The following is a 72089-nucleotide window of genomic DNA, read 5'->3' as shown; positions in this document are numbered from 1 at the left end:
CATTTTAGAATGGTTTCCATGTGATCTTTCAGGTGGCATTCAAGCTCCTGTCAATTCTATTGAAAATAAGCATGTACGTTGATATACAAACAATTAGTAATTGTTGAAATTGTTTGATCCTTCTCACTTAAAGCCACATTATACATGTTGAATATGAAAACATTGATGTATGCATGGCATGTGCTTGAATTAGTATAATTCAATCAACAGTAATCTTAGTGACGCAGACATTGAATCAACCATATTGGATATTAGTTTGATCTGTTCATGTTTCAGTAGCCGATGGATTACTCGAAGAGGGATACACTCATGTGGTAGGCTAAGGAAGTATCGGCATCGCAAGGAGACAGTCGTAAATAAAATGCAACAAGTATACTTGCCTCTTTATATACTGGCACCTAATTCAACGCGGGAAATTTGAGCTTTAATATGCAGTCAAATGAATATTTAAAGGAATATATGCATGTAGCTTATTACTCCCCTGTCCATATTAGACGGATAAAACTTTGTATTAATTGTAGATGATATTAACAATAGTGTTCTATATAGCTTTAGAATTACTGTCTCCAAATGTAATAATTTTAGAGACTTTCTAGGCCGGAACCGAAACTTGGCTATCAATATTTCGCCAAGCTAAATTGGACATGAGTATTCATCTACCCTCAGTCAACATTACTCGACTGCATATGTACTGAGAATATTATCATGTCAATTGTATATACATGTGAAATGAGAAAGTAAGGGAACATTGATACAACACACAATCACCTATCTGTGCTCTTGGAGTTACTTCAAGTACACGATCTAACGGCATTACACACGGTCAACAAAAACTTGACCCATGTAAAGGTGCTGTGTGATATCAAAACAAATTTCTAGAATTCAAACTGTAATTAATATGTTGCCCGATAAACAAATAAAGCCACAATAAACAAACTTTTTACTCGATGTTATAAAATGGATAGGGAAGCTTGCATTGCATGAGTAAGACAATATAGATTTTTGGGTTTTCAGTATGAATCGTATGACAAAAAACGTGCGAGTTTAAGAGTCAACAGCGCACTGCTGGTCATGGTTCTCTATGAATCGGTTCGTCCTCGACCTTTCCATTGCATGGTAGAGAAACCCTCGGATGCAAATAATGTCCATGTTGAACATAACTCACACCGATGGTTGTTATTACTTCACAATGAATTCAGTGACGTCGCAGTGACTATACGACATAAAAAAACAGCAACATACACAATATTTTCTGGCTAAAGAAACTGATTTCTTCATTTTTATAATTTTAAAGTTGCATGAATGACATGAAACATTAAAAGTGCAGCTATTTTATTGGATTTTTAAACGTCATTTTTAACATCTGTCATTTTATAACACTTTGTTGGTGTACACCATTCCATGCCAAAAATCATTTCATCTTATCAATATGGGAGGTATAACTACAATTATATTCGACGATGATTGGAAGCAGAAAAGGATGCTCCAATCTGCATATTTATTTAATTTCTAAATGAAATTCCAAATGCAAACGAATGTGATTTACTCCTATGTTGTCATCCTATTAATAAACACAAGATTGAAAAGACTGCATATCAAGTGTTGAAATATCTTAAAGTTCTCGGAACCTTTCCCGATTCTTACTCATAAGTCGTTTTATTTTTAGCCAAAAGGCCATGATTCTTTTGACAATAATTTTAAATATTGCTGCATAATAAGTGGTTCATAAACTCAAATAATAATGGAATAAATATGTAAGTAAACAAGAATTTAGAGAGAGTGAAACTACTCTGAATGATATGTCAAATGCTATTCAACCATTTAAAAACTCAGAAACGCTTAGTTATGATTTGCTTCAGAATGAACATATCATGTATATTTGCCCTTCACTCAAACATTGGTTTACTCAATACTAAAATGTAAATATATACAGGTGCTACGAGGAACAGTATCACTCTGCCGATTTATCAACGTAACGATAAACGTAAGGCTATCGGCATTATTCTCATTATTAATAATGCGTATGGTATATGAAGAAGTTGAGCAATTAAGGCAAATAATGTTCTGGGTATAAATTAAACTATATTCCCGAATCCTCAACGATAAGGTCTTCTAAAATGTTTAGATTGCATGACAACTGCTTCTAACTTATTAGAAGTTCTCGTCTGCTGTTCCGACTGTTATATTTCCACATTTGCTTACTTCGTTGATACCAAAACGGAATTTTAAAATGTTTGTTATACTGAAATATTCTCACAATTTCTCATTGATGAAATCAAGGTTAAAGTGTGAGGGATAATTCGAGATACATACAAAAATGTGCAAAGTACAATTAATATCAAAAATATTTTGAGATCAGACAAATATTAATAGTAGCGCTCTAGATAATAGAAGATTATTCACGTAAATACTAAAAGTTATGTATTGGCGCATGTGGAAATACGGACGGCCCAAAACATAGGCTGCTAAGACTAATAAACGGGATCGATCAATGCAAATCAGGTACCTCTTTCTCGTGAAACTGTATGGCCTTCCAAATCATGTTATTTGTAAACAGATACCGCTAATATGTCTATGCGTTCTTTTAATGGCTCATTTGTACAATAAATTGGTTGTATTTACCGATGTACATGCACACTTCAAAAGTGTGTTCGAACTGACTGTCTTATAAATTACTCAACCAAACAAGATTTCCAAACAAACCTCAGTCTAAAAGAAATGTTTGCAAAACTATACACGAAGACGTAGCAGTCGTTAGAGGAGAACTAATAGCGATTTTGCTTTCTTTTGATTTTTGGCGTATTTATACATATATTAATTCCTGTATACAATATTTATTAGTAATATAATATTAATAGTGCAAACTATATCAATTAGTATTGTCTCATTAGGTATTAAAACAAAGTCGCCTTATCTAGGTCTGTTTGAAATGTGGTCACCAGTAACCGTGGTATCTAGTTCTTTGTTCTCAAACTTTATTTAATATGAGACAAATGGCTAATGAGGTATGGTGGTAAATACACCATACGTGTAATCTTGCACTCCCAGAGAAATTATCTGAATTAGTTATGAGTTCCACCTGCTGAAATCATCCTTATCCACGTGGTTGTTTTGTTTGAATATTTAGTAATATGGCCATGAATATAAGCGGATAATATTCTGTCGGTCCATGATACATGAAAATATAGAATTTCATTTATTTCTGAAAAGAAGTTGATCATCATCATATTTTAATCGTTTTAGTTTCTGGACTCACACATTACCAAACGTATTGTATTAATAGCAAATGAAAATATTCCGATTTCAGAAATGTTCTTTGTTCCAACTTTGTTTGTGGGAGTGATGTTGGAACAAACACTTTTATTGTCTTCGGAATATCAACAAAGTTTGATAAATGTTAATGTCTATATGTTTGAATAATGATTGATGGTCAAAGTGACCCGTCAGTGCGTAAACATTATGAATAATACAATCGAATGATTCTCCTTTTCTTTTTATTTTACACGCTCAGTGGCGTAACTAGGGTTGGTGTCACCCAGTGCGGTAACTCATGGTGTCACCCCCATGGACCCCCTTTTCTGTACAAAGGTTCAACATTTTTATAAACAGTCATTTTGGTGTCACCCCTCTGAGATGGTGTCACCCGGTGCGGTCCGAACCCCCCGCACCCCCTAGCGACGCTACTGTACACGCTGTTTAACTAGAAGCTATGATAGGCAATGAGGGATAAAGAGAACGAAAATAAAATTACTGAATGTCGCATCATGAACGAAAGAAACCAAGACATCTATTTTTCAGATTTACTACCACGATTTTATATTCTGCATCCACCCCGAAAACGAGGTATGCTTTACTTCCTTTATTTAAGCAATGGGTCGTGTCCACATGACATATAGTATCATAAATGTTGTTTTCCATATCATAAAGTGTAATTTCCAATATAGTCCGGGTGGTCGAAGATTAATTATTTTATATCCTATATTCCATGAAAAATGCTCATATGTGCCCTTATTTTAATATGTGCAATATTTGATGGACTATAAGTTTCATTTGGGAAAGAGGTGCAGATAAATGAACCGAAGTAATGTACTTTTTTAAGTATGAGTTTTTGTCTTTTAAATATGCAGTTAGATCATACGTCTTGAACGTGCACACATCTCTCTTTTCTTAATAACTGGAATGTTGCTAGTATATTTCTTGCTAAACCATCCGTACATTTTATTACAGCCATATGTGTTATTCGACAAGAGTTCTAGCAAGGAAAATCTAAAAGATATATTGTTAATATTACTTCACCAAACATCTAGACTGAGAAACTACACAGTCGCATCAGTTATTTTACAGACATGGAACAATTCGATGCGTGATATATTGTGCAAGATTGTACATGACGCATCATTGCATTTTTTCCATTTCTGTAAATGCTCTCAAGTGTATGTGATATGCACCTGAGCAAGTAATTATACATGCTTGAATCTTGTCTGTAAGACAGTAAACTTGATCTGATATGCACAATGTTTTGAATAGTGTCCCCTCTAGGGGTTTAAACAAGTAACAAGATCAAGTAAAATTCAACAAGCAACCAAGTTTCCAAAATATAAATTTATTTAAATACAGTATAATCAAATAAAGTGAAATAATTAAGAATAGCTTACAGCGTGTGAATTTCTAGAATGAAGTCCTAATAATGTTAATAATGTACTAATAATTTCTCAATAATCCGAAATCTGTTCTAAGGTATTCCGAACGAAGTTTGCATAGTGCTTATGTGTTAATATGTTAACACTGGATTCAAAAGAATTATTAATCCAAAGATTATTACTTTAATGCAATCTCGTGAACGAAGAATATCACTGAGGTCCTAAAACGATTCATATAATCCGATTAAATGAATTTAATATTCAAGTCCTTGAGTATAATCACATAATCATAAAAGTACTTACAGCCTGATTCTAAGATTATTCACTTTGATATATGAACAACATGTAAGTCACAAATTCTGCTCTGACTCTTACTAACTCTATGTTTATCTTCATTATACAGTGTCCTCTTGCATTTCAAGAAAACTAATTTGATTCACTAAGTTTTCTGGAATAAGGAAATCTTATTATTTCAACATAACTCAAACGGTTATAAACGAAAGCAGTCCTGTTCTGACCTTCAAATGTTAAAAAAACAATTCAAATGGTAAAGGGAGCTTTCTATAGGGCAAGTGAAACACTCGCTTGCTTGCATAATCCTCATTGAAACTCGCTTGCTATTTCCGACCTGCTTAGGTGTTGATTTCACTTTAAATCGACCGCTTCATGATTGGAACAATTAAGACGGAGTATCAATGTACTTTTACTATAGTCCTAACTATTAAATCAAAGGATCACAATTTAAGTTCATTGTTTCAAACGACTTAAATATTAATATTTAAAAAATTCTGAAGATGATATATAATTTTTTAATACTTACTTTCATAATAGACACCAAGAAGGTATGCTACGATTTAATAAGAACTTGATCCTACGTTCATAAGCATTTATTTCAGCAGTTTATCCGATTTTTGAGCTAGGCATTTGCTTGCGATATGAAGAAAACATGGCTAGAAATTGGTATATATTTATATATTTGACATGTATTTGAATTAACTCTCATCATTGGCTTGTAAAGACAATAAGACTTGTTTAAGACTGACCTGATACTGCTTATAATTGACAATACGGAAACAATAAAATAAAGTCAAACTTTCTTGCATATTATGTCTTACAAGACGTTGCATGCTTAAAGTTTGTCTTGCAATAGCTCTTGTCATGTAATGCGTAACATTCCGAGCGTTAATTAACCTGTCAGGTTTATAATGGTCAAAGAGTCAAGCTTATGAACCTTGCTCTACAGATTAGAAAATGTTCGTTGGAATATATGTTGATGTAAGTTTCATGGTGTTTCCTAAAAGGGGCACCATCCGTTTCTTCTTCCTTGCTGGGTTTATGTTAACTGCACTGAGGGAAATGTTGCTACTTAGACGATTCGCACCCTTAGAACGGATATGTATGCATTTACTACCGCATACAGGCCCCGAAGTTTGCTACTGAATAACATCTAGAGAATGCCAGTTTTAATCAAAGAATTTCCCATGTCTCTAAATGATCTTTCCAGGTGTCATTGGAAATTATAACATCATCGATGTAAACATCAACGTTATCTAGACTATATGTAATCATGTTCATGAAACGTTGAAATGTACAAAACGAATTTTTCTTGCCAAACGGCAACAATTTATATTGGTGAAGTCCATCTGCTGTAACTAATGTCGAAATTTCCTTTGTTCTTACCGTCAGTGGAATTTGCCAGAATTATTTCAAAAAGTCAAACTTGGTGACATATTTTGCATTTCTAATTTTTCCAATGCAGTCATCGAATCTTGGCAATGTAAATTAATATATTTTGGTCACCCTGTTCACTTTGCTATATTCAGTGCACATGCGGAAAGTATTATCTGGCTTCGGTACTAGTATACATTGCGAACTCCTATCATTTTTACTTGGTTCTATGTAATCATTCTCCAGAAAATGTTAAATTTTGTCCTGTTTGAGACGGTTCATTTCGGATGGATGCTTTTTCGCAGGCGTGGAATCTACAAGTTGAGTCCTGAAGCGATTCTCTAACGGCAAACAACATTAAATGAACACCTTCGTCCCAATACTTTCCAGTATCAAAATAAATATGACAGTATCATATTTTTCAAAATTTGATGAAATGTTTTTAAAGCCCCATAGGTTTCAGGGTGATAGGGAGAGGATATTAACTGTTGGAAACCTAATTCATGCATGACTTGCTGGAATATTTCATATATAAAATTTGACCCTTGATCAGATTTGATCGATTTGGGCAATCCACATTGACAAAAAAGAAACTTTATCAAACATTTTAATATTGTTTTAGTTTTAATATTCCACAAAGGAATTGCCTCCAGGAATCTTATAGAATCGCATATTATGGTTACAAGGTATTGGTTGCCTGATATAGTTATTATGTATTGATCCGACATAATCTGTCATTATTCTCCTAAATGGTTCGTCAAATGCAGGAGGAATATGTTACAGAAGGGCCTTAAATATCTTCTGATGTTTTTTTTTCTCTACCTTTCAGTGTGACAAGGTCTGTGTTATTTACAAGCAACACTTTTAATTTGTAGCCAATAAAGGTGATTCAAGATATTGTGATCAGTCCTATTAATCCCTAAAAAACCCACCCAAATATGTTTCATGTGCCAAATGTGCCAAACTAAGACTTTCCTATCAATACGATTTGGGAGCATCAATTTGATAGTTCACATACCTCTCGTAACCAGCAGGTACCTCAGGCTGTCCCTATTTTCTCATAAGAACCCAATTTTAACATAATAACAAATAGATACTTTCATGGCTTCAGTTTCACTAATAACCCTCTGAAACAAACTCCGGATCTTTTTCCTGTTCGAAGACAAATCATTGTTGTTTGTCACCTTTATTGGAATAAAGGTAATGCGTAGTCAAAAGAGGATCACTGTGATCTATAACTTTAAACTGGTCCAAGCGAGAAGTAAAAGTGACATCATTAAACGCCAGACCAATACATCAGCTAAAGAAATGCTTTCCTGATCAGTATCATTATCAAGAGCTGTTTTTTCCTGCCATAGTTCTAGCAACTGCACAAGCTGCGTATAAATCATGGATTTCATTTTCAATAGGAACGACTATCTGATCAAAAGAAGGCTTGTCACTTCCTAGTAGATCAATCACAAAATTATATCCAGCTAGGTCATTTCCGAGCTAAAATGAATACCCTCGATGGGTAAAGATGATACAGTTCCGATTGGCACGGGTCTTGAGACTAAGTCGGATGAAACATTTAAATTAGGGGGAGGAACATAAACAAAGTCACACTCTGCTCCCTGAATAGGAATACTCTCATTAGAAGAACCATTCTTAGAAAAAGGCAAAGTACCTGATAATAAAAGACTATGCGAAGCTCTTGTGTCACAGAAAATTTTAACAGGAAGAGGATTGGATACATAAGTGATACAGAATGGTTCATAGTTCTCCATAATAATATTAGACAAGTTGTCTGACCAAACAAATATTGCTACGAGTCTATGGTCTTAAAATAAGTAACGGAAAAGAGTGAAAGATGACAAGCTTTGTAACCTTTAACAAATAATGTATTTCCTTGAATACAAAATGAAAAATTAGAAAAAAAAAGAACTTACGGTATTGCGAATTAAATCCCAAAATAGTCCAACAATTATAGAAACAAGTCCCAATAATAAAATGTCCTGAATAAAACACAGTTCAAATCAGAAGAGATCCAAAAATGAAGGCGATTACGTGTTGGGTATAGCCTGCGAAGTACTGATGCATCAACAGTCCCTTGCTGGATTCAGAAATATTATTCCAGGATTGAACGTAGCATAAATTACATGGAATGACCTTTTCCAAGAATTTTTTTAGAGCAACTTTGTATTTCCTGAGAAAATAATCAGTTGAATTCAACAATTTGAAGAAAATAAAATTCAGCGCAAACTTGTCACACCATAATACATCTTAAAGTGCTAGATGTTAAAGCACGGCTAGTATAATCATCACAGTCACATAATTATATAGTTCTCTGATTGACCTCGGCTCACAATTAGCAGTTTCTAAAAACAACCATTATCTAATGGAAAATAACCTCTAGAATGATCCAATGAGCCTTGTTTATTTACAATACAACAACCTAAAAAAAATACTTAAGAATCTCTAAAACACTGACCAAAATCAAAATCGTTACACCTTCTTGTTTGCCTGAATTATAGTCCTGATAATGGTCTCATATACATAGAGAATGATGAAGCTATTATTAGTTGTTTACATAAATTAAATAAAACAAGTCAATCAGGTCACGCAGAAATAAGAGTATTTATAATTGGCGTTTCTTCATTCTGTTGCTTATTTTTCAATTTCTAGCAATCAAAAACAGCGTGCACCTTCTTCATGCAATAGGTAGACGTAGAAAGAGTAAGGACTTCCTATCGATATTATCAGAAATATGGTTTCTAAAAGTTGGTCCAGTTTGAAATTTAGAAGTGCTCCTATAAGCCTGAAATTGTTTTGTTGTCGTTGTTGTTGTTATTTTTCTTTGCCGGAAGACTGATGTGTGGAAGACTTACTGACAAAGGAAACTTAGTGAGCTAAGGAAACCTTGTCAACTGTACGAGCAACATTTTCGAACATTTCGACGTTATGCTTGCTCATCATGATAAATCTTAGCGTTACTATGGTAGCAGTGTTTTAAATCTTAAGGTAATATGAGTTGTCTGCGATTTTCGTAATTTTGACCAACGTTCTTGTTTAAGCACCACCTATCAAATAACTGTTCTTCTTCTATTGCAAATTTGACATGAGTTTGTCCAGTTTCATTTTATAGCTCCTAAACGTTTGTCAATAAGCCTCAGGTACCAACGCAACCATTATTGATTCATGCCTTGATCAGATCTTAACCAACACTTTGCTGTACTGATAGGGAATGTAGATGTTACGAGCTTTGCCAAAAAGTGCACTTTGTAATAACAGAGTCCAATGATCTGTTGGCCAGTATAGGTTTCAGCAATGTTTTCGAACTGAGGAAAGTCTTTATCTACTGCTATTGATTTAAAAGCGGTACTAAGCTAATATTCTTAGTAACATCAAAACATGAACTTGCGTGTAAATAGGAGATACGCTTTTTACTTGCCTGCCTTAATTCTTGCAATCTAGATTGAAATTTCCTTTATTCTCTTTGCCTTTCTCTCAGCATCCGAAAATCTTTTCTCTTTTCTCTACGTCCAATTGCATTTGTTTCTCTTCTTTCTCTAGCTGCATTTGTCTCTCTCCTCTTTCTGCAAATGCATTTTTTCTTTCTTTCCTCTTTTTCTAACTGCATTTGTTTATCCTCTTTATCTATCCGTAGCTGCAACAGTCTTTCTTGAAGTTCAAGATTTCTTAACTCAATTTCATTCTTTTATTTTAATTTCATTTCCATCATTTGTAACTTAGAGTCAGATGGACACTCATTATTTAAACCCAACACACTTTTATTCAAAATAATCTTTTCTACCAAATAGTGTACCCAAAATATTTTTATTTCTTGCTTCGTTAAAGAAGCCTTTGCCTTAGACAGATCATCTTTTCTGGACTCAGCATAGTACCTGTGAGGAACAAAAGTGTGGATAAGTGTGGAAAGGCCAATGTATATTTTACCTGAGGGATTAAAAGTTACTTATTTCATTATCTGGCGCTCAAACATTATGCCTGCAGCAAAATTTATGACGGATTTTAATAGTGGCTCCTGAATATACACAAAAATTGAAAATGCACTGTGCAAGGTCATTTACTTCTTAGTCTAAGATAAATCTCAAATGCATTATGTACTGTGTTGTATTTTCTCTGGATAATCGAATTATATTTAAAAGCATTACCAATTAAGATCTGATAGACGCAGATAAACCGCGTATTTAAAACCGACCATACCTCCTGTGCCAAAGAAATGTTTCCGATATGTATTACATATTTATTTTTGACATTATACAATATATCTAATTCATGTTCCAAGTAATGAATATACTAAACGTATTGTTCTTGGCAGATACATATCCTTTATTTATCTGACTTTTGAAAACCAAAACATGAATATCCAATCATTTGCTCAGCATTATACTTCAGGTGCATTCGCATCTACTTCAGGCGCCTACAACATGTAGGAAGCATGAAACGTATACAAATATTGCGAAATAAGTATGGGTTTTACGATAATCGACATTTAAAGGTATAAGTGAAAGATCTTTTCTGCAAGGTTGACTAAATTGTACTGCAGTTGCACAATGATGAACAGTACAGACCTGCCATTATACGGCAATAGCGTTAACACCATGGACACGTCTGGAATTCATAATAGAGATTCCATCACAGGGAAATGTAAACATTTCATCTTTTTTTTTCTTTTCACCAACAATGGTCACAAGAGCCTAGAACATTTGGATGATAAGGACATTTTTCCACTACACAATAGCCACATAGTTTACAGGACTAATTCTTTGACCTATTCGATGGAATAAGATGTTTATTTAATTTGGTCTATAGGAAACATATTTCAGGTAATAGTTTGCCGAAAAGGTATAATCAATGTAAGATATATGTTTATGTCTTCGGGACCGTAAAATGAGGACGGTTTGGATAATCATTTGAAATTGATGCAAAATAATCTACACAATGTTAACTTTCCTTCACTTCCAATCTAGCCATCTACTTTTTACGAATGGAAGCGATATAATATTTCGAAAAGCTGCCATGTGCAAGAATACGTATCCCTATTTTAAGGGAGTTGAGTACCTATATGTGTAAGTATCAGAGAAAATCTGTTTGTACGAGCACAATTATTGGCAAGGAAGAAAATTAATAATGTTTCATCTGGGGGCAAACATCGTATTGTATCGAGGCATATGGAAAATAAATCATTGTATGAGCAATTACACTCATTATCTGTGCCTACTACCTTCTTCTCATAGTTTTAGACAATAACATAACAGGTTCCCTCGACGTATTATGACTCCTAGTCAGTTCAGTTTAAATCTTATTAATACATTTGAGGTATTGGATCACAAATTATTTAACAGCCAGAGAACAAGTCTGCTAGTGGTTGAATACCATATAAAGTACCATATATTCTGAAATGCATCTGGATAGTAGCTGGATATAAATTTCTTCCATTATACATTTCATAAACTTCAATATATATATATATATATATATATATATATATATATATATATATATATATATATATATATATATATATATATATATATATATATATATATATATATATATCCACTATAATAGACAATAAAATATTTACTTTTGTTTTGATATCCTGTATTAAATCTGATTCTAAAAAAATAGCATATCAACTATTAGTGCAATGTTATTTTATTAATTGATACTAGTTAGTGTCCCTCTTTAGCAGCACTAGTTTAAAGACAATGCTGCGGCGCACATGTATTTCACGGCTGAAACAAATTTCTAATTGTAACGAAAGGAAGCATGTGTGGTGTTTATGTAAATCTAGTGAAGAAATTACATTTAATTTTTAATATATTAACATTTCATTCAATGCGCAACGAATTTGTGGTCCGATCAATTTATATATTCCCATAATCTTGTAATGTTTAGTTTGAATGACTAATCATCATAATATTTTTTACACTTTAAGTTGTTTTGACTTTTGATACTACACGCATTGTGTTATTACATCTTACGTATGAGGTTCCATGACGATCGTACTACTGACAGTATGCTGCAATTGTATAGCTGTTTACTACACAGACCATTGTATGACCTATTACTGACTTCAACTCACCATTCCCATGCTGCAAGAGACCTCCTATATGTTGAATAGCCACGCGATGACTAGTTCAAGCAGAACAAACTACGTAGAGCTTATGAAAATACGTTCAAGAATGAGACAACTGTGGAGATTAGAGGTGAAACGATACACCTGCAAAGCGTATCGATACGATTCACGATACACAGTCCGCGATACGATGCATATCGATACACATATTAACTTGATGGTCTTTCTATCTTTGTAAGGTAGGTGATCCCCCTTTATGTATTGTGACATACTGGTTGTATGTATTTCCAGCATGCAGATTACAGATGGTGACATATAATTAAGATATATTTATATGCAATTTTCATCGATGACAAGAAAACAAAAATACTTTCAAACATACTACCTTTTGGCTTTCAGTGAGTTTTATTGAACGTTTAGGCTGTTTAATGGTAGCTCCATTTAACTCACTTTAGCCACCAGTCTGCTGCGGCCACATGTACTTGTATTTGATAGTGAAGAAGGAAAACTATTGACAACGCCCGGTCCTATTGTATAAATATTTATTTTAATTTTACTCAAGGTGATCATCTTGAGCGGTTTGAAATCTGCCCCCTTGCTAATCCTTTTGTAATTTTATTTATTCCATCACCACCTTCATTCACTGGTTAAATATATGCTGACAGAATTTTATCTTACATGGGACGTCACCCTTTGTCACCGAAAGAAGAGGGGAGTAGGAAAGAAGAAAGGAAACGGTCATAGTTCAATACTTATTTAACACTTTAATATCTGCCTCTCTTTCTTCCTGCTCCGCTTCTTTTGAGCTCTGTACTGAAATCAAAATCTTTCAAAGGATGTCATCTCTAGTTGTAAAAGTATTAAACTGTTAACTTTTTCTAAGCATACTATATTCCTTATCTGTGTATGAATATTTTTCTGTGCTTCTTTCTGAAGGGGCCTATGGATAGCTAGCTTTGTCAGCTTAAAGATGTTGGGAAACTAATCTTTGTGACCGTTATGTATAATTTTTCAGAGCTCACAAATATTATCTTTTGGATACATCTGCTCTGAAACAGGCTTTTTCACTGACATAAACTTACTTTCTTGAATCAGTAGTTTACTGACTACCATACCAGATTTCTTATCTGTTCCATAAAGCTGTATTAGCGTTTTTAGTCCATCGATGCCATAGTCTGCTTCTGCAGAGATGTTCAAATAAATATATATACTTCTTACTTTCATTTTTTCATCCTAATTATTCAGTTTATCTTACCCCTGATATGCATATATGCTATTGTAGCATATGATCCGCAGGACTACATTGATTGATACAAAAAAAATGAAAATTGTATTCTACTTTTAAATTATCTGCATTTTAAATATGCTCCGTATTCTGCCCTTTGTACATTCATTTGGAAATACCGCTGAAAGGGATATTGATTGTCATTGTGTCCATCCAACATGTACATCTGGCTAATATTTTACACAATTTTTGGTCTCAAAATTACTCACTGGTATATCCATTAACAATTTCCCAGCTCTAATAATTCAATATACTTCATCACTTTAAAAATTGGTGCCATCATCACTATCATCAGCCAGTATTTGCCGAAAGCAAACTTAACGAACCACGCCGAGAATCAGACATTTGGGTTTTTTCTAGGTAGCCAGTATTTTAAACAGACATTTGTAAAACACCCTTCATGGAAAGTTCAACCTACTCTATTAAAATTAATCCAGGGCACAATGTGCCAATCAAGTTTAGTTTAACAACCATTCATGTCATGACTGAAGAACAAGATGTGCAAACAGTTGCCTACCCGAAAATCACTTGTCGCGAAAAGAACGGTTAATAAAAATTGTATACTTCGCCGAGCACATATTCATATGCGGGGCCTTCAATTAATTTGCGGGAGTTCTCGCGCATCACTGTTCTCCAAGTGTACCGATTCGTGCAAATTCTACACGATTCACTCAACCGTAACCCTGACATGACAGCATCTCTGTTTAAGTACTCATATGAATGACTTTTGCGCAAGGTTTCTATGTCGCATTGCCAGTACTTCATGTTTGTCACGCACGGAATAAGCTACACTAATTCCTGGTTGGAAGTTATTATTTAACCTGGACCGGAACAAGCAATAACAACCAGTGAGATTTTAGTGTAAACATATTTCACCGTGTGATACACCGGTAGTGTAGCTTTCAAATGGACCAAAGCAGCAGCAGAGAGGGTGAACAGACCACTTAGGGGAATGGTCACCCTTGTGTTTTATCAAAAAAAATAGTGACCACTCATAGAGGTCAATTACCACGTCTACGATTATTGTTTGTCCCAAACAGAACCGTAGACGCCCCTCTCTGCTGCTATCAATATTGGGAATCATCATCTGAATCATGGGAATCTTCATCTGTTTCATCTTCATCTGAATCTTCGGAATTTGTTCTATGTTTCAAGTAATATTCAAGTTCTGATGGTGGTTTTTCTATTTTGGGATTTATGTTTTTTCTTTTTCTGTAATAGTTCATCAAACTTCTGTATTCCTCTTCTGCTGATATTAATTAAATTATTATGTTATAATAAAAATGGTACATCCAGAATCTCATACTGCAAGAACAGCACGAGAACGATTAGAAGCAATTAAAAAATTTCTTCCTGTCAAAGACTCATTTAGAAAAAATCTACAAGCGCAGCAAGAAGCAAAAGTTGAGTATGAAGAGGACACTAAAAAACTGTTTAAGCCCGTCACTGCAGCTACTAAGAAAGTTAGAACTGTCATCAAAGAAGATCTTCTTCCGGTATCAAAACAAACTGCAGCGCTGACTGAACAGACAATGGAGATTTTACGAAATCTTCCAACTAATATAGCTGCGGCTCAGCCTCCACCTGTTGGTGAGGAAATACTTGAAGGTATTGGAAAACTTCGTACTGAAGTCGCCGATGTGAGAAAAAAACTTGCATCTGAACCCAAAACAGCAGAAGAGAGCTTAAGATTAATTGCAAGATTTAACGAAGGAGTTGTTGAGGAAATTAGAAAAACTGAAAGAGAGAAATTACCTGAGATGATATCAAAAAATATATCTAATAAATCTAATTTTTTAAAACCCTTTTATGGAAAAACAAATGATGATGATTTCATTAAATGGATATATCGCGTATATTACAATAAAAAACAAGCTAGAGGTCAAGAATTTAAAAGACTTAAAGAAGAAGTAGAAAGATTTAGAGGGGGACGGGAACAACCAAAACAAGGAGAGTCCTCCCAGTATCAGCTTCTTCCACCTCTGCAACAAATAGAACAACAACAACAATCTTCTTCGCCACAGCAAGGGTTGATGTCGAAAATTAAAAAGGCTAAAGAGTCACTTAAATCACCCTTCTCGAAGAAAATTTCTGCACCGAAAATGACATTTACACCGACAGGTTCACCACATGGATTTCGAGAAGGTGAATCACCCCCGGACACCACTGAAGTACCTACTCCGGTAATGCAACCACCACCCCAAGATGAACCTAAAACAGGACGTGGTTTATGTCCTGATAATATCATCAATGACGTGTCACGGTTAGAAGTTCTCATAGGAGGAAAACGAGCTGGAAATAATCCACCAGAAATAACCAATGAAGCAGCTGATATTTGTCGGCGACTATTTCAAGGTGGTATCATGGATATCGGCGTTTACCGAGAACTTATTGATGAGCTCGTTGATGACTAGTTGTTAGATAAATGGTAAATAAAATAAGATGATTGTGCATGATAATCATCGTAAACCCACACAGGTTAGAGCGGTAAACTCACGATTACCAATCTATAGTGTTATTTACGGAAATGGACTTGGTGATGTCATTCGAGGATTATTCACGAGGATAGCTCCCAAAGTAGCACCAGTTGCAAAACAATTATCGATGAAGGCTATTGATATTGTTCGTGATAAAGCTCCTGGTGCAATTGTCAATGTTGCTGGTAAGGCGTTCTCGGCGATCAAAGAAAGATTATCACGATTATTGCGACGAAAACAACAACCACCGGTGAAACTGGCAAGTACTGAGGTGATGCCCGCAGATGTTAGTAAAATAATAAATCAGGCTGCAAATCAAAAACTAGCGGCGATATCTGAAGAAGCAGAAAAAAATATAACAGCAAATTTAATAGCAGGAAGTGGTCTTCGTCGACGATGATCATCATTTGGAAAAATGGTAACTATAATAAAAATGTTCAGGCTCGAATCAGACCCAGCATTTGATATGGAGGCACCTGTCCTTAAGTACGAGTCAGTACGTGATTATCAGTTTTATTCTTATGACGCAAGACAACCAAATCATCAGGGGAGAATCGAATTACAGGTTCATGATACAAGTAGATATTTCTTGCCCGCTGAAGCGTTTATTGAAGTAGAAGGTAGACTTGTAACGAATGTTGTAGCTAATACGCCATATGCTGCTAATTTGCGTGTTGGTTTTGTCAACAACGGAATTATGGCACTGTTTGATAGCGCCACATACATGATTGATGGAAAAAATATTGAATCAATTCAGAAGGATGTTGATGTTGCTACAACAATAATTGGTCTAGCCAGATATTCTGACGACTTTACAAGATCGGCTGGTCCAACAATGATGTTTGCTAAGGATATCACCGACAACGCTAACCATAATCAGTATATCAAGTTACTCACACCACGGGATACTTCTGTTGCTAATCAGGCAGAAGCTGCCAACCCAGACCGTGAAGGTAGACCAGCTGCTGAATTTGAAATCATAAAAGATATTGCCCCGACTTACAACTTAGGGTTTGCAGCACGCCGATCAGCGCTGTCAGGAGATGATAGAAATTTTTCATGTGCAATTCCATTATCTCACATCTTTGGATTTTGCAGAAATGTTAGAAAAGTCATCTTTGGAGCTAAACACACAATTGTGCTCGTAAGAAAAGGTAATGATAATGATGCAATCTGGCGAGGTGCTGGTGTTGCTGATGCTGGTAAAGTAAATATATCAAAACTTTCATTGTGGATGCCAGTAATGACTCCATCTATTACTGAGGAACAAAAATTACTATCTTTTATGGATCAAGGCGGTAAATCATTGCTATCATGGTTAACAGTAACCACAGATGCTGCTCAAAGCGATATTAATGGTTTATTTACATGGCATATAGCATCACAACAAGGTGTTTCTGCACCACGACATATTTTTATTGCACTACAAGATAATGCTCGGACGAATAATCAACAACGTTCACATATGATATTTGACAACCTTGGAGTTAGTGAAGTTTCTTTACGGATAAATGGACATCAAGAACCATCCGAGGATATACAACTAAATTATGCACAAAATCATGTAGCGCGCGCATATCATCGTTTAATGTCATTCATGGGACGTGATCAAAATATAGATACCGGGTTGCAAATATCACAACTAGATTTTAGAGGTCTATATCCGATTTATTATTTTTCACTAGAACATCTTGATTTATCCAAACAATCTGTTGTTGATATACACTTTCGAGCTCGTGTTAATGCCCTGCCAGAAATCGCGGCTGGTCTACCAGTTGTTTATGGTCCTTACAGAGCGATCGCGGTCATACTTAGCGACAAGGCCATGTTACTTGAAGGTGGTAGTGGTCGAATGAGGGTCGTTGATGCACCGGTGGAAAATCTTTAATCGTGTTATTTAGAAAAATATATTTTATATAAAAATGTCGTATGGTCATGTTAATGTTACTCTGACCCCGGGTCAGGTAAAAAAGCTTCAATCAAAAACCGCCAACAAATGCGGAACTAAAATATCACTAAAACGAGATCAGATTGGTGGTGGTCCAAACAAATTATCGTTGACAAATAATCAGATTAAACATTTCAATAAAGCCCTAGAATCAAAAACTGGAGTTCAATTCCATCTCTCCCCGAGCGCCATCAAAGACATGGTTAAAACGGGTGGTATATTCCCATTTCTTGCGACCATTCCGGCATTACTAGCTGCGGCTGCTCCAGCCTTAGCAAAAGCGGCCGCGTTAGGTGTTGCTGGAGGTGTTGCTGGAGCGGCGGGTAAAAAAGTTTTCGAAAAAGTTACTGGTGGACGATATAACAAAAAAAAGGGACGCGGTCTAAGATTACCGGGATCTCGCTGGGGGAGAGGCCTAAGGCTTCCAGGATCATTTCGTTAGACGTTCCAGCATCAAATTTTGATTTACTTGATGCTGCTAAAAAATTAAAAATATCCGCCTTTAGAGGTGTTTTTATGCGAGATCAATTACGGAAACAACCAAACAAACTTGAAACAGGTATTATTAATCTTGACAAACGTTCCGGACCTGGTACTCATTGGGTATCATACGCGGTTGACCCGCGTGGAATTGTTTATTTTGATTCGTACGGGTTAGCTCCACCTGTTGAATTTATCAAGTATGTCGCACCACTCCACGCAACAACCAGAGGTTCCAAAGTTTGGTATTCAACGCTACCCACACAAACAATGACAGATCCGCCAATGTGCGGCCGTGAAGTAATTAATGTACTCGACGCTATATCAAAATCATCCAAGCCGCCACATAAAGTCGTGCACGATTATACAAGCAACCGATTTATTGCGCGTAAAGCATTTTAAACAACGGATCTTATTATAATGGTTGATATTTACGGAAGATCTTCTACTAGTAAGAAAATAAAATCCGACGTTGATCTGTCAAAGTATGCGACTAAAGATGACCTTGCTGATATTATGAACCTTGCTGGAGTTGACCCAGATGAAGTTGTTATTTTTCAAGATCGATATGGTAAACTAAAAACCAGCAATATCAAATGGAATGATATAGTCCGGCGAGTACTTGGTGCAGTTACAGATAATATTCCCGTGTTTACTGACGGTGGCAGAATCAGAGATTCAAGTATGTCACTTAAAACCATCAGAGATGAAATTGCAAAAAGTGTTGCTAATCGCGTGAGAAACACCGGTGACACGATGACAGGTGAACTTAGCATGAACGGGAACAAAATAGTAGCTGTAACAGCTCCAAAATCTGACAACGACGTCGCAAACAAACTATACGTCGACGACGTGGATGGAAAACTATCCACGCTACGGGCCGAGTATGACGTTCACACGGGCGCGTTTATAAGGCTTCGAAGAAATTTTCAAAAAACCGATGATGCCATAAATAAGTTCTTTGGAAATCCTTCTGTCATTGACATGAAACTTTCTGATATCAAAAGTAACCTAGACACGATCAAACGAACACAACTAGACATCGTAGCGGGAATTCCTGAGATTATCAATAAAATCAATCTGATTAAAATTCCAGCTGAAATAACTCCCGGGCATATCACAAACATCGTATGCACGGTATCATCGGGATTTGCAACATGGTCAAAACAAAATAATACCATCAAATATACCGCAACAAGCACCGGCGTGTACAGGCTGTCCGTGTTCAGTGCTGCAAAATTTGAAATATTTACAACGTTTCCATGGCGTCATTCCACCGACAGGTTTTCCGGGGTTGTATCTGTTATATTAAATATCGGAGCCGAGGAAATATTTATTCTGGAAGCAGCTGATAGGACATTAACCGCAACATCTTACTGGTGGTGTTTGGAATTTGTAGCTGAAGCACATCAATTGGTTACTGTATAAAAATATATATGGACGGTGCACAATACAGATACAATCAAGCGCGTGAATGGCAGGCGGCGCTAAAAGATCAAGTCGATCAATATACAGTAAAAGTAAAAAAATATCGACGACGATTGGTTATCGTTGATGTGATTGTTTATTCAGTATCCGCTGTTGTTGCTGGAACCGGTGTAATATTATCAGCGTTGACAACGATGGCACCAGTAGCTGTAACTATCTGTATTTCAGCAGCAACAACTATTGCAGGTGTGATTGGTATCATCACAAAAAAAATATGTACTTGTACGAACGAAAAATTATCCGATTACAAAATAAAATTACATACAGCGACGGTAGCATACTCGAAATTATCCTCGTTGTTATCAGCGAGTCTCAGTGATGGAATTATATCTGATTTCGAATTTTCAATGATGACCAAAATATACGATGAAGGTATTAAAGATACAAGTATCAATAATGACAGAATTACTCCAGCAGATCGTGACCAACACAACTCCGCCAAAGATAACGATGATCTCGGTAAGTTCAATTAATCCTGAATTTAGTGTTAATTTTCCTATTGCAATTCCAGTAAAAGAAATAGCACTAGCACAATTACGAGTATATTACAGCTGGCCAAATATCAGATCAAAATCATTTCATAATACAACAGCAAATAACTCGCTCGTATTTACTAACAAGAACAAACCCGATGGAACACCTGACTGGGTTGTTGTTGGAATACCAACCGGCAGTTACCAGATTGAAGAGATCAGTGAGGAATTTGCGCGTAGAATAAAATCAATAACGGGAAAGGAATCAAAAATATCAATAAACGTTCATGAGCCGACGTTGTCCTCGACGGTTGAAATAAACTCGCCTGATTATGCCGTTGATATTTATCAATCTTCAATCAGATCCGTGCTAGGATGGCCGGATGTTCCCCCGGTGTATGAAGGACCACCAGAACCAACTCGGGCTGATTTTATCACAGATGAAGCAAAATTTATGACAGTTCCTGAATATAGAGGTAAATATCCATGGATCCAGACCGGTGATCTTTCCGTGTTTACAAGTACTCCTGATGGTGAAACCTTTCCTAAAATAATAAATAATGTACGTAGTATTCGTTCAGGTATTAGAGGAAATCCACTCGTAGATGAAGAATTTATTAAATCATATTCTGATCCTGTTAATTTTGAATTTAAAGAATCAATCAACAAACTACGAAATTTCTTTACTGATAGCTACAGCTATGACGTAAAACAAAAAATCATTGAGACGATAAAACATCTAAATCAGGTCATATCAGATATTAGATACGTTAATAAAACTATCATTGTGAACATGGTTGAACACGGTGATGAAAATATTGATAATTATGAAGCTAGACCATGGTTTCTCAATCATTACAAAATAACTGAACAACAATTACCAACATTTGTAATACCGGGGATTGATGCTAGAGAACTAGTAAAATTATTAAACGATCTTATCGACGAAAACTTCCCTAAAATACTCGATGCATGGAAAAAACTAGCACCACCTCCAACTGTTCTCAGATATGATAATGATCCACATGGCGGCGGAAGACACGTATCCCCGCGGATCGTTAATATAACACCGACGGTCGCGGTCAATCTGGTTTGTGACGTAATCGATGGCAGCTATCAAATAGATCTCGGAAGATCAAATCAAGCGCAACAAGGATACATCCTATACACGTTCACACCACAAGTCCCCCCTGGAAATTTAATCGTGCAAGAACCAACTAATCCCGTGTATTTGCGGTGTCACAATAATATGTTAACACGAATCAATTTTAAACTCACAGACCACCTTAATCGCTTGATTGACATACGTGAAGAAGAGCTTGTAATAAATCTGTATGTAAAGTCGTAAAGACTTCCGTCTTAAGGATTTCTGTCTAAGGACATTTGTCGTAGATCTTCATGTAATGGAGGGTTTTTACACGCGAGGATTTCTTAACAGTTAGAAGAACATTTGTAACAGAGATCAGAATCAAATTCGATCAACTTAAAAAAATATTTTATTATTACTGGCACAAATTTGTGTTTGGTACAAATTAATCGGCCCAGGCAACTAAAAAGCTAGTCGATGAAAGTAAAATTAAAATTTATATCACAAAAAAAATAATATTTATTAATTTTCCTGATTTTTACTGAAATTGTACAAATTACTTGATTTTGACTACCAACTACCCCGTCAGAAACATAAAAATGCACGAACTACTTGATTTTGACTACCAACTACCCCCTCAGAAACATAAAAATGCACGAACTACTTGAGTTTGACTACCAACTACCCCGTCAAAATCAAGAAAGTTCTAACCTTGTCAAATTGTTCCTAACAAATTTTATTTATTATAAATTAATTTTATTTATTAATAATATTATTTTTACTGAGATTTTTATTTTTTTTTACTAAAATACAACGAAATTGCTCAATTTTCCTGATTTTGACTACCAACTACCCCGTCAGAAATCAAGTAGTTCGTGCATTTTTCTTTGATTTTGACTACCAACTACCCCGTCAGAATCAAGTAATTTGTGCATTTTTCTTGATTTTAGTAAAAAAAAAAAAATTAATTCAGTAAATAAATAAATTAATTCAGAAATAAATAATTTGTAAAATTAAGAAATTTGTACAATTTTATGTTTTTGATGGGGTAAACGGTAGTCAAAATTAAGAAATTTGTACAATTTTATGTTTTTGATGGGGTAACTGGTACTCAAATTAAGAAATTTGTACAATTTTATGCTTTTGATGGGGTAAATGGTAGTCAAAATTAAGAAATTTGTACAAATTTGTTAAATTTCAGTAAAAAAAAAACAAATTACTAACCCATCAAATTCAGAAATATTATTTCTGATCAAAGATCTCAGTCATCTTCAAAATTACTACTCTGGATCGTTTCACCAGTAACGAAGTTACCTTGGATCGTTTCACGATCTGACATTATTTTTCTTAATAGTCTTATGCGAGTACTAATCGTTTTCTTTGCCTCATACTCGTGGGATAATAACGACTTAATTCTTTCTACGGCGGTAGAAAGAGGAACGAACTCCTTCACATGATCATCTTCTACGGTAGCTAGCGACTGAAACATTGCCGATTGAATCCGTTTCATGAGCCTGTATTCAGATGATAGTGTGTGTGTCCCCATGGTTTTACGTTCTTGTAAAATCTCAAAGTCAGAAACTATTTTTTCAGGATTAAGTTCATCAGATATATTAATTCCATCTTTTTTTAATTTTTTAATAGCGACAATTACATCATTGATATTTTCATGGTTCATTATATAATATATAAATCTTTAAAATAAAAAAAATATCCCTAGAACACCTATCGAGTGTATTAGCGAGTTCGTCGGGATGTTTCAGGGACAGCACAACATATACAATGAATGAAGAGCTCCTATCGAGTGTATTAGCGAGCTCAGATTATGAATGAAGAGCCCCTATCGAGTGTATTAGCGAGCTCAGATTATGCTTGGACGGCACAAACATATAACTTAACTAAGGAAATGGATATATACAATGAAATGGTTATATACAATGAATGAAGAGCCCCTATCGAGTGTATTAGCGAGCTCAGATTATGAATGAAGTACAAACATATAACTTAACTAAGGACAGTACAAACATATACGCTCAGCAAAATCACACCCACAATAATTAATCCAGTGGGTGATACGAAAATATGTATCAACCACAAGTCAATATTGTGGGTGAATTTTGCTGAGCGGGGTGGGTTCTTGCGGTTCCCCCCACTATTATAAAAATCGCAATTATGCGCACCACCGACAAATTGTCAGCCATGGGGGTTTGATCCTGGACCGCGAGCGCCACAGTCCAATACCATACTGATCGAGCTATCAAACATTGTTACGAACATATGTTTCGGAAGTTAATATATAGCTAGCTATATAGCTAAGGAACCAATATTTACAGTAAACAGCGGTTTCTGAATAATAACGGTTTCTGTATTTAACAGTTTCTGTATTTGTAGCGGTTTCTGGATAATAACAGTTTCTGTATTTATAACAGTTTCTGAATAATAGTTTCTGTATTTGTAGCGGGTTCCTAAGTAGACTGAGAATCAATAATAACAGTTTCTGAATAATAGTTTCTGTATTTGTAGCGGGTTTCCTAAGTAGACCGAAAATCAATAATAACAGTGGCATTAATGCACAACTGCAGGTCGATTACAATGAGCAACGGTTTCTGTTTCACACACAGCTTCCTACGGATCAATAATATTATCATGTGTTGTATGATGGGAAAATATTTAAAAAAACATAAATAATACTTCTACGAGTAATTAGTTACGATGTAATTAGTTACGATGTAATTAGTTAAACTGACTAATTACGATCATAAAAAACCAACCATCTACGAAGAAAACTATATATTACAAAGTAATCTCCCTTATGTAATCAAAAATTCAGTAGTGTATGGAGGACCTACTGTGACATAAATTAAAAAATTAATTCAATGTGGTGATGATAGTTAATAATGTGGTGATGATAGTTAATAATGTGGTGATGATAGTTAATAATGTGGTGATGATAGTTATTGATACTGAAATGTAATTTTCTGCTTATATTTTTTCGAGAGAGCAGATCTGGTTATATTATCTGCTACTTTTTGTACTGAACGCGAGTTAATATCAAAATATGTCGCAGCCGCGTTCATAGACTGAAACATAATTTCTTTACCGGTTTCTATGTTTGTAGAAATTACCCCCCTCTTTCCGATTGTCTTATATCTTCCTGTATTTCCACGTGTATTATTCTCGCTGTATGTGACAACACGAAGGTTGGATAAATTATTGTTTTGAGTGTCCCCGTCAATATGATCAATAACAAGACCATCATTGATCAAACCCTTGTGACACTCGTACGTAAATCTATGACATAGATAATGTTTCTTCCCAACTGTAAATCTAAGATAACCAACATTATTAATACAACCAACTGGTCTCTTCAACTTGCAGTGTCTGATGATACCATTAATATTTGATTCATAGTTTGTTATGACAGGATGTGGGACAAATATATTTTGCTCCATTATAATAATATTATATGTTTAAATCATTGTTTGTCTGAAATCTTGATATATAATCCCTCACGGATTTTATAGCGTTTTCACCGCTATTATTTTTTTTGTCATAATATCTTTTAAGCTCTCTGAACCGTTTCCCGCCACACTTTCCACATAATTCTGTCTTTCCTCGCACTCCAATACCACACCGTAGACATGGTATTGGTCCTAGACTTCCTCGTCGTATGTTTTGTGAGTGCATCCAACAAAATTCCTTTCTACAGGATTTGTTGCATCGATTTACTGAGCCGATCATCAACCATCTACATTGGGACATTGTATATATATATATAATTTTCTTTATTTAAATATTTGTTTTAATTATATGAACGAGTTTGAGAGATTATCCCAAACTAGGCCTGTTAAGTATAAATTCAACCTTGACAGATTATCTTCTGACTTGCCAGTACGAGATCTGGTTGATCCGAAAAATAAAAGTTTGATCTCGAAAATTCATGACGCTAAGAAAGAATTTTACACGGATGGTGCATCTCATACATGGTCAACGTTCAAGATTATACGCAACACTGTCACGGACGCCACAATGAACGACAAGCGAGCGGCAACTATCATTAACTACATCGCTGAATACGAGGGCAATCAAAAATATTTCTTCAGAGTAAAATTTATTGTATTAACAGAAACAGATAGTTGGATTATCCGTGACAAATATGATCCTGTCCTTGGTAATAATAAAACTATCATATTAAGTAAAAATTCCAGACCGGGTCTATTGACTGGTATTGATAAACCGTATTATGAGCGAGCGTATCCTGTAACAGCAGTTATTTATGGAATTTATGAGATAAATAAAAAACCCAACGTTGATAAACTAGCGCCGATGAAATTTTCAAGGTTAAATTGTGTGGCTGAACGAGTAATAGAACACTTTACAAACGCGATGCGTGGAAATGGATTAACTGATTTAAGGCGTGAAAAAATAAACTCGTGGGCTGATTCAGTTAAGGATACCGGTGCTACAATAAAAGATGTTGCTGAGTTAGGAAAAATATTAAAATTTCCAATAACTGTGGCGACAATAACGGGAGAAGTACTGTACCAGTCGAAATATAAATCGAAAGGAGCTCCAATAAATATTATCGATCATAACGCGCACGCATGGACTAACGCAGTAACAATATTTCCACGTGATCGAACTGTTAGATTTTACCCCACAGATATGAGTATGTTTGATTTTATCAACGAAATAAGTAAAACCGATCCTGTATCGGTATGGTTATTCAAAAGTAATGAGGAGGGTGAATTTGATCAGTTTGTCAAACCGAACGGTGAAATATATCGCACAGAATCCCTCCATGACGAGATGAAAAATCTTGCGACGTTTTTACAGTGCAAGCACGCGGAAAATACTGACAAATTACTAACTAATTGTTTTACCGTTCCATCTGTTGCGGCTCATTTCGCCAGAGAACGAAATTCATGGAAACCAACACGATTTGATTTACTCGAGGACGTACGCGCAAGTTGCGTCGAATATGGACATGGCGGATTATGGAATACCAAATACAATTACAATGATGTTATTTCGGTTGATATGGTTGCATGTTATCCAGGAAGTTTTCTGGGATACGGAGATTGTTCTGTGTACTTTGAAAGATTTGGTCACCCTACAAACGAGATGACGCGAGTGGCAATTAATGGACCATTACCTGATTTTGATCTGACTGGATTCGCCTGTATTGAGTCGTTCGAGTTTAACGAAAATCTTCACAAGATTTGTTATGTTTGGTTTGGCAGACATTTTTGTGAAAAACGTTGGGCACCTATAGTTTTGTTGCGATATATGCTAGATTGTATGATACTGACATCGTTGGTGGTCAGTGAGGCAATTATATCATATCATGCACAGACCAAAGTTTGGTTGCCCATGTCAGATTCTGAAGTTATCAGCGAGTTTAAGGATGTTTCCGAAGATGATATTCCTAATAAACTCAAAACCGCAAAAGATCTCGGTAGAAAAATTATAGGTAAATTTACTCAAGGTGGTGCATATGATTATAAAAGACATCACGCACGATTAATTTTAGATGATGCCGAGTACGATTTTATAATCGCTGATACAACGGCGAAAAATACATTTGTAAATCGAGAGAGTATTTATTTATCCGACGGAACAAAATTAGGTACGATCGTTAGTTACATAAATGACGTATCCCCGCAATATACTCATCTAAGATCTTCCATGTTGGCTTATGTTTCCATAAATTTATTATCGATGATTAATAGATTTCCCAAGACTGCAGTCAGAGTCGCAACAGATTCGTTTTATATTTCAAGTAAATATTTAGAATCTGTTATGAAATTTACAAGTAATGATGAACGATGGGGTTCGTGGAGAATAAAAAAGGAACTATTACACAATTATACAGAATCAGCAGATGTTCCAGTGAGAGATTTTTATCGTGAGGGTAATAAAATATCAGAAATGTCGAAGGCACCATCGTTGAGTGATCCAATAACCAGATATAAGACAGTATATCTCAATGGACCTGGTGGATGCGGCAAAACAACTCGAACGATTAATGTTTTTAGAAATTCAGATATAATCGTGCTGACACCCACACATAGACTTGCACGTGAGATGAAACAGCGGCAAGTACAATCGTGTACGTATCATAGTTTCTTTCGGTGGCGCGGGGATACATGGACTCCTGAACGGATGGGAGAAAAATATATACCTAAAATAATTATTTGGGACGAGATATGCACGGTCTCATTGGATACATTAAAAATGTTTCTTGATTGGTTGTTGACGAAAAATAACCGCCATAATAATGTGTGGCGATCATGGTCAACCTCCGCCTTTTGTTGGACCATCTCCACATGATTGGTTAAAAAATTTCGTTGATTATTACGAAGAAATAGATGATGATCATAGAGCTCTTGATGCAAATTTGAAGGAGTTTAAAAAATTAATCAGATTACAATCAAACAAAATTCAGTGTGAAATAATACGTGGAGTGATCTCAGAGACATCAATGAGTGATTTTTTGAACTCATGGAGACCCAACGATTTGATCGTAGCAAGTAGAAAAATAATCAGAGACGCTTTACAACAACAGTTATTTCAACTACATAAAGAACAATATTCAGAATTACCCGTACCGTTGTGTTATAGACCATCAGATACACGAAAACAGAATATTAATGTTGATATTCCAGGACAGACAGAGTCAAGGAAACAGAATCTCGTATTAAATGATATTGTCGCCGTTGATATCAGTGTGGTCGAAGATGCAATACACGCTGACAAATCTCCATGGGTGTTGGGATACGCCATGACAATCCACTCGTCACAAGGATTAACTATTTCTGATACACGAGTCTGGATTGTAGACGATCGCATCGAGTGGTCAAATTTAGTTTATTTAGCGGTATCGAGGGTCAGAAATATATCTCAATTACGTAGAATCATAATTCCTGAAATCGTTGATAAATTTAACATCATCGATGATGATATAATAAGAAAAAAATTAATCGGATACAAACAATCTGACAAAAAAAATAAACGTGACTTTGATCTTGATGTTGAATTTATTATTAAGTTAAAACAGCAGCAGAACAATCATTGCGCAAGTTGTAATTGTATAATGTTATGGCGGTATTCGAGTAATGATTCAAGACAATTTACCGTAGATAGAAAAGATAATAATCGCGGTCATACACGAGAAAATACCATGTTAACCTGTCTTGAGTGTAATCGACGTAGAGGCGCTAGTTAAGTGATCGAAATCACCGGAGTGATCGCGGCGGTAGTTGTGTATCCGCGGGAATTATTTGTAGTTGTTCACGTGTAAATCCACGTTGAGGAGCAGCAGAATCTAATCTGTAGATTGCAGGTCTGGAAACGCCTACATTTCTTCCAGTGGATCTTGTCACGGTAGATATTTTGTGTGTGGTAACACTCCAAATAGGATCAGTTGCTCTCGCGCTACCACCTTCAAGTTCACCAGGCTCATATAAATATCTGACTGTAACATCACCTAATATTTTTTGTTTTCCAGCATCTTTCCGTTGTGTTGGTATATTTTTTTTTGTGACCGCGCTAATGGGTTTCATGTTGGTTGTTCGTGTGATCTCATTATTTAATGCAGCTATCACGTTTGGTAATCTTGCAACCCATTCACGAGATCTCTTATCCTGAATAAATTCCCTCGCGTATTGATATCCAAATAACCGTTCAGCAAGTGTTCGATTAAATCGCTCAACAATTGCTTGATCACGATGAATTGCAGTATGACCTCGTCGTATTTTGGTATTATGTTGTTTCATCAGCGATGATACTGGACCAAGAAATTCCTTACCAGGATCAACCTGTAGTAGCTGCGGCCATCGTAGACCACCTTGTGGTCCGAGTCCTCGTTGATAAATTCGTTCAAACGCATCGGCTACTTCAGATGATGTTTTCGCTGATAGCGGCTCTGCCTCTTTATATCTACTTGCAACATCAACTACGGTTAGCGCGTACTTGTACGTTTTTCCACGCACAGTATCATGCGGTAAAAACAGAATATCAGCTTGATGAACTTCATTAGGAACACTGACATCGAAATACGCGTACTGAATTTGTTTAGGACGTGGTAGATAAATTTGCCATATTGCTTGTTTAGATAACCACGTTTTAGCAGTAGAATGTTTAACCGCTGCTGCATCAGCAAGTTTACCAATTGCTGCTTTGCCTCTCCAGTATCCTCTCGGCGAATAATAAATTGATTCCATTATTAATTACCAGCCCCAATCGCTAATTTACCTTTCATCGAGGGTCTTACTAACCAATTAGCTAATGATTCTCTAATATTTTTATTTTTTATAGAATTTAATGAATGAATTAATTTTACATCTGCAATATGCCTATCTTGTAGATTTTTACTTTTATAAGCTACATCATGAGCATGACAAGCTCGATCAATAGCGTTTATTGGTTCCTCGCCTGGTTTTGGTTGATCTTGATCATCGAGCCTGATATCAAGTCTGGTACCAGGACCGCAATAATTATATCCTGGTAGATGTTTTTCTCCGCTGTATTTAGCCCATGGAGCACCTGGAAACTTTGACATCAAATTAGCAATATCACCACCGCGCTTATTAGGTAAAAACGAAAATTTCTTTCTACCGCATACAGAACATTTTCCACCATACGCTATTTTTTTATTTTTTGTTGTAACCGTAGCTAAATCAGTAGTTGGAGTTTTAACTCTACAACGTAAACAATATAAATTCATGTTATAATATATATGGATATAATTGATTTCTCAGCAACTCGGCAACGAGAGCCAGTTAAGCATCATCCTGCGCTACCGAACTCCATCAGAATGATTATCATAGGACCATCTGGATCGGGTAAGACGCAATTATTACTTAATCTGATAATGAGATGGTTGAAATGGGATAAGTTGTATTTAGTAGCACCATCCGTTGATGATCAACGATGTTATGATGTACTTAAAGATTTCAATGAAAACGCGCGATTACTGGATGAAGATAATGATGTTATAGAGTTTATAACCGATATTGATGAAGCACCATCCGTAGATTCCATAGACGGATTTATTAATAATTTAGTTGTATACGACGATGTGATGCTAGATAAACAATCAAATCCAGCCAGAATATTTTCCCGAGGTAGACACAAAAATACAGACGTGATCTATGTTACCCAACGATATACACAAATTCCGAAGGTGATCAGAGACAACTGCAACATTTTAGTTGTGTTTAATGGCGTAGACACACACACGTTGCGAAATATTCATCAAACCTGGTGTGGTGGTGACATGGATATAATTAAATTCAAAAATTTCTTCTCACGAGCGCAAGCTACCCCGCATGGATTTATAACAATAAATTTACATGATCCAAGAACAAGATATCGTGTGGGTATTGATAAAATATTTGGGTAACAGGGGTGATGATAAAATTAAATTGAATTAAACAGATATCATTAATATAATGAACAACTGTGCGTGGCTGCGTCAAGGAACAACAGATAAATGCAACAAAAGGTGCCGTGGAGAATATTGCAAGAAACATAATTATCTTATAAAGAAAAATCCTCATGCTGGTCCACGAAGATGTGTTGGATGTAACAACGGCGTTAGAGGATTATATCAGATTTGCAAAAATTGCGGTGGAGATCGATATCGAAGTTTGATGAACTATTACAGAAAAAGAAAAAACATAAATCCCAAAATAGAAAAACCACCATCAGAACTTGAATATTACTTGAAACATAGAACAAATTCCGAAGATTCAGATGAAGATGAAACAGATGAAGATTCCCATGATTCAGATGATGATTCCCAATATTGATAGCAGCAGAGAGGGGCGTCTACGGTTCTGTTTGGGACAAACAATAATCGTAGACGTGGTAATTGACCTCTATGAGTGGTCACTATTTTTTTTGGTAAAACACAAGGGTGACCATTCCCCTAAGTGGTCTGTTCACCCTCTCTGCTGCTAAAGTAGACAAGATATAATTTAATTATAAAAACTTCGCGTAAAAGTGATTATTAGATGATGAGTAAAGTCCTTCATTATACATGTGGAACACGGCTGGAATGTAGCCTATATGCTGAATATGCTGCAGGGTTAAGATAATTGGCACTGAAGGGGGGGGGGCAGATTATTAGTCATGTCACTTTGTTTTAATTTGCAGACGGCGAGCGAGTATTCTCAATAGTCATTTTCGTGTTTACTAATAAAAATGAGTGCCTAGGACTACAAGTGCTGTTTAAGATGAATTCTATATTTAAAGAATAACAAGGCAAACTAATGATAATTATTAATGACACCTGAAGACTAAAAAATGTACATACGCTAAGTATCGTTTTGTATCGATTCTCCATGTCTTGTATTGATATTTGTATCGTTACAGCAAAAGTATCGATGCATCGATATATCGATGAATCGTTTCACCCCTTAGTGAAGATATATGTAAATATTACATTGGTTGTGTAGTCTTAATTTTGGGTTTGAAATCTGACGATTACCTTTGTGATTGCAAAGATTAATATTACTGTTCTGATTTCTTGTGTCATAAACTTCCAAATGACGTATGTTCGTAACTTTCCTCACGAGCATTCGAAAGGAGCGCTGCTGTCTCTTGACAACAGTGGTCGAAAAACTAAACTATGCAATGCAAGTGAATTGTACCTGGACATTTATTGTAAAAATCCGATAACTGCTATGTAACCTATTTTAGGGTCGTGAGCTAAGTAACCCGTATCGATAACTATTGTCGTACCAAAACCTAGAGAGTTGACTTTCTGAATTCAAAAATGTACCTGTATATGTTGTAGCCAAAGCTGAGATGAGGCGGACATTATCCGTCACTGAAAATTTCGTATTTGAAATAAAGGTTCTAAATGGATAATACCATCCATTATATCAGGTGTGTAAAACAAACACCTTAATTCTAATCCCGATTCCAATTACTATGCTGTATGTATTATATTAATATCAAAGTGATAGATATCTATATAGATAGATAAATAGATAGATAGATGGGTGGGTAGGTACATGCGTAGATAGATAGTAAATGAATATATTCGTACTGCAGAAAAATGCAGCGCATGTGTAAATTATACTGACGTAAAGCAGCATGAGCGTTAAGACTGTAACACGTATAGCCAATTTATAGTCAATTTTTTATATGCCTCTCTATTTCATTCATTGCATATGCTAGTTTTTTCTTTGTTTTTGTTTAATTATTTTTTTTTTAAAAATCTATCTGAGAGAGAGAGAGAGAGAGAGAGAGAGAGAGAGAGAGAGAGAGCTCATACCTTTCTGGCCAAGAGATCTATTGTTCCTAATACAAAGATAGTTCTGGAATGGTCCGCGGTTTGAAATTCATGCATACATGGTACTAGAGAATCCTGTCATATGTTACTTTAAGGTTATTAGAAATATCTGCCAGCGCTTGAGCTAACTGAAAAGCACTCAGCATCTTTTAAGGCCTTGTGACACACCGAACAATACGACGGGTACTATTTTCTTTTAGCCATATTTTGAGGGCCACTAGGAACCCGCATTTCATTGTGTCATACCAAAGGATCATTGATGTGAATGCATTGAGCCTTCAAGTATTTGGTGAAGTTTTCTCTTTGAGAGGTACACCCAATCTGACCAATGCTATTTTTACGACATAGGGATTTCCATAGGTCTAAAACTCCAGTCACGCTCAACAATAAAAAGACACAAAGGGTCCCACGTTAGCGCTATCCAATACCTGTTCAACATGAAAGAATAATCCCGTTGCAAACGGATGACCTAACATACATATTCTGCCCTCTGTCACACGTTTCAAAGTTTGTTCTTTAAAAATCAGACAGACTAGGTGAACCATCAAGCATCAAACTTTGGTGGAAAGCTAATACCTTTTCTGATTTATTAACAGTCATTTAATATAATGTGCAGTGAAACGCCTGATGTTCAACGAGGCACTCTGGAATCAAGGTCCTCTGTCAACTATATTTAGCCAGGGTCTGTGTCAACTAAATTTAGCGATTCACTTAATGAAACCGGTTTTGCCAGACTGCAGTCTAAATATATGCATCTTGCGGTTGGAATCAGTGGAAAACATTCAATACCCTGAAGATAGCATGCCGCGAGGTTGTAAGACACCCTAATGTTGTAGTATCTGACTTAAAATATATCGACAAAACAAAGGTAGTGTCGGACTAATATCTGGCCAGTTTTGGTCCATATTTTTTTATATCATATAGCTTCCTATTTTTCTCTCTCTCTCTCTCCACGTATGTACAATTCAATGAATTGGTTGTAATGCGCAAATTGTGCATAAATTGACGTTATTATACTAGATTTCATACCATTGTTTCAAGTTGTATGGAAAATGTTTACATATCTAACTTTTGTCCATGACTGTAAGTTGTAAACAATGTTTATGTAGCAGGAATTTAAGGTCAGTCTTTTTTTAAGTTAGGTTACTTTTTCTCCTTTGGAAATCTTCACATTCTAGATCAATTGAAAATATGTATATATAGGCATTTGATAAAAAAAAATGATTCCTTTTTAGACCAATCTGTCAAATATAATCCATTAGTTCAAATTATTCATTGGCATTATGATAGTACTAATTGATTGACTTACGAATTTATACACAACCTTGCGACTGTAGTGAACACCTTCAAACACTTTCTTGATTTCATCACTGTGGCATGTCGGTACATTCAAGACTATTAAAATTCATTCGGAACAATTTATACTTTTGGACGTGCGATATGACATTTAGGATTTTAGCAACTGTGGAAAATTAATATAATCATTATGCAAATTATATGCGCGTTTGTTCTTATTTAGGGTTGAAAGTGACTTGGAATCGTCCTTTTCAAACAGTTGCAAGGTGTTATTTTGATGCAATGTTTCGTAAACAGATAAAAATGAATCTGTACTGAAAGCTGAAGAATCGATGTTGCAAAAGAGACACAATACACTAATGTAGGAAAGACCTGAAATTATCATTTTTAATTATTTTTAGATGATGAGTGATCAGTGTTTCATGCAACAGAGGAAACAGGTACTGACCAAGTTTTGTATTCAGGATGAATTAGCTATAGAAGACATAGAAACAACTGAAAGGTGCAATCCTTCTGTATGAACCAACTACCCTTGCAATGACATGGAGCGAGATAGAGATATTGATTTAGTCAAACGATGTATTGAATTTGTCAACGTTTATCTATGTTGCAATATAGGTATATTTATAATCTTAAAAAAAAAAACTGACATCGGAAACGATGCGCATCAAATGACATTTTATTATATATACTTTGTTCCTAACATTCTTGGTAAAAATTGCGCACGGACGTTCGTGGCAATTAAAAAATATCTATACTAATAATTTGAGTGCTGATCCAAGACGATGTTAAGAAATAACGTTAAGCACTTCCCGTTCACAAGATGCAAAATACTGAACAATGAAAACGCATAGTATGGACAAGACTCATTATAACATCGGCACATTAACTGGGTAAGGGAGGAACAATTGCTATCAAAATTCTGGATTAAACGGCTTTTCACTTATCAAGACTCAGATACATACACACACACGCGCGCACACACACACACACGCACACAACCACGCACACACACACATATTATGCGTGTATATGTGTGACTCTTACTGCTTCGCTCCCCACAACATGACGAGTAACACAGAACGAGAACGTGAAATGTTTGAAGTAACAAATTTAAGAAGATTTACTTTACAGTCCTGTAAAAGTCATGTCTGAATGGGTGTCTCTGTTAAAGCTACTTCCTTTTCGTCGTCCATATTTGTCTTAGAAGAAAGTACACTTGTCATGTTCCATACGGTGGAAATGTCATTCCTTTTCAAAGTCATCTGGTTACATCTTTACGGTAAGTCCTTACTATTATTGAATGTTTTGCAATACCGCTGTATGCAGTCTTTAAAAAAAAAACACTAGGGTAACCTGCATAATACAGGCAATGACCCAGTGTTCAACAACGCCGTTAGATAGATTAACATATTGTATAAAATATATTGCATATAATACAGGTCTGATTAAGTCACACTTCGGAACTGGTGTGAGGCTTGGGTACAGTAAGTTAACTACAGTGTTTGCGTATGTTTGTTTCGTTTCTTTTATTTTTGTTAGTCTCGGTTGTTAATAAACCTACAATTAGAAAGGATGGCATTGATAGAATTTGAGGTTATTCGTGCGTATCACATCGCAGATGATCTATTCCTTTTTCTCATTAACATAATTGGATGCATTAGCTATTCCCCCAACCATTCGAGTTTGCATAATTTAAAATTTAAATGAACGTATGTAATCACTTTGAGTTGATTATGGTTCAAACGCTAAGCAGGGAGAGACGAAATTAGAACATATTTCATCGTAAGTTATCTTGTGCAATAAATAGCATTAAGGATTTGTCCTTTGAAATTCACATTTACATTGGGAGCGCTTTTCTTCACTTTATTTGATACTAATAAATTAGCAATTGTTCTAATGCTGCTTTATACATTCCAACAACGAGATACATCAGTTATTGTTGTTTTTGTTGTCTTATTATTAAGCTATCCCCTCTTTAATGGAGACCGCTCCGGTGGCCTAGTGGTTAGAGCGTCCGCCTCGGATGCGGGAGGTCGTGGGTTAAATCCCTGGCCGAGTCATACCAAAGACTTACAAAAATGGCACTAACAGCTGCCTCACTTGGCGCTCAGCATTAAAACGTTAGTGTTATGACTGGTCGGTCCGGTGTCAGGATAATGTGACTGGGTGGGACATCATGCTACATGTCTGCGGCATGATGCCCCACTGCTAGACATCACTATAAATTGTCACATTGCAAACATCGTAGCGATATGACTGAAAAATTGTTAAAGCTACGTTAAAAATCCAAATCACATCACATCACTTTAATGGAGGAGGGATTTTCAAGATTTGTAAAGGTGTATGCGCTATGTATTGTTACGACTCTATGGTCACAAAGTTAAGTAACAGAAAAGAAGCAAAACCAAACAGTGTTATAAAATTATCAAAGTTATAAGTGAAAAATGTGAGAAGAACTTACAGTATTATGACGTGAAGCAATGCTAGTCCTCATAACGGTCTATGAAAGTCCTAAATGAAAGAAAAGGTTCTTATCAATTTCATAATGGAAATGTACTGATCCTCTAAGAACCGGGACGTTGTCAAGTTGGCGTTGTCCAGAATTTCCTCGAATATTTATAATAGTTCTAGAATAATATTATTGTCCAAATAATAAGCACTTTCTGTTTCCACTGAACAGTCCAAAGAAACGTTTTTCCTCTCGAATAATCTCTAGGTACAACATAAGACACGTCTCAGACTTACAACAGGGGGCGCTCACTAGTTATTATGTACTTTTGAGAGAGTGACGTGTGTAGGGTGAAGTTATATGCATTTAGAACATGCACAGTGGAGAGAATGTTGGCATACCTCTATGCTACTTTGACGTAATGTGGCTGACATTTCTTTGAATTTTGTGCTTGTGGAGATTGTACACGATCTAAGCACATTGCTAGCTAAAATGAATGTTCCCTTGTGCTCAAGAAGTATGCCTAAATTCGTGTAAAGTACACTATCTTTAGCAGCTATTAAAATGGGAAAATTAATTTTGCCACACTAGACAATACCAGCTACTGAAAATGCAATGAATTAATGACCAAATATATAAAATGTAAAAAAAAGTTATCTTTTTTTTACAATTTACCTCTGAAGTTCAGGAAGTGAAAATCAGGTGGAACTAGGAGTTTTTTGAAAGGTGCTTATCTGGAGTAAGGTCAAGCTGTATACTCTATAACCCATATTACACCCATTAATCAAACACCAAAAAAAAGGCATTTAAAAGTTCTTTGAACAATACCTATGATATACAAATTCTCTTTTAAATCGTCAGTATAACCAGTAAAGAAATCTGGGGAAATACTTTTTCTTTACAATTCTAATCCTATGCAAAATACGAAACTGTAGAGCGGCACCACAGGAAAACAATAAATGTGAATGACTCAAAAAAAACGGAATGAATCTGATAACTTAATTTTCTCCACGTATACACCGTATATTCCTACTGTACCTCGCAATCGACCCAACGGGACATCATACACTTTTGATTTTGGGTCGAATTAAGCATATTAATATGACCTCGCACAACCAATGGAAAGCTACAGAATTATTCTCGACACTTTGTTATCCCATCAATCATTTAGACACTACGCCATAGACTCCATTTAAGTCTTATTATTAAGATTAGTACTCACAATTGTCAACACGTACGTGAACATCTATTTATAGATCCTATGCAGTATTATACTCTAAACAGATTCAAGTCACGTATTTTGTACACATTACAGCCATGAATAAGAATTATAAAAAATAGATAAAATTATGTACCAGGAGTTACAAAAAATATGGATATACATAGCACCTCCCCTCATAAGGAAAAGAAAGATTTACGAACTAAAGCTTTCTTTTTCCATATTAATCAGACACATACATGAAAAAGTTATACAGGAAGCGGTATAATGAAGTTATACAACGCATACAAAATAAAGCAAAATAAAACTCTTATACAATTGAAAGAGCATTTGCGATTAAATTTTCTTTTCCATTGATGTGACGAATATCGATATTGTACTCTTGCAACATCAAACTCTGTCTTAACGGAGGAGAATTAATATACACTTTGCCACGGAATTGTATATAGCTCTTGTTTATTTATTATTTGGATCAAATGCATGTACCCGGGTTTCATTTCTGTGTACAGCGTTACCCGATAATAGTTTATGTGTATCGTATATTATTTCGAAATGGCGAGTTAGGTTCATACCATGCTGCACGAGCAAAGTGGTTACGATGCGAAAACCGATATACCTTGAGCGCACTGGAAGTGTATGGCTACATGACCTGTGTATAAATTACCTCATCGTAGTTCTACAAAGAGTCTTGTCTGTGAGCAGTCCACTTTATGACGCGTGATCTCCAGATGTAGAGCTGACTGATTGGTGATTGATTGATTGATACCCGATGACTGGTGGATGGTAACTGGTGAATGCTAAGGGTAGTGCTGAAAGAGTGAAGGAGGGATGGAGTGACAGTTACGCTGTATCTCCGTATATGCACAGTATTGTAGGTGTTGTTTAGCCGTGGTGCTAATTTGGGTTGTGTTATACCCAGTTGTGCTGCTGTCGAGGGTGTCGTTGGTCCGGAAGAAGATAAAGGTCATCACGTTGTGAAGAATCAAGGCTTCTGGACCAACGGGTCTGCTGAGAACAATATATTCTACGGATCTTTTGGCAGACCAGGAGGGCAGACCGTTCGTGGTCGCTCCTCAACCATTTGACAGAGGGTTGAGGCTGAGAAGACTTTTCGGATTCGTGTTAGACTCCACAAGATATATATCCCAATGTTTCATGTCATATTTCACTACTTGAGTGAAAACTCATATTTCACTATTTGATTGAAGACTTATCATATTTCACTATTGAAGTGAAAATTCATCATGTATCACTATTTGAATGAAAACTCGCCATATCAGTTCACATTTCATTTAAATCGAAATACATTGTCATGTTCGTGCATATTTTCTTAAATATCCAATATTTGGATTTTGTGGGCTCACGAATTAAAGTCTTTTCTAATGAATCATTCATCAATAAACAATGTATTTTTGTCACCAGCAAAAGTGTTCCTTTTTAGAATCCGACGCCAACCCGGTTATCTTGTTACACACTTCATAGTGTTGTAAAGCCAGAATTAGAGCCAAACGCTCCTTCTCGATAGTGCAATAATTTCCTCTGGTGCTTATTTACCTTTTTAGAGAAATAGCACACTGGATGATCAACGCCATCTTTATCTTCCTGAACTAATACGCCACCACCTTTTACGTCACTTGCATCAACATACACTTTAAATGTTTGTTTTTTTTAAATCTGGAGGTGAGTCATCTGATGTACTCTTAAGTGTGTCCTTTAATTTATCGAACACCTCCTGACATTTTAGGCAGACCAATCAGACCAACAAAACTTGGTCTTCTTAATATTGGTCAGGTGCTCGACAGTTATGGAAATATTTGAGCAAAATTACCTGTAATATCCAAGCCATACCAAAAAATCGCATCAGCTGCTTTTTATTGATAGGCACAGGGAATTCAGAGATAGCTTTAACCTTAGGTCCTACAGGCTTAACATGTACTAAAAATTTGCCACAAGCTCTGCGCAATTCACTTTTCCTTAGATGAACTGTCAATTTTGCCTCAGGGAAACGAACGAAGAATTTCCAAATAGTTTCCTGATCCTTACATGAATCGCTGTAAATAATGACGTCATCAATGTATGTATCACATCCATCTATACCAGATGTTACTATGTTCATTATGAGCTGGAATTTAGAAGCAGAATTCTTCATACCAAATGGCATCGTTTTGTGTTGATAGAGTCGATCTGGAGTTGCAAGAGCCGAGATTTATTTGCTTTATTCTTAAGTGGAATCTGCCAGAATGCTTCAAACAGGTCAAATTTGGTGACCTTTATTGCATTTTTGATCTTGTCAATACAGTAATCAATTCTCGGCATTGGAAATGAATCTGTTTGGGTGACACTGTTCCCTCTTCTGTAGTTAATGCACAATAGGAACGAATTCAGCAAAAGAATACACGGCGAACAGTTACTTTTGTTTGGTTCAATAAAGTTATTCTCCAACAAAAGTTCAACTTCCTACTTCAAACATCCCTGCTTAAGAGTATTCATCCCATAAAGGTTTTGTTTTACAGGTTTAGAATCTAAAAATTCAGCCTTATGGTAGATTTTGTATGTTCAAGTTGATACATTTGGGAACAAGTCCTCATTAACAAACAGGTGATCTCCCATCTTCTTCCTGTTTGACCACAAGTGATTGTCGTTTATCACCTTGATTACAACAAAGAGAATGTGTAGTTGAAAGAGAAGCACAGTGATCATTACTGTTCGACTGATCAGTAACAGGAGCAAATTTGACCTCATCAAAAGCCTGACAATGCCTGTGCCAGCCAACTTAATAGTTTTCTGATCAATTTATTCTTAAAAAAGCTATTTTTGCCGTAGCTCTAGTAACTGCGAAAACAAGGTGTAAATCATGGATTTCCTTTGCAATATGATCAACCTTTTGATGTAAACAAGACTTGTCAGTTACAAGTGGATTAAGCACAACCTTATCTCCAGCTAAGACATAACAATTGTATTGAATTAGGCTGACAATTAGGTTGACTGTTTTAATAGAATTATCTTTCTTAACATTGAACTCATGAGCCACACTTTAAGAAGAGGACTTTGGTGTTAAACGAGCATACAAGCATACGATGTATATTGAATCGAAAAGGCCCGTTTATGTATTGATCGAGATGAAAGTTAAATGACGGATATTATTGTATTTATGACGTAAATGTAAAAACAATTAGTTTAACACTGAGATCTACATTATGGTTTTCTTCTACTTATCCTTAAAAATCCAAGATCATTTATTTTGGTATAGCTTTGCATGGTGCGTGGGGGAGGGAGGGAAGTGTAGTAAGGTAAGGGTTTTGAAGTGAGCCTATACTAATTTTACTATATTAAGAAAAATAATTAACAAATTAAATTTAACACAGCTCCATAAAAGGTGATATGGCGACAAATAAAGCTGGTGTCAAGACCAAAAAACACAAGCAATGACAGCTGTCAACATGCTTGGTTATGTCAGAGCAAACTAGGCTGTCAGTGAAGAGAGATTTGAACGTTTTATAACAGTTTGTAAACAATAGCAATGATTTATATGTGATTTTATAAAATGGTTATACTTCCATTTATGTCTGGGCGTATGATTTAATCGATACATCCGTCAGGTGCTAGTGACGCTATAATGTTTGTATAGTTAAGAGAGAATGAAAGAAATACGAGGTAAATGGTAGTGATGTAATAACACTCATAGCATGATGTTTAACTTGATGAAATATGACAAATTGATAGCACTGATAGTACGAATGTCATGTTAGATGTTGTAAAGACGTATTGTCTCTTTCAGCCGCTGTGAATGCCAAATACTGTGATCCTCCAGAAGACAGTGGTAAAGTGCATAATTTATCCTTTTTTTTCTCTCTCTCTATGCAAGTACCATGTGATTTTCAGAATACTTTTCATCAGAGCACTATCTGTTACCTATATAATTGCCTAACCTAATTTTTTCTAACAGACTGACGAATATAGATAGTGAAATCATATTTACTGATACATTATCTAGGAACCTACATTAATCATTACAGACTCTTAAGGCAAAATACTTTCTCAGATGTTAGAAGTCAAAAGCTGAGTCCATGGTCCAAAGATTAGGTATTTTAAATCTGCGGAACTGTTTGGTTATGCATACTTAAATTTAAGAATTAGGAAATAGTGATTTCACCTTTTCATATTGAAACCCGACACTTCAATAAATAATATTCTCTAAACGAATAAAGAAAAGTATTCAAAGTCTGATTTGTAATCTTGTTTCAAAGTTTGGTTTCAAGTATTGTTATCTTTTATTTTATAATAAATAATATAAAAACATCTTAAATAAAGGCAATTATGTACCCGTTTCGTTTTGTGTTGTTTTTCAGACATTATGTCAGAGAAGTAGATAAATGTTTTCTCAAGCATTTCTCTCTGTTCCATTATGTTCAGAATATGCAAGTATCCGTTTCTGCCAATCCGGTACAGTTTCATCATTAAATGTATATATCAACGGAAGCAGCATTCTAACGAAGGAGTCTCTAATTGAAAAGGAATGCGTTTGTCACGTTGTATGGAGCGGAAACAGTAGCCTATTGGCGAATGGATTCAACAGCTGCAACATGTGTGGCTTGGATGTACAGTTAAAGGATATTTTACTTAGCTCACTCACAGGAAATTCAGCTGGATGGGGGATTACATCATTGGATGACAAAGCCTTTCAAATTGCAATGAAAATCAAAACGAACCCAATATTGGAAAATATTTCCCCAGAATTTTGTTTGCTCCTTCGAGGCAGTAAGTAATTTAAAAAAAATCTATTGACGATTAGAGGACCTCTTAAAAGAACCACCAAGTTTAAAATATAACTGTATGGTGCTTTACATATATATTTTTCCTTTCCATGAATGCATTTGGGATAAATGTTGACCTGGAAATCTAATTTTCCGGACGTGAGGATGGAAGGCTAATTGGAAGTTTATGTTTCATATGAAAGTAGAAACAAATCAAATCACACACAGGAAACAATCAAGGGAAAGTACACACACACACACACACACACACACGCACGCACGCACGCACACACACACACACACACACACACGCACGCACACACACACACACACACACACGCACACACACACACACACACACACATATATATATATATATATGATTGCCTAATGTGTTGAATGAATAATTATGGTAAGAAATGATCATAATGTTTCTTAAATTTTGAGCATTTCATCGTCTTGCTTGCATAATTGACTTTCAATAATTCCTTTCAATGCAACATGATAATGTACTTACTGTTTCAGTTTTTTAGTTTTTTTTATTTTGTTATCTTTGTATTTCTGTTTATCACATATCTGACATGTTCATAATAGTGAAAACTGAAATCCAGAACAGTGATAGAAATTTATATTTCAGCAAATATTATGTTATGTTTTCAGAATAACAATATTATTTTATTAATGCTGACTCGTACATGAATTACTGAGACGATTATTTTAAAACATTGGGAAGTATATATGCTATGAAATGCCGCGAAATGATGATAAATTGTTGTTTTGCATATTCTAAGCTTTGTATCACGCCAACATTTCATTGTTCATCTCACCAATGAGAAACGAAATGAAAAAATTCACATTATGAACCTTGAATATGTGGTAGATCAAGCTGTTCACTGACTACACGTGATGACTTGATATGCAAGAAAAGATGTTTTTATTTTGAGTATTCTGAATTTCTGTAAAATTATAGATCGGTATCAAAATACGAAATATTTGTATGCAAATATTCTTTTACTATCCTATCGATAATTTTATGTTGGCGAGCCTCTTTCACACGAGCTTTTTGATAATAAAGGATTGAATTGAATTGGAACATTTACAACTGACATAACTTTACCTCAAATAAACATTTATTTCCTGTCGTTTTGTCCATGTTGCTACTGTGTACATCTGTGAAATAAAACTGTACTTCATTTAGAAATGTTCTTTCAATATATCTAAGGTATCTAATTTATCAATGGTTTAACATTTTACAGTTTGATAACAAGATGATGCTAACCTTACGCAAATAAATGAAAGTATTTCCTATATTTGGACAAAAGGTTATATTATTGAAAAATAATCACAACACAGCGTACGTTAAAAGTTCAATATATTTGTCAAAAACCAAATAGAAATTGAAGCACTCGGCATTTATTTTTCATTTCCCCGTCCATCCTTCTGTCAGCAATGAATCTATCTGCGAAATTATTAAGAATACTGGGTATCCTATATTGTGTTACCATTTCTCCTACATATTTACATTCTGGTACCCCGTTTCTGAGAATAGCATCTCTTTATTCATATTGTATTTTCATTTGCGCCAGACTAAGTATTTTCAAACCAGAAATAGTTCTTTATAACTTCGATAATTTATCCGTGTCAACAATCTGTTTCGAATAAATATCTGTATCAGCTGTCATCATTTTACTCACAGATATCGGGAAAGACGTCAACGTAACTCTCACTTGCGAAGAACCTCATATGCCTGATGCTGTGTCAACGACTAGAAGATATGGAAATGCGACATCAACTAACACACCAACGACTGCAAATTCTGAATTACCAATATCTCTGACAAAAGAACCATCAGGAACAGAATCATTTAGCACATCATCACAAAACAATAGCCACCCCACCGGGAACAGTACTGCAATAAGGGTCGTGCCAGGTTTGACGACGGTAAAATCAGCAAGTGATATCAATAAAGGTAGAAGAAAAGGAAATAAAAAAGTGTGCGTTGGGGGTGGAGCATACAATTCGAAATCGTGATTGATTTTTTATAAGTTGATTATAACCGCTATCTAGTAAATTTAATAAGATTCATTTGGGGTTTCATATGCACAGGACTAACTGTATGCATCGGTATGCAAAAGCAAAAATCGCATGCATTTACTTCTATAAAAAAATTCCACGATGATTAATATTTTCCCACAAAATGAGCTGAAAACATTATCGTGTAAGTTATTCTAAGACACATCGTACAGTTTAATATTCATGCAAACGTAAAACAGCTCATGAGAAATTTTATATACATAGCTAAAATCTTATATATATATATATATATATATATATATATATATATATATATATATATGAAAACGAGTTACTTCGTTATGCTCCCAAAAAATTGTTTGTATTGCTGTACAAACGTTACATATTGTCACACAGTCAATTGTTTACAAGCTAATGAACTGGATTATAAGTGATGGATTATTCAATTCCACATTTAGAGAACGAAGGTCGCTGATTAATCTAAATTGTTGTCCACCAGCCCCACCCAACAAAGACTTATATGGGTAAGTTGTGCGCAAAGCTATGTTTAATATAGTAATATGTTCATAATAAAGCTGTGACCAAAGATGTGCTCCCATATACAATCGGGGAGATAAGACCGGGCCAGCTTTGAACAGTATATATCTACTAGAATTTATTTCCAGGAAAGTAAGCCTTGCAGAATACCATTTTCGTACTTGAAATTCTGTTGGATAGACCATGAGTGATGAAGGGGGATATCTTGGGACTATGGGACTTTAATGTCAAAACAAGAAGTGTTGTACCGTTGGGACAAAATAGGGGGTTGTACTACGGAACACAATTGATAGGGTCAAGGTACTGGGACTCTCTATGGACAAACGGAAACGTACTGGGACTGACAAGGGGACTTGAACATGGGTTGGACTGTCTAGCGACAAGGGGAAAATGGAACAGGGTGGGTCTGTCTAGAGACAAGGATTTGATAGGGAGAAACAAAACAGACATAGGCAGGCATATATGTATTCAAACAAATACATGCAATAGATAGGCAAACATTTTTTGGCATGAGTAGAAATCTTTTCGAGGCAATGAAGTGGCTCTGAAAAGGGTCGAGGGGTTCTTCTATTTCCAATGGTCCTTCTACCATCTCCTCACTTTCTTTTATTCCTTTCTCATTCTTACATCCTCTGCGATCCAGTCAGGATGCCCCATGGCTCTAAACTTTTCGTGCACCTTTATCCAATTTTCTTTGAGTCTGTCAAAGTCCGCTTTTTTCTTTCTGTTATCCTTCTCCTTCCGCTCCTTAGCCCAGGTAGCTTTTATCTTCACTTCCTCTTCCATAACCCTTCTTACCATATTTACAGCTTTATTTAGGTTGTATGTTCCCCAGCTGCACACTCCTTAGTGAAAGGTAAGACCAATCTGTTGTCTTCTAAAAATACTTTACTTTCACAATACTCGGACTTCATCAATCCTTTCATCTTCTCTACTTCCTTCTCTATCACGTCTTACACCATATCATTGATTGCTTTTAGAGTCGTGACTTGACTTTTCACGAAAACTAGGGTGATTGGATACCTCCAATGAGCGGCAACAGTTTCTATCACATACTCTGCATCCACCATCCAATACAAGCATATTTGAAATCATTCTCCAAATTCAAGTTTTCAATGTGATTGCCTGGTCAACGAGGCAAGCCAGACTTCTTACTCACTTACTTACATTATAGTCGCATTCACCAATAGGGTATACGCGAGTGATTACTTCACACAAGGTCATGTAGTGGTGGAAATGTAGCCTCGTCCTTCACGCATTTCTGTGTGCATAGCACACTGTTTAATTGCAATGTCCGGACGTGGAAAGGCAGGCGGATAGGATTGGAGGTGCACATTGAAGGCACTCTTGTTATCATAGGTATAATTTTGATCCCAATTGCCGGAAAATAAAATGGTGTTGAAACACACTTTTGAGTTGACGATTTTGTGTTGTTATGAAAAGAGAATAGAACAACGTCAGTGACTGCTTCAGGAGTAATTAATTAAGGATGTTAAAAGTTGAGGCCTTATAATAATAAAGCATTTAATCTGTTTTTTGCGGAGGAAGCTAGTGGCATGGGTTCCGCCTTACAAATTGTAACTTGAGGCCCTAATTAAAATATCTTAACTATTTGGATTCCACATTTTGCAGCTGGGCCTGATGGTCCTGGGCATTAGACCACATATTCCCTAAGGTTTGGGTCTGATATTGGTTTATAAGTTATTTAAAAGCCGTATTGTGCATCTGGACATTATGGTCCTGGGTATTGGACCACTTTATCTGTCTTAAACGTTTTGGGTCTTATGTAGGATTCTAAATTATTTATTTTGCTGCATTGTGCAGCTGGGCCTGATGGTCCTGGACATCATACCACCTTATATGTCTTTAAATGTTTGGGTCTTATGTTGGATTCTAAATCATTTATTGTGCCACATTGTGCTTGATGGTCTTGGGTTTTGACCACCTTATGTGGCTATATTGAGGTTCTGTATAATATATATTACATTATTAGTTTATACATACCTGATGGTTTATAGTACGTCACCATTTTCTTGTTATTCAGTTAGGTGTGTAATTCTACGTCTAATCTGCTTTCACCTTTGTGGTATAGAGATGTTAGTAGCCTATCTGTCCAGGCTTAGTATTATTGCATTCTATCGGCCATTGTTCTTATTAGGAATAAAATGTATTGTCTTATTTAATAGTGTTGATTATGACTGTTACCATTTGCATTGCTTGAGTTGGATTGTTCTGCCTATGCTGTACATTAATTTGATTATTTGTTACTTATGGATTATTTTGATACCTATAATTGAGCATTTATTGCATTGCTTAATTGTGTCAGATGCGATCACTACCATATGCATTGCATTGACTCATAAAATCACACCTCGGCCCTCAGGCGTAATAATGGCAGGATCATTATATCGACCGATGCCAATTCTGAGTCTGGACACATGCTGAACCAGGCCCTATGCAGGCTGAATTCTTGCGTCCTTCACCGGTCAATATCCCACATGTCTCTGTCACAAGGCTCATTTCAGCCGGGGAATGAGAAAAAAAGAACGAAAAAGAATTGGTAGTCGTGGAAAATCATTTTTTCCCCTTTTTCCAATGTCAAGAAGGAAACTAATAATGTTTAAGTGTGTTTTACATATATTTGGGTTAGAGTTTCCCAGGAATTCAGGATAATTTGATGGAGATCCTATTGTTTTCTGTTTTGATCCAAATATATTTCTTTGTTCCCGATATTTCGGACAAATATTGAAACATGGTGTAAATGTTCTGAACATGGGCAATGGGGACAATTGTCATATCCAGTTTTATTATTTGCCAGGTATTTACCAAAACTGCTGGCTAGTTTGTTGTTTCCAGTAATAGTTCTGTTAATAATTTTTTGATCATGATTATTAACAGATGCTGTGGTTTGATATTTCTTTTCATATCTTTTTGTGTGGATTATAAGGTACGTCCTTTCTTGCTGTTATCCCATTCTTTTTGCCATTTGCTGTCAATCTTCATTCTAATAATGCTGTATATTTCCTGTACACTATATGTTAGTGCTCTTGCATTTGGTTACTGGAGTTTCTGTTTGTCAACTTGATCGGCTTTTTCGTTGCCTGCTATTCCAATGTGGGATGGTACATACATGAATTATATTGATTAATTTTTAAGTATCAGGTTCTTTAATATAATATTGGTTTCTTTCAGAAAATAGTCTCTGGTGATTCAATTGTCAGATTTAATCTAGCGAATTACACTTAGAGAATCACTAATAATCAACTACGTATCTTGTTTTGTTGGAACCATTTTAATGCTTCCATTATGGACCAGAATTCTGCTGTATATATGAAGCAGTTGTCTGGGAGTCGAGCTCCCAGTTCCGTGTTTGTGTCTGGTGTGACGACTGATGCTGCTGTTCTGCTTGGTTTTGCAGTTTTGGATTCATCAGTGTAAGTTTTTGATAAATACTGTATATTTTCCTATCAGTGTTTTTTATATTTCTTGGTATGATTGGTGTTACTGCTCATGCTTGAGAAGGTTTTAGCCAATTGATTTACTTTTTCTTTGTTGGTATAAGCTCCAGGTAATTTGGGTGTATATTGCTTTTTTCCCTTGATGGCGTTGATCTTGTACCATACCTGTGTTGGATTGCATTTGACGTTAATATTTGTGCAGAAATCATGCCATGATGTTTCTTTTGTATTACTAGTAATTTTCTTCTTTCTTTTTCTTTGTCCTTGTATATCCTAAAGTCCCTTGACAGCCCTATGTGTTTAAATCTATTTAAACCTTTGAGAGCTTGCTTACATTCATCATTCCACCATTGGGGATGCTCTGTGCGGCCACTTCGGTTAAAGCCTTTACAATGTTTTGGTTGTATTTGTCAATATTGTCGTCATGTAGATCATATCGGGGTAATTTGGAAAGAATGGTCTTGAATAGGTCACAATCCGCTTTGTCACATCTCCATCTTTTTATGTTGTTTGATGGATTTATCTGGGTCATTATATTCAGGGTGACTATTAGCTGGAAGTGATTGCTTCCTAATGAGCTGTTTTGATCAACTTCCCAGTTTGTTATTTGTGCTATCTTTGGGAAACAGATGGTGAGGTCTATTGCTGACAGAGCTCCATTCTCTGGGTCAATTCTCGTACGAGTACCATTGTTTAGTATTACTAGGTTGGATTCAGCAACCCATTTCTCTATCAATTTGCTTGTCTTTTCAGGCCTTGTACCTCCCCACCGTTCACTATGAGCATTGAAATCTCCTAATATAATGATGTTATCTGTGCGATCACAAGTCATCTGTCTGTAAGTATCTATGGTCGTAGGATTGTTGCCCTCTGGGCAATAAATATTATAAAGCTTTATTTGGGATCGGCCGGTGTTAATTAAAATAGATTGAATTTCAAATGATTCAAGTGATTCATGACTTTCCGTTCCTTGGTTTATATTTACCTTAGTGATGTTTGGGTCACTAACATATATTGCTAGCCCCCACCCCCTTTTGCCATTAGCTCTGCTTTTGAAATATCCTGTTGAAAATCCTAAGATTTTTGGCATAAACCTAGTAGCATTTGATAGATAAGTTTCCTGTAGGCAGATAACATCTAGTTTTTGCGATTCATTATTTAATTTGATAATGAGTTATGATATGTTATTAATGATCCCACGGCAATTTCGTTGCCATATTATCAAACATTTACGTAGTGAGTTAGGCATTTTAGATAATGTTGTTTACAGATTTATAATATTGATATAATCTGTCACTATTGCACCGGGAAATGCTTATAAAAAAGTTTGCCTAATAATTGGTATATCAAATTTGATGAGCTTGTTTTTCAGTAATTAATATCAGTCCGTTAATAAATTTGCTAGTATACTGCAGCACAGCGCTTATTGAAAAAGTTTTGGGTTGACGATAAGAGACCTTATTGCTATTGCTGTTGTTTGGATTGCTCCTAGGTTTGTGATCAATTAGTTTGTTGATTGATTACCTGATGACTATTAGCATTGCGTAGGTTTAGTTTCGACCTTGTGTTGGTATTGATATCTCTTGACTTGTCATTGTTCTCATCCTTATTATCCTTGTTATACCTCATTGTGGGGATATTAGTTTATGGGGTGTCTTCAGTCTTGTTTCTTAAGGTATATATTTTCTGTTTGCTCAATCATTGTTTTAGATAGCTTCTGTATTTTCGGTTTTTGGAGTTTGTTGAGCTTTACTGGTCTTCTTAACACTGGTTTTCGCTTCTTTGTATGGTATTTGGTCTTGGTCCATGAGGCTAATAATTTCCAGTTCACAAGTGGTGTAGATGCCCGCATTTAATTTGGGGTTATGTGCTTCTTCGCAATTGGCACATTTTTGTTCTTTCTTTTTGCAATGACCATTGTGGTGACCACATTGGTCACATTTTGGTTTGTATCGGGAAGAGCGTGTGAAATGACCCAACCTTTACAGTTCCCACATAATAGTGGTTTATTGATATAGGTTTCTAACCTTGTATAGTTTCCATATGGTCCCATTCTTATGAGAAGTGGTAGTGGCGTCTTGAACTCCAAGATGGCCGTGGTTGTTTCTTGACCTTTGATATTCCTTTATTTGTAGGCTTTGGTTTTATTGGCACCATAGTATACACGTTCGTCAGTTAATTCCTGATTTCCTTTGTGATACTGACTTCTGTACAACTTGAGGACCCTTTTGTAAGTTGAGTTACCGTTTTGTGTAAGCATTTTAACCGAGATTGTCTCGGTTCCCATGGCGTTCAACATTTTTCCTTCTTTCGGTAATGTGGCTTCTTTTCCATTTTTTTTTTTTCATTTTCTTTTTGGGAGCGCAGTATGTCTAGAAATAGACACCTTGATCATTGCTATGGATTCTATTTCCATGAGCTTAGCTACTTGTTGCATCGTGCTGCACCTAATTATTATGTATGTCATTTTGGTCGAATGATCTGGAATTCTCCTCCGTGCACCTTGATGAGTGCCCCTGCAATGCTTCGATTGCTTAGGTTTAGGAATTTACTGTTTTTACTGGGGAAAAATATTATGTGTTCTACAGAGTGAAAATGCTGTCGGTGCCGTATTATATGATCCTTACTGTGTCTCTTCCTTCCTTGGTTAATTTTACTCGCCCTTTGTGTTCGTTTAAGCTGGTTCTTAAACGTAACTGGGCTTGCCTATTGACTCTCTGATTGTATTTGTCCCCTTTATTCTTGCTGCTTGGTCTTTTGTGGTCACTTCTTTTGGCTTTTCTGTTTTTTAATGGTTGTTTTCCTTTGCCCGAGTATTTGTCTGGAGTAATCTGTTTTGGGAAGTTGATTTTACTCCAGAATTAGCTGTCCAAAACTGCCCAAAAGCTCGTCAATTTCTTTATGTTCATCCAAATCGAGTATATGTGTAATCTTGGATGATCCAGGGATTTGGCTTGTGTGGATTCGTTCTTTCCGTTTATGGATGCTTTTATCGTTATCAGTTATCGTGAGAGTGTCCTCATTTTTGTGTCGATTTTATTGTCGCTTGCATTGGACTTAAGGGTGTGGATTTGGTCGGTGATGTTGCAATAGTACTGGGCAGTACTGTTGTTTGGACTGATTGGGTTTGCATGACAGATGGAATATGTTGCTTCATCTGTATTTGTTCATCCTCTGTGTTTTTGGAGGCTGAATATTGAGTTTATTCGTTCGTTTCCTGTCTGACCATTATAACCTTAATATGTGTTTTTTCTTTCTGGGGATTTAGAACTAATTCCTTCAATGTAACTTCTATATCCATCCTTATAGACTGGTTATTTTCGTTACCTGTATTTCCTATTTCGATGGTATTTCTTCCATTGTTCGGTATTCTGTCATTGTCGTGACGTTTGATATCATTGAGATAGTGTCATCCATGATTTTCATATCCGTCGCGTGTGCTTTATTGGACTTTCGAAAAGTGATTTTTGTTTCTCCATTCTTAAAATGTTTTGGTCTTACGTAAGATTCTAAATATTTATTGTCTATTGTACCACCTGATGGTCTTGGGTTTGACCACGTTATAGAGCTATTTTAGCTTTTTAAATAATTGATAATATATTATTGGTTTATAGACACCTAATGGATATAACTTCAATTTCGCCATAAAGGCATGTGCAACCTATATATGCCCACAAGACGGGCTAATTAATTAATTTTTGGAGGGGAAAAGAGTCACACCTCCTACGCGTTTAATTTCACATAGTGAGCTGATTAACGAGTCGTGGGACAATTATCTCAATCGACTCCTGTGTAAGCTGTTCTAAGTGGGAATCGACCCAACACGCACTCACTGAGATAAGTTAATTGTGTGGGGTGGAAATGAGCGTCGCCCCATCACGCTTATATGCACAGCTTGCTTAAATTCTTACGTCCGGACGAGGAAGGTATGTGGGAAGGAAGCGAGGTGCCCACGCCCAGTGAAGGCACTCCTGTTATCCTAGGTATAATTTTTATCCCAGGTGGCCAAAAAATGAAATTATACTTCGTCACCTTATACTATACCTATTTCTATACCTTTCTTCAATAGCCATCGCCACTTGCGGGAGTAAGAGTTACAGTAGTAAAGAATTGTTAAAGACCAGAATGTTTGTATAAGTTTGCAAATATTGTTAATAATGCATTGCTTGTAAGTACTAGTTCTTAAGTATTACACTGATTTGGGGATTTTTCATTTCATATGTTTATTTATTAATATTTATTACTGTCGCCATAAGGGACCTGTTACCATTGTTATTGCTAGGTCGTAGGCATGCAGCCATAGCATGGCACAGCGGGGCATGTCCTTTTGTCACAATTGGTACAGGGTCCGCCGTATAAGCACTGGCATAACATCACACCCTACGTGGTTGATCTCCAGCTTTTCATGTACCTCTTGATTCACCTGGCATGTCCCCTCCCCCAATACAAGGCCCCTGCACTGCACCCGATCGCAGGGCCGTAGAGAGCGATCACGGGCCATGGGGTAAGAAACATGCGGGACTCTCCTAGTTCTTGTTCAAACAAAATTTTCTTTTATATATCCCCGGGTCCCCCCCCCCTTGTCGGCCCTGCTCGATCACCATTGTGATCATCATTGATGTGGGTTACCTTTGCACTACATATTGTTTTGTATAATTAAGCGAAGGTTCTGTTACATTGCATTGCTTATTAATGTATGTATTGTCGCTATTTGCATTGCCATTATTGTGGGGTATAGAGAATGAGGAAAAAGTTAAACTGCCTCTTCTTCCCCAATGTCTTTATTAAAATTTGATGATATTAAGGTATATTAGGCCAATATTCGGGTTAGATATTTCTAAAAACAAACCAAGATAATATGTTGGGACTCCTATTTCTTTCTGATTTTTATTGAGTTCTTTCCTTTGTATATTATATCTGGAACAAATGTTAAATACATGGTTTAAGTTTTCTGGAGTCCAGCAATATGGACAGTTTATATATCAGTGTCATTGGTCGTCAAATATTTTCCAAAGCTGCTTGCTAGTTATTGTTTTCCATTTTCTTATTCTATTAATGATTTTTTGATCATTATTATTCACTTTGGATGGAATACAGCGTGCGTCCTTTGCTAGTTCTCACCCATTCGTGTTGCCATTTTGGTATATATTTTCTTTCTGATGATATTATATATTCCGTGCACACTGTATTTAAGTGATACAGGGTCAGGGTCCAGTAGTTTCTGTTTGGCAACTTGATCTGCCTTTTCGTTGCCAACTATCCCAATATGTGATGGATCCAGAATAATTCCATGGTTCGGTTGTTTTTTCAAAGGCTTTTAAGAATATAGTTTTTTTTTAAACCTAATACCAAACAACCACAAGAGACAGCAGCGCTGACTGAAAAGAAACTTTTTTTGACGTATTTTACAAACTAACACATTAACACCAAGAAAACACACTATGCTTCATACCATCTGATAGTGGAGAAGGAAAGCTTTTTCTTTCAAAAAACACAACAAAACACACCAAAACCATCACATACAATCAGCAATCCTACCAAACACTATCACACAAGCAAAGTGAGTTAGTGTTTATACTCACACTACTCAAATGTCAAACAAAACAAATATTCATTAGAATAGGGCATGGGTTCTTTTAGGGGAAAAGACATCCACAGACAAACACACACACACACACACACACAGTACCGACAAACACATATTTATTTTGGCCAACTGATCAGTCTCTCTTCTCTAGAGATCTGATTATCCCTGATAAGGGCTGCTTTTAAGCTCCATAGCACCTTATCTACGCCTGCATCTCCCAGGCCGAGCACCACACACACACACACACACACACACACACACACACACACACACGATGACTCCAATCGTTCTTCCACGAAATAGTAAAGATGGGGAGTCTGAAGAGGGTTGATTCGCTTCATTTTCTCAATGTTCGGTTTGAGGGATTGTGAAGAATGCATCCCTTGCCCGTACGTTCTAATACTGCTGCTGTGATCGCTGGGGTTCCCAGTCTTGGACTTGTAACTCCAGCTCCAAGTCCCAATCATCGATACGATGCGCCGTGAACGCTGCGGTGGTTTCTGTAATGGTGTCATCACCACATGCTTCACAAGGCAAATAGGTCGCATCAGAATGATTACGCCAGTTTCCTTCTCGTCTAAGGCAACCTCTTCTTCTTCTTCTTCTTACGTCAATGACTAGTTCGTGCATTTTCTAGGTACATCTAGAGTTCCATTATCTTCTGTGCTCTGTTCATTTTGGATACAATGGGTAGCCAGACTGATGAAATTAAATTTGGTTGCAAGCGCCAGTCAAGTATGCGCGGGCTGTTTAATTATTCGCGTGGGAAGGAAAGAGATTCTCTCCCCCCAACGCTCTAATGCACACAAAGTTTGCTGTTTAATTCGTCCGATTTCGGGGCACTTATGCCCCATGGGACATGCCATGGTCGGGAATAGAAACAAACATGCCCATCGTCATAGTCTGTATCTAACTGTAAGACGTTCATTGGGGATTGCAACCCATTCATCGCACCATCCCGGTTCTATGCTTATACGCTCATTGGGGCACCTGTCAACTTAGATTTAAATAAAATTTAATCCAGTCATTCAATTGGACAAAATACCAATACTGTGTTAGCCATCTGTGTAATTAGCCCAATCCATTGAGTCAAGCAAATTTCAGTTAATGATTCACATAATGCATTTAAATTCTGTGTACCATGTGTACTTCTAATTTCCGAAATAATCCCAAAGGGTGGAATCTAAATGACTTGTTATTTTTGTATCACGCATTATTGTAAAACAGAATATAATTTTGATGGCGGTGTATAAAGGGTCAAATCAAGATATATCTAAATAAAGATAATATCAAAAGAGGTTTTCAAAAGCCAAAATGACAATTCCAAACATTCACTCAGGCAATTTTGATAGATGTTCTACCTTTTCATGTCTAGTTCGCTGAAAGGGACGTCTAGACTTCTCCGGAATGCAAGCTGCGCTGTAGTCCTGGCTGGTGTTCGTTTCATTTTCCGGTGGCTGCCATTGCACGGCACACTCCCTTCCATCTTCAAAGGCACCTCGCCTGTTTCCAGTGTTGCTTCTTTTCAGTCTAGCTAACATCAGCTCGTTCCCAATCCAATAGGGTTGGTGGCGGTGGCCTCCCAGCTCCAACTTGGCCGAATCCCTCTCTGACAATCTGGACTGTTAATACATCAGGTCTTTGTTATTTTCGTTCATGCGATGGCAAATCCTCTAGTCATTACTTTGTTTCTTTGTTGAATAAGTTGGTCGGTTGATTTTCAGCATGCTGACACAAGCACAGGGCCATGATCCCTTTTGTCTATTATTATTGTGGTTAGTCATGGCGGCACGTGCAGCACGATGTTCCTGCTCCTCGCCTCCATCCATTTCAGTGTAGCAGCTGGCGCTTCGGGCTTTCTTCTTCGATGTCCCCTATGTGGGAATAAATGATAGCCAGACTGACTGACAGACTGACTTTTCATTATGGTCGCTTTCGCACATTCGGCACGTGCGACTCGTTAATTCCCACACACTGGGATCTTTACTTATTCGCACGGAATCAGTGCCTCGCCCCCGTGCGCTTTAATGTGAGCACCTATCACTCGTCAGTTTTGGTCCGGACGGGGAAACGGAGACAAAGGACAAAACTCCACAGGCAATGATCCACATCCATTGGTATTAATTTTGCTCCCTGTTCGAAACGTAAATTTTGTCGTGTTGCCGAAATTTGGAGTAAGTGTTTATTTCCTCTGTGCTCGTTCCCTGACATTAATTTAACATCTGCGGCCCGTCGAGTTATAACTGCTATAATTGACATGGCTTTATAATTTAAGTTTTAAATTAATTACTACCAAAAGTGTCTCCTTGTATGACCGGGCCTGGTGGTTTTGAATTTTCACTACCTTATATTTGCGAATTTTATAGAACACCGTTATTGAGGTTGTGCCAATATTTCCATGTATAGGTCATTTCTTTTATATTATAATTTAGTCCGCATTGTGCGGTGGACCTGATGGTTTGGGCTAATAACCACCTTATATTTCATTAATTTGAGACCATATCTTTCTAAATAATCCTAATTGTTTCATCTCAATATTGTTTAGTCTTTACTTATTATTTTACTGAACGCAGCAACGGGCCGCAAATGTCGTGTATTTATGTCTTTTAGGTTATCTAAAAGAATGCTAATTGTAAAGAATGTTTTTTAAATACATTACAAAAAGGAAGAAATAAAAAAATGAATACATTCCCTATCATTTTTTATTTATATTCTTCCCTATAATATTATCCGTTACTTATCACATTGCTTCTTAAGCGGAATCCCATACAACTGGTAAGCATAGGAGAGGCAGTTGTCCTTTAACAATCGATGTTGGTTCTGAGTCTGCGCACCAGCAGAACCGGGCCCTATGCGGTCCGGTCTCTCGCGCCCTTCGTCTATTGTTTCTTTCCTCCTGCCCCTCTTGGAAGGCCCCACATTGCATAGCACTCCTCTATGTTCTGGTTTAATAGTGAGATTCAGGTGTGGGGTTTGAGTGAAGTCATAAATATAGTTTCCAGTTTTCCAATAAATACACTTCTACAATTGCATCGCAACCTTAGAATTATTTTCATTTAGCCAGATTGACAAACGCACCGCCTTATATACCTAAAGCACGAAGTGAAGGAAAACACCCCTCACACAAAACTAACAGTATACACACCACACCACAACCAAACTATGAACCGCTCGGACATAAAAGAAACACCCTCTTCAATGTTTTACAAACACACTCTATCACCACCAATACATACAACCATACACCAGTCAGATACTCATAAAAGCGAGAGTACGAAGTGTTTATAGACACACAACTCTACCCTTACATACAAAATAATAATAGTTTTGGCAATAAAGTAGCATCTCCTTTCCAGATCATTGGGGATAGCCTTGAAAATAGCTGTTTCGTTTTAAGGGTTTTGGCAATCTCTTAACGCCTAAGATTAAGTCCTCGTTTCAGTGCAGGCTTTCCTACAGAATACGGCCTGCTTCTTCAGAAGTTGAATGGGAATTCCTTGGTATACACTCTACAGGCGACCAAGCCTCTTTCTTGCTCCTGTAATTATTGCTGTTGCTGCTCTCTCTGCTACTGTTTCTACTGTTTCTGAAGTCTGTACTTCTCTGTCCACTTTTCGTGCTCCTTTGATTTCTTCTCTAAAGACCTCTTCTATGAGGTCTTGTGCAACCTTAATTATTCTCAAGTTTTCTATCTCTTCTGGCTTTCGCAACAGGTTTTGCCTGACACGATGTAAATTCACATGAACATCGTTCAGCATGGCTAATTTGGAAGTCATCTTCACTGTTGGCGAGTCAACAATGGATGATCAGACTAACTGATCTTAGGTTTACGTAGCCTGTGTCATTAAGGCATGCGCGACGGGTTTATGCCCGCAAAGTTGGTTAATTAGTCGTGGGAGGGGAAAGAGAGCCACACCTCCCTACGCATTTATGTTCCCAAAGTGAACTAATTAATTCAGCGTACAGGTCGAGTGGCAATTAAATCCCAATCGACTGGTTTGTAAGCTGTAGTGAGTGGATCAAGACACCGAGCCTAATTGGACACAGCTCCTGACGTCACCCAGTCCGGTGCGTACAGTTTCATCAGGGCACCGGGGTTTTTTGACGAGTGGGAATCGACCCACACACTCGTCTTTGAAGGTCCGAACAAGGAGTGGAGGAAAGAGACCCGGATGGAGACACCAGACTTCGGCCAGAACGTTACCGAAACGCAAGGCAGTGCTAGATCTTAATTTATGCCCAGTTCCCTTTAAATGGGACAAATCCCATTACCAATTTTGTGTAAGCCACAATCGTAAATAGAATCATGCTTTTCAGTTATAAATTTTCCAATCTGAGATGTTAATTTGAAAGGTACATAGTGTGCATATTTTCCTGTATATAACCAATATAATACCTAAAAGACTTATACATGTGTGGATGTCAGCTTAGAAAACATGGCTTTAATTTAGAAAGGCGGTCAAAGGATCATATTAGGTTAACAAAAAATATTATCTAATTGGGATTTCAAGCCAAGACGAAATCCTTTAATAAGAGGCAATTGTTTGGTAGCCTTTAGAAGGGCTGAGGTTAAACGTCTTCCAATAACAGGAGTTCTTTTAACTTCTCACGCGTTGTAAATTTCTTCCTGGTGAGTCACCCAGTACTCTTTGGAAGAAATAGGTCCGCAACCAATACGTCCTCCCATTCTGGTCTCATTCGGAGTTTATTGGTTTTTAACTCTGGACTTAGATCAGCTCGTTAGTCACGACTTTCGCTAGTCGCACTGGTGTGTTGCAGTACTTATCACCAAGCATGAATTCGTTTGCACTTGCCTGGATTACAAGTTTTTGATTGTGTTTGTTGAATTTACCCTCACAAATTTCTTTCGTTTTTATTTCAAGTACTACACTGAGATCTTCTATGTATTTACGCGTACGAATAGGATCATCCAGGAAGGCGCTCAAATCTCTTTCCTCAATCTGGTTGAAGATGTAGTTTACCGGGTCGGTTCTTTGTTCAACTGACGTTTTACTATGGTTAATACTTTCTTAATTCTGTTTCTGTGTTCTTCTTGTGTACTTTATAATAGAGCTGGTAAAAGTACAGGATATTTCTTTTCTTGTTTTGTTGTAATGGATGGTGCAATTGATAGTCACTAGAGTTGATATAGCCGTTGTTGTACTAGTCGCTCCAGCTTTTACTTGCTGCCTTGTTTTAATATTTTCCGTAGAAATATTTGCAGCTACTGCTGTATACCTATCATTTGTTGTAGCTTCAGCAGTAATTTTTCGTATGTTCGATGTAGTTATGAATGTTTGTAAAGTATGTGTTGCTGCTCTGGTGAGTGATGTTGTTGCTACTCAGCTCACGTTTGCTCCTGTTTCATAATTTCCTAGGTTTGTCCCTTCCTAATTAAGACTAATACGGAGCCAAAGGATCGACGGACACTATCGTAGTCCTCTTGTGGTGATGTTTCATCTACGGTTTGTTTAGTCCCGACTGGAGGAGTTATGGGTTAGTACTAGTGGCTTTCCTAACAGGGGCGTTTGGTAATGGCTGGGTCTGCATTTGTGGCTTCCTCTGCCGTACTGTCGCTCTCCCACCTGCCCCTGGTACTGGTCTTGATCTTCTTGGTGTGCTATATCACCAATGTGCGCTGTTTACGTTTTCTTCCCGGATAAGAAGCAGAGTGGTCCTCTTCGCTTTAGCCCTAAGGCTTTACCCTGAGGCAATTCTTAGACCTAGGCCCCAAATGGTGCTCAAACCTTGCTCGTGGATTAATGCTTCCATCGCTGACTGTAAGTACACTAGGTCTCGTTTGTTCCTTTGCAACTCGTCGGCTATGGTCGGACTATGATGATGATGATGAAATTAAATTTACGTCGCTTTCGCCCATAGGACGTGCGCGACTGGTTTATGTCCGCAAAGCGTGCGCTTTAATTGTTCGTGAGAGGGGAATTAGAGCCACTCTTCTCAGCACGTTTATGCACACAAAGTGTGTTTTTTAATTAGGCCAACAAGTCGTGGGACAACAAAGTAGCAAACGACTTGTCTTGATGCTAAAATGAGTGTGGATGCACCCAACACACACTCAGTTTAAATTAATGTCTGCCTAACCTGAACTAAACTTGGATTATCGTCGATTTCGCCAATAAGGCATGCTCGACGTGTTTATGTCCACACAGCGGCCTATTTAATTAATCGTGAGGGGAAGGAAAGAGAGCCTCATCCCCCAACGCATGTATGCACACAAAGTGTGCTATGTAATGCAGCCAGCAGGTCGTTTGACAAGAAAGTCCCAAACGACCTGTCTGAAGGGCTTGGATGAGTGGGAATAGACACAACATACACTCATGCTGATTAAATGCCTGTCTACTGCAATGTGCGACGTCGAGCTTGATTGGGCAATTCTCATATGGCGTCATCCCGCTTGCGTGCATACATGCTCTTCGGGGCACCTGATTTATAGACGAGTAGGAATCAGCCCACACATTCGTCGTTTAAATGTATGAGTTGGCAGAGAGGAAATGGACCCGGAAGAAGACACCAAACACCAGCCGGAACGTACCTGAAACGCCATAAAATAATTACTATCAAATTATACCTGTTTATCTACATAATGGGTGAATCATATTACCAATTTTGTGTAAGCCACATTTATAATTATAGTCGAACTTTCGAGTTAAATATTTTATCGTCGATTTAGATTTAAAGGTACATAGTGTACATATTTCTTATTTAAACCAATAAAATAGGTCTGATAGACCAATATAATTTTTTATTCTGATTGTCAAATTAAGAAATATGGTTTTAATTTAGAAAGGTGGTCAAAGGATAATATTAGGTTGTCAAATAGTATTATCGAATCGAGATTTCAAGCCAAATTGAAATCTCTTAAAAAATGGCATAAATGTTAGCGGTAAGAAAGGCTGAGTTTGCTCCTCAGAAAACGGGTATAAGAACTGCTATATGTCTTCTGGAGGGCTGAATCTCGCAATTTTCCGTCCTTTGTATCCTTCTTTACCGGATAGATCTCTCAGCATCAGAAGGTTCCATTGGTGATGTTCGCATTTAACAGTGTCTGTACTTCGTGGTATTTAAGAAGCTCATTTATTAGCATCGCTAGGATTGTAAGTGGGCAGTCATAAAACTGTTCTCCTAGGATGATGATGGCATTAATGGAATCTTTTGCATCTTTGTATTTCTTTACGAATCTTTTGCTAAAATATCCATCATAGTAAATATTTTGTGAGCTTCCATGATTGCTCTGAGCGCGTTGGCATAATAAATGGATGCATCAGCGTTGTCTAGTGAATATGTTAGACACTAGATTTCCATTTGGTCAAAAATGTTATTTACAACGGCATCTTGCTGATGCGTATCTAGCTGTGGCTTGGTTTGACGTCTTCGTGTTTTAGTTTTTCGTCTTTTCTCAAATGTTTGAGCAGCCTGTTTAATTGTGCATGGTGGTTATCCAGTTTTTGGCTTGTTTATACCAGAGGTTTTCATCTTGGTTGTTGGAGAATATGTTGCAAGTGTATCTGTATCTGTTGGTAGTTCTTCGGAATACTCACTACGTTTGTGAGTTCTCCAGAATTGGTTGATTTTGTTTCTACAGCTTAACCAGCTTCTTTGTTTAGTTAGTGCTGCCTTTGGGGTTGTATCTAACCTCGTGTTTAGTCGTTGGATTGGAATGGGTGACTACGCTGCTACTACCTGTCTTGTTTCTATTATTGTTGTAATAGGTAGTATTTCCTGTGCTGTTGATGTTATTGATGGTATGTTTACCTGTTTCTGTGTGACCTCAATTGCCATTGACTCCGTTTCCCTCACTTGTTGACTTAAAATCACCTCCCTGCCCCTCTCGTTAACCTCTTTTCCATTCTGAGTTCAACCTTTTGCTATTCTCTCTGAAGCTGTTTTAACGTTTTCTGTTGGAGGTGATGTTGTTACTTTCCTTAAGGTCGTTCCGTGAGTGGGAGTCGATGTAGTGCCGACACGGGAGTCAATCGTCTTTGCGAGGATGTATTTTGCAAGTGAGAAATTTGTTTCCTCTATGGTGCCTCATTTCATCTTCTTAGTGTCGGTCTTCGTTAGGGCGCACTTCTCCACTAACTTCTGCTGGCACTTCTCCAATTATTTCTGCTGGCATTGTCTTCCCATATCAGCAACAGCGTTGTACGCTTTACCTGAGCTCGAAGGGTCCATCCAGTAGCGATTTGGAGATTGGGTCCCATTATCGCGTTCAATGCTTGTTGCGGGGATAACGCTTCCATCTCTGACTTTCTTCAATTATGATAGTACTACTACTGACTACTGTATTATCGACGAGTTGTCGAGCGTCCGCACCGTTTATGTGTCTCAAGCACGGACGCGATAGAAAACATTCCTTCGTGTTTTCCTAGGAACACTTTAGCTAACATAACCCAGAGGGAAAGAGAGAGGTTAAAGAGCATATATATTTATACAGTATCTATTTTGTTAAAAACAACAGACACCCATTTGTTTCCGAAATGCAACATATATATTCATAATCAACTAATCAACAACATTAAAACAAAATTAAAAAAGGAACTTATTTACTTGGCTGACAGCGTTGTGAAGTCAATCCGACTTCCATTGATTTAGACCACTGGGTCACTGATGTACACTACGTTTCCTAGCTAGAGACAAGAGATATCCATCATGGTAACAAACCATATTTCGACTTTATCATCGTTTCTAGAAAAAGGCATGATCAAAATAAGTAATTAAATGTTCTAACGAATATCCAAGACTTCGTTGATGAAGAAGATACACACATTATTGTCCACACGCCAAAGAATCTGTGCCTTATAATTTCACATTTTTGAAGCGAGTCGTCTTGGCATTTCGCCTCATAAAGTCGATGATATCGTCTTCCAAAGGCGGTAATCCATAAGAATCAAAATAATCCACGCCGTGATCGTTGAGAAAGTAGACGGCTACCCAGTGAGTTCCTGAGAGATGACTGTTATCGGTGTTGATGACATAAGCTTGATTGCCTTTAGGTTTGTGATGAGGAATTTCATCTTTAGCGCACACGAACGGATTCCATAAAGCGGTGTACGAACTGTTTTTTAACAGGTAATGAAGTTGCCATATATCTATTTTGTTTTTTCTTTCACACATAATAATGAGTCATCAATTCAATCCTGACCCCTTGCTTGAATATCTTTTAAGTAAACGGCTCTTTGCTTCGTTTCCGTACTCTGTGGAAAGAGATGTGATGCGACGGATCTCCAGAGAAGTCAAACGAGGGAAGGTATGGTCACGCAAGTCCTTATACCACTGATGCAACACTGTTTTGTCCGAGATGAGGCCACAAACCTCATCCAGATACTCATCATTTTTTTCTTCTTGGCTCATCATCATGCATTTATCGTGTTGAACTTGACTGGGATTATCGTCTTGACATCCCACAACAATGTTTGTGGGTCAACCCTGTAATTTTCTCCGCCAGGTTCTTAGTAAAACAGGAGGCTAAATGTTCTTCTTGTTCTGGCCATCTCGACATCGTGATGTCCTCCTCGTCGTTGTCTTTTTCTGTGGGTTCAAAGACTTCCTCGCGTGCCATCTCCAAAGAGGCTCCACGGTCCAAAGAGGCAAAAGAGTCTTCCATAACATCTAATTGTCTAGAATCACTTCTTTCAAACAGTTGATTTCAAACGTATTGTCTAATTCTGCATACATGATGACGTGCACCGTGTTTTACACGGGTATAGCAAATTTTATAAAGCTTGTTGTCTTCACTTTTTGTTACGTTTTGTAAGAGCCTAAACACGTAACATTGGCTAACATGTGATTTACAGCGCAGATAAAATTCCGGCCGGGATCAGCACACTACAGTTTGGGTCAATTTAGCTGCCCCGGTCGCAGATGATGGCCGACGTGGTGGCAAAATTGGAAACCTCCTTTGTAAGCAGAGGTTCAACCTCCCTGCAACAACTGGCGACATGAAAGGTGGTTCACGTGTACTTACTGCGCTTGGTCTCTGTCATATGAACGAAACACAAGGTCGTTCAGGTGCACATGGTTGGTGATTCAAACACAGAATTACACCCGAGATTTTATTCCTTAGAAGTAAGTAAATCTGCCACATAGACTGCTTCTTGAGTTACGCTATGACAATATTGTGTGAGCTCTTCCAGTAAATAGGCAAGCTATAGCATATTGCGGTGAACTTCAAATCCATCGCGTTATGTACTTCGCACGTCAAAGATGGCCTTTAGTATGCATGTAAACCATTCCTTCAATTTGCCAAGTCAAAATATGTTTGATAATATTACAATGTCAGTGGCTGCGATGATCCCAACTAAAATACAAATAAAAATAATCAAACAAACGACACCCTGATTTTTATTGTTGCTGCTCAGGCGAGGGTGTGTTAAAGTCAATACGTTTTGGTTCTGATGCAAGCCCCACTGCGTGTTTCGCTGGTAATTCGTCGACATTTTGGAAAACCCATGCGGTCACCTGTTCATGTTTTCTTTTCATGAGATAGCGACGATACTCGTTGGGCCGTTTACTTCGGCATTTCAGCTGTTCAGCTTCGAGCTGTTTCGCTGCCTTATCGTACCTGCCTTTCCAATGCAGCCAGGTATGCAGCGTGTGCATTGGCGTTTTTTCAAGCTACCGTTGTTTCAACATATCAGTAAATGTTGTTTCGTTTTTATTTGACCGGTATCAACTCTACGTGTGACTTTAGTGAGCTTTGTCACTTCCCTCAACTCCTTTGATGGTTCTGACACTGGTTCCAATATCGGTACTTCAGTATTTCGTGAAGGCATTTGTGCGGGTTCCGACGTCGGTTGAGGTGCTGAAAGCAACTTTGGTTCTAAAATCGTATTCCTCAGCCTTAAAAAGAGATTGGTTGACTCTTATTTTTCAACACTGCGGTAGGTTATCGTGCCAGCTGCAACTGGCGTAGATACAGTGTCAAACCTAAATCTGTAATGGCTGCTGACGCTTGTTAAAGAATCATCTTTTAAATTGGTCACAGGCTCACAGCTGTCTACGGAACAATTTAGATCACAACTGCTATGAAATCAGGTCAACCAAAGACACTCAGGTAGTATAGATATTTTGGCCCCCAGTTTATCCTCGAATAAAATCCAAATTTTCAAAGCCTCTTCATCTCCCGTGTCCTTCACGTCCTCATAGGTAAGATGCCGCTAAAATTTTCTTTTGTCACACGCCCGACGTCAATAGCTTTACAAGCAGTTAAAATGGTATGTAAACGTTAGGAACGTTAGTTCCCTCTGCTGCCTTGGTCCCTAACCCATTTAGTAGCTGCTCAAGATCACTGTCACTAACAGCTTTTGCCATGGTTCTTAAGAAGTTCTGGATTTGGTTTTTTGATCGCCTATCGTACGCTGCCTAGGCCGAAATTGTAATGACTTAACTAACAAAGCATGCACAAAGCCCAAGCTTTGAACAAGTAGCTCAAGACAGACAAACAATAAAGACAACGGTGAGTCTGTGCGAAGAAGGAGCTTGCCAAAAGTTTATATTTAAAGAAGTTCTTAAACAAGTCAACATTTCTGAATCACGCTTTTCCAAACCTCTGTTTGTGTAAATTTGTATACTGGCATTGTGTTTTGTCATGATGCGTACGCTGGTATGGTCGCTGATATAGGCGGTTTTAGTAATATCCGTTTTCTTATGCCACCCCCCATCCCCAAAAAAAAAATTAACACTCATTAAGTAGAACAAAACATGGTTATTTCTATGAATGTTTTAGCCCACGAAAAAAAAAAACCAGTGCATTAATTTGTATAGCCCTCAGGGTTGGTCAAAAGTATTCCCGCGTCATGTTTACCGCGGGCCCTAGGCCTATCGCATGCCTTGCTGAAGCATATAAAATGAATCAGTGAAAGGTTAATTAAAGTTTATAACTTCTCAATAGAATAAAATAATTTCTCACAGAAATGGACAGAAAACTGCGTCATTATGTTTACATTCAACCCTATTTAGATAATGGTAACACTATAGAGGAAATAAAAACGACTAAAACGTAGACAGATTAAGCACATCTTTAAAGCATTATAATATCAGAGCAGACAGAAAATGCCAAACGCAGCAGGTAAGTCAACAGTTTCACTTTTTCAAGACCGAATATATCTGGCCAAACTAGTATAATGTACAATATATCAATTAACAGTGTCTTTGTATATTTAGTCACTATTTCAGCACATGCTGCCTGGTTATTCTCTTCACGAGAGATCCATGTCAATCAAACAGTACAACCGTCCTAAGCTAAAGAAGGAATGACTCAAAAGAAGTTTCCAGTACATGAGATCTTTGCACTTCAACATTATTATATTAGAGATTCCTCTCTGTTCCTTTGTTCCGAATGATATCTACAATGTCGTGTACAAGCTCAAAACAATGTGTTTTAGTTCAAAATATTCTCATTGTAATGATGACATTTTAATACACTAAAAACATTGAAAATAGTGTTACATAATAATAGGAGAATTTTAAAAACAATCTTGAGACGAGCCAGATCTAAGTGATAACTTTCATTTTAATGAAGCGACATTAAAGATTATCGAGAAAATGTAATATATTACCATTTTATGATATTTTTATCTAATTTACGATATGTAAATGAGATCCTATGGATATTATACTGTCTCTTTTTAATATTACAGATGTATATTATAATGATTTCCATATTTCCTTGTACTAAATTCAATGTTCTTAACATAACATATTTTCTCACCATAAAAACAAACTTTTTTCATATCCGTATTTCAAACGACTTGTTTCAGAAATCGTAGCAGCAGCAGCAGGTGGCTTTGGCGCCGGAGTAGTGGTTGTAATTGTAATTGACGTGATTATCTTCATCTGCTACAAAAGGTAAATAGAATGTGTAAAACATTATATATTTGTATGTATGTATATGTGTTTACATGTGAATCTATGCAACCAGTTTTATGTATATGTGTATGTATTTAAATACTTAGGTCAGAACACTACATTTTATGCTTAGAAATTTGAATTGTAGATACAATACTTGTTTATTATTGACATTATTTTCTTATGACTTATTTGGCATAGTTCAAGAATCTTCGTGTCAAATTACTACACGATTCACCATTTCGTGGTGCAAGCTAAATAATATATAAAGCTGTCTTGCTGCAGCAAAATAATTATCATAGCAAAATAATAGTTGCCTCGTGCCTAATTGCAATTCATCACGGAGTACACGTTACCTATTATAATAGACTTTATTATGATTCTCAACAAATCTAGGTGACGTAAAACACAAAATACTGTTTTATCACTACGTCCTTTATTTCAGGCGAATAAAGAACAAGGAAATACAAAGATCGTCAACAGCCCCTCCACGTGATTACACAGAGTTGGAGTTTAATTCCCGAGGCGGACGGAACAACAGCCATGTCTATAATTCCATTGAAAGGCAGAATACATATGTCAATGATGCCCAGTGATTAAGAAAGAAACTAAACAATTTACAAATCATTATAGGACAATTGTATCCATGTTGATAATACTCTCTAGACCAAAAAGGACGCATGATAGGTTCTTTCAGAAAGAATTGTAGTACACATAACATCCAATATGCTTGAACATTCAGGGTGAAAGCGAAATCATCATCAATGCTTGTGAAATCAAACATCTTATTAGTTAATCATTTCTTTCAGAATTGCTTTCCATATAACTGAAGAAATACTCTTTTGAGATGTGCATCAGATGTCGGCTCAAGTTGAATAATCGCAATTACTGTGAATATTTTATAAGACGGGTAATTTCGTTTGTTCAAACACCATCACGTGATTACAATCGCAATGTCGCACGATCAACTAATTGAAATCAACACTCACAACGCATATAAAATACATCGTAGTTTGTGACCCAAACTCATAAATTCATATCTTGTACATATATTAAATGAATTTTAGAACATTGTACAAGTACAAGCTAAAATAGGGTTAGTAACTCTAACGGACATCCATGCAGACAAACATGCGTGGTTGTTTGACCAAAATAGCAGATCTTCTAACCATGAAAAGTTTAAAATATGGACAAGAGTAATCTTCATTCCCATATATTCAACATCCATGAAATATAATTGTAGCTACTAAAGACACAATAAACTTGAATTTGAAATAATATATCCATGCATTGTTTATGACTTCAGGCCCATAACCATGCATTGTTATGACGTCAGGCCCATATCCATGCATTGTTTATGACTTCAGGCCCATATCAGTGTACTGTTATGACTTCAGGCCCATATCAATGCATTGTTATGACTTCAGGCCCATATCCATGAATTGTTTATGACTTCAGGCCCATATCCATGCATTGTTATGACTTCAGGTCCATATCCATGCATTGTTATGACTTCAGGCCCATATCCATGCATTGTTTATGACTTCATGCCCTTTGCTTTAATCGACATGAAGAACTAATCTATCATGATGGAGTGACTACTCTGATATTTTACTTGAAATGTACTAAACAGGATTAATTATGATCATGTATGACCGCTGAAGAAAACCAACATCAGATATTAACGAATGCAGTGTCAACTTTTTTAAATCAATGATTAGAATACCACCAACCAGACAATCCCAGCTATAGTTTTAAAGTGTATCACCCAGCTCTGGTTCAAATCATGAAAACCAGTGAGAACATCACAGGAAACTTCCAATCTCTCTCTCTCTCTCTCTCTCTCTCTCTCTCGTAAACTATTACACCTATCTTTAATTCGATTGAAATCACGAATATATATGTGTGTGTGTGTGTGTGTGTGTGTGTCAGATTAAAACGTTGGGTAATAAAATCCAGAATTTATAATGATATGGAATAAACTTTAAGGACTGTTTCGAATCTATCCAGTTTTACAACAACAAAATAATCAAGTAGTTGAAGATCGATTTCACTTTGATCTGGTTACCAGGAATTAAAAACGAAATATATTAAGGAGACCTACTACGTTTTCTCTAAATGTAAGTTTGCCCCCACCAGTCTACGTCTACATACATACTATTTTGTCTGTCTGGCTACATACTATTTTGTATGATTCTTTCTCTCTGATAGGTGCACACGTTAAAAAAGATCCCTGAAATGCATGTAAAATAGATGGATACAGTATATATTTCTTGAAACGCATGTGAATGTTTGCAGTATATTATATAAGTGACTAGATATTGAATCTCTCTCTCTCTCTCTCTCTCTCTCTCTCTCTGTACAATATGCGTGGTGCTTGAGAATTTACCTGGACAGATTTATTTCTATATGTGTTCATATTTTAATAAATGGAGATCCCTCAAAAAGAGAGAGAACAACTAAATACATTGATGTCTTAATATGACCAAAGATGACCATTCCACAAAATCTGAAAAATCTGGGAAAGCTTATCACAAGAACCATTATAGTTAACAGTTCCATCTCAAAGTTGATAGAAAAGAGACGCCTTAATATTTTATTGTTTTCTTATTTTTCTTGACCCTCGAAAACAAGTACTTCTTTTTTTTCTTTCTTCGATCTTTATAAATTCAAGATCGTCAACGAGGTTTTAGCTTTTCATTCGGGAAAATATATCATCGTTAGGAATTTTGGAACGTATTCAATGCCAAATGCAGCTATTCACAGAAAGGAGAATACTCTTCACCTCAAAGCAACATTCCACAGTTTTCAGGGAATTGATATACATATTTCATCCAACTAACGATGTCGGTATTTGCTGAAAATGTTCAGTGCTACAAAATATGGTCAACGATAGATGTGTTATAAATGTATATGCAGGAAAGTAAAACATGTTCATATGCTATAGTTATATTTTAAATTTCAGAAGATAAAGACACTGCATTAGTTTAAAAGTGATACTTATCACATAGTACAGTTAAGAGAGATACAGCGAGATAAGCAGCATCACTCATTATTAATTGAGTATAGTCTGCAGAATACTCATAAGCTAAACATTTAAATCAAAAGACATGCACTATGCATGTAGATAAATCGTTAGAGAGAGAAACCATGAAAGGATATAGTTTGACAGTGATAACAGTTTACAACAGAGGAGTAAATAATTTGCTGGAATAGAAAAACAATATTGTATTGCTTAATGAGACAATAATATCAATAAAATATATATAGCACAATGGTTTAAGATAATACTGAACACAAGAATGGGAAAGGATTTCGCTCAAAATGACACTCGAAAATGGGGTTGATGTTTTCCCAGAACTGAGAGAGGGATATCCTAGCACGCCTGACTGAATAACAGACACAATTATAGATGAATTAAACAACAAAGCAGACAGATAGACTCAGTTAATCAATCTATCCTGATTATCTTTACCAGACTTGTCTATCAGAAGTGTTTTAGTATTCTCTCGCACTTACAATTTGGATACTGTCATAGTAAAAAGAAACCGAGTGGTCTGAATAAGAAAGGTTGTATCTTTACCAGTTTTGCATATTAAACAATGTAAAATATTCATTCTTTCTTAGACTTTGTCACCAGTCACAGTAGAAAGCACTTTCGAGTCATGAAAACGTATATCTTAAACTAATTTTCTAAAAATATGTCTATTAAAAGTCTTTTAATTCTTTTTGGTACAGAATTTGTGAACTATAAAAGTGGAAAATATATGCCTGTTCCGATATCATTCTACTTAACTTGATACTCGTGCACTGTTGCAAGAAATAGCATATGCGTGCTCTGAAAGAGAAAATGTGTATTGCGTCAGAAACGCTAGCATTCCTGTCTGTATGTATGTATCTATGTATATATGTATGTTATTATGTATGCAATGAAAATAGGGTTGCAAGTATGTATGTATGTATGACTGACTGACTGACTGACTTTATTTCCTCTTAAAAAGAGATTCCATCAGATTAAACAAATTCATGATAATACAAGATCATAAAATAGAACAGAAAATTGACAAAAATACAATAGTAATACTGTGTCAGCTACCGTATTGACAAAACGAAATATCTCAATACCTGCAATTTTGCAAATGTGCAATCATTTGGCGGAGCAAGACACTGATCTTTTAACAGTTGCTTGATGATGATAATATTTCGAAAAGTCAGTACGTCTATAGTGTTATGTGCTTAACATTAAGTTCGAGATAGTAACGAAAATGAAATGAAAAACTTATAACAGTGTAATTCTATATGTAGTTTTTTTCTTCCTTCATATGACGCATGTATTTATGCATATATATACTTGTTTGCGCGTATGCGTGCGTGCATGCATTTATCTATGACTGACTGTCTAAATGACTTAGTTACCTCTTCAACAAAGAGTATATCAGGTTGCTAAGATACATATTATACATATCATAGGATTATGAGACACATCATAGACGAGAACGCAAGCATGATATATACATCGTCAACTAATGCATTTACAAAATGAGATATATAAATACAGAAAACCATACAGAAATCTCTAGGAAATAAACATAAACAAATACATAAACAAATACATAAACACACACACACAAACAGCTGTCATACAACAAAATTTGCGGATTTGACAAGAAGATGTATGTATGTATGTATGTATGTATGTATGTATGTGTGTATGTATGTAATGAAAATAGGGTTGTATGTATGTATGTATGTGTGTGCGTATGTATGTATGTATGTAATGAAAATAGGGTTGCTTTATAACAGTGCTAGATTTTAATTATTATTTGTGTGTCTATGGGGAGTCGGTATTGGGATATTTCTCAGACCGGTAATTAGCAAATTAGAAGTAGATGCCACAATGTACAGCATTCACGAGACTTAATGGCACCATGGATTAGTCTCCCAATATGAGC

General features: G+C 36.5%; 2 protein-coding genes across 2 annotated transcripts; both read left to right on the top strand.

Annotated features, from left to right (window-relative positions):
* The first annotated feature begins 35387 nt into the window (after nucleotides 1–35387).
* LOC149776659 (uncharacterized) lies at nucleotides 35388–42916 on the top strand. Its single transcript, XM_089942503.1, has 3 exons — nucleotides 35388–35514; nucleotides 41682–41723; nucleotides 42317–42916. The coding sequence occupies exons 1-3, from the start codon at nucleotides 35388–35390 to the stop codon at nucleotides 42667–42669; spliced, it is 522 nt and encodes a 173-aa protein (XP_089798629.1). The 3' UTR covers nucleotides 42670–42916.
* A 1443-nt stretch (nucleotides 42917–44359) lies between these two features.
* Nucleotides 44360–68417, top strand: LOC149776658 (uncharacterized). Its single transcript, XM_089941187.1, has 3 exons — nucleotides 44360–44626; nucleotides 67050–67137; nucleotides 67583–68417. The coding sequence occupies exons 1-3, from the start codon at nucleotides 44401–44403 to the stop codon at nucleotides 67731–67733; spliced, it is 465 nt and encodes a 154-aa protein (XP_089797313.1). The 5' UTR covers nucleotides 44360–44400; the 3' UTR covers nucleotides 67734–68417.
* The last annotated feature ends 3672 nt before the right edge of the window (nucleotides 68418–72089 follow it).

The sequence above is a fragment of the Sinohyriopsis cumingii genome, chromosome 18 (assembly GCF_028554795.1).
Source record: "Sinohyriopsis cumingii isolate HCF-2022 chromosome 18, ASM2855479v2, whole genome shotgun sequence".
NCBI lineage: Eukaryota > Metazoa > Mollusca > Bivalvia > Unionida > Unionidae > Sinohyriopsis > Sinohyriopsis cumingii.
The sequence above is the reverse complement of the archived record's forward strand: the minus strand, read 5'-3'. Positions and strand labels throughout refer to the sequence as shown.

Bases quoted from the DNA above. Each gene is read 5' to 3' on its own strand.
- LOC149776658 (XM_089941187.1), top strand. From the start codon at position 44,401: ATGCCTGATGCTGTGTCAACGACTAGAAGATATGGAAATGCGACATCA. The intron at 44,627-67,049 runs GTAGAAGAAAAG...GACTTGTTTCAG, and splicing joins AGCAAGTGATATCAATAAAG to AAATCGTAGCAGCAGCAGCA. The intron at 67,138-67,582 runs GTAAATAGAATG...CCTTTATTTCAG, and splicing joins ATCTTCATCTGCTACAAAAG to GCGAATAAAGAACAAGGAAA.
- LOC149776659 (XM_089942503.1), top strand. From the start codon at position 35,388: ATGGGTGTCTCTGTTAAAGCTACTTCCTTTTCGTCGTCCATATTTGTC. The intron at 35,515-41,681 runs GTAAGTCCTTAC...TGTCTCTTTCAG, and splicing joins CATCTGGTTACATCTTTACG to CCGCTGTGAATGCCAAATAC. The intron at 41,724-42,316 runs GTAAAGTGCATA...CATTATGTTCAG, and splicing joins TGATCCTCCAGAAGACAGTG to AATATGCAAGTATCCGTTTC.